The sequence below is a fragment of the Nelumbo lutea genome, chromosome 4 (assembly GCF_056320005.1).
Source record: "Nelumbo lutea isolate HS-2025 chromosome 4, American lotus-T2T, whole genome shotgun sequence".
Lineage (NCBI taxonomy): Eukaryota > Viridiplantae > Streptophyta > Magnoliopsida > Proteales > Nelumbonaceae > Nelumbo > Nelumbo lutea.
In genome coordinates, this window is record NC_142687.1 from 68,243,835 (window position 1) to 68,315,923 (window position 72,089).

General features: G+C 40.2%; 2 protein-coding genes across 2 annotated transcripts; one reads left to right on the forward strand and one right to left on the reverse strand.

Moving 5' to 3' along the window:
• The first annotated feature begins 22,183 nt into the window (after positions 1-22,183).
• On the forward strand, positions 22,184-35,053 carry LOC148860974 (NEFA-interacting nuclear protein). Its single transcript, XM_088985429.1, has 7 exons — positions 22,184-22,396; positions 22,568-22,642; positions 23,289-23,346; positions 30,633-30,688; positions 33,432-33,494; positions 34,049-34,117; positions 34,568-35,053. The coding sequence occupies exons 1-7, from the start codon at positions 22,340-22,342 to the stop codon at positions 34,808-34,810; spliced, it is 621 nt and encodes a 206-aa protein (XP_088841555.1). The 5' UTR covers positions 22,184-22,339; the 3' UTR covers positions 34,811-35,053.
• Positions 35,054-35,248: 195 nt separating this feature from the next.
• On the reverse strand, positions 35,249-59,717 carry LOC148860975 (ABC transporter B family member 11-like). The gene is made up of 13 exons (XM_088985951.1): positions 59,583-59,717; positions 57,316-57,616; positions 56,770-56,824; positions 56,430-56,605; positions 56,098-56,319; positions 55,749-55,987; positions 55,107-55,632; positions 54,244-54,517; positions 38,391-39,274; positions 37,777-38,043; positions 37,348-37,611; positions 36,570-36,863; positions 35,249-35,688 (listed from the first exon to the last, which is right to left on the reverse strand). Exons 2-13 carry the CDS (start codon positions 57,610-57,612, stop codon positions 35,329-35,331), a joined length of 3,858 nt encoding a protein of 1,285 aa, XP_088842077.1. The 5' UTR covers positions 57,613-57,616; positions 59,583-59,717; the 3' UTR covers positions 35,249-35,328.
• Positions 59,718-72,089: the final 12,372 nt, after the last annotated feature.

The window sequence follows — 72,089 nt, forward strand, 5'->3', positions numbered from 1 at the left end:
GCCTTTGCACCCCACGGTTGCTTCTTGGCTCTTTGACGCTTAGGGGTTAGATGTCGTTGGTCCGCTCCCAAAGTCATGTAGGGGCATCTTTACATTCTTGCTGGGCTGATTAATTTTCAAAGTGAGCAGAAGCCGTAACACTCAAAGAAGTCAAAAAGGAAATAATTGAGGAGTTCATTAAGAACTATATTGTCTATCACTATGGCGTTCCGTGGTGCATTTGTGACTGACAATTGAAAGCCATTTAGCAACCATTTAATGGACAAATTTTGTGAGAAATTTGGTATTAAACAAATGTGCTTCTGTATATACAATGCAGTTGTAAATGGCTTGGTTGAAGCCTTTAATAAAACCCTATGCAAATTACTGGAGAAGTAGTTTCTAAAAACTAAAGAGATTGGCATGAGCATATGGGTGAAGCACTATGGGCCTATCGTACTTCTTATCGTACAGCTACACAGGAAACCACTTACTAGTTTATGGGGTCGAGGTGGTGCTCCCACTTGAGGTACAAATTCCCTCATTACGCATAGCAATCCAAGAAGGGCTTACAAACAATGAGAGAACGCATGGATTAGGCTTGAAAAACTTGACGCCTTGGATGAAAAGAGGTTAAAGGCACAACAACGCTTGGACTGCTACCAAGCCCAAATGGCTCAAGCATTCAATAGAAGAACCCAACCTCGCTCATTCCAAAAGGGAGATTTAGTACTTGCAGTCCATAGGCCAATCATCTTGTCACATCGTTCTAGAAAAAAATTTGACCCCAAGTGGGATGGTCCACATGTGGTTAAAGAATTCTACAACAGCGGTGCTTACTTACTCATTACTCCCAACGAACTACGGTTGGGACCTATTAATGGGAAGTACCTAAAAAGGTATTATCCATGAAGATTTGTGACACTAAGTGCTCCTGGACACGAGCCTAAACTATCCACTAAGTGCTCCTGGATAAGAGCTTAAACTATCTATAAAGCCCCAAGTCACAAACTATTTTATGAACTACATCATGACTTGATCCCTCTAAGGGGTACGTAGGCAACCTGAAAAGGTGCAGTCACAAAATAAATCATTTGTATTACTCCTAGCCCGCATGAGTATAAACTGTGAATGATCAAATCAAACAAAAAAAAAACATTTATGTACCACTCCTGGCCCGCGTGAGTATAAATTATGAATGACCAAATCAAACAAAAGAAACATTTATGTACTACTCCTGGCCCGCATGAGTATAAACTGTGAATGGCCAAATCAAATAAAAAAAATTATTATGTATTACAACTAGCCCGCACAAGTATAAACTGTGAATGGCTAAATCACAAAAAAAAAATGAGAAAAAAGTGATAAAGAAATTGATCCTACATTGCAAGAACATCATGAATAATTCAAAAGAAGTTAGACTAATAAAACATCAAGGTATCTCTTAAATGCCTAGCACAAAAGTTTGCAAAGATTCAATCTGCTATCCTAGCCTAGTTTAATCAATCAAAGTTAATCTAGTCAAACGCTTTGAGGTCTGAAGCGCTCGTGTTAAGGGCCTCTTGAAGGATGTTGCAAGTCTCAAGCTTCTCCGCAGGGATCATGGTCATTGCTTTGAATTCCTGTTCCCTCAACTTAATTGTAGATAAATCAGCAATGGAGTCCGCCTCTAGATTCTTCAAATCATGCAAGATGGATTCCAACTCTTTTAATCCATCCTCCAAGTGGGACAACTTTTCTAGCACCTCACATCGACGCTTCTTGAGGGTCTCTACTTGGGTACCAGCATCACTCAACTTCGCTTGAATTTCAACTTGTATCACTAATTGGTATGCAATGCTTTTGGCGATCAATTCCATTCTAGAAGTCTTCGACGACTTGCTGGTAGGCTAAGTAATCATTGTGCCTCAGAGAAACTTCCATCCGCCTTTCAAAAGGCAAATGGTTCACATGAAATCATTTCTTCATGACTTGAGAAACTATTGGTAGCCTCTTGTCAACCCAAGTCCTCATCATATCATGCGGCTCCTTGAGCAGTGACTGAATGAAGTTGGTCAAATACTATTCCAATGCAAAATGCATGATCTTGTTGACATCCTCATCATCCATAGAAGCAAAGGAATCATGCCCCATGCCTGTCTCCACTTGTTGATTACCAACGGATGCTTGTGGAACCACCTTCGTTGGATTTGCAACTCTCTCGCCTACAAAACAAGCCAACAGAAAAAAAAGAGACACACATTAAATAGATATAACAAGTAACAATTAATAAAAAGGGAGAAAGAGAAAGGGGAATTGTACCTTGTGAACCTATAGGTGCAAATCGGCTATTGTAAGAAGATGAACTACCACCTTCAGAGTCCTCCAAGATAGGGGTATGTGTCCCTCCTGGAGGTAAATTTTGTAACCCTTTAGGGTTAGTGGCCAGCATTTTCCTCTGAGCGGTTTTTACTGGGGGTGTGGATGATGAGGTCTTGTTTAACTTATTGCTCTTGAAAGCAGAGTCATCTTCATGGCTTGCTCATCGTTGACGCTTAAATAATTCAAACGATTGTACTTCACCTTCTAATTCATCATTATCATCCTTCTTGGGTTGCTAGCGCTTCAAAGGGGTAAAAGGTGGAACAACATTCATCATTGATTAAGCATCATCCACTCTTGCTTCTTCCTCTGTCTTCACTTTTTTTTTTATCACAAACATTCCTCATGACAAGCTTGTTTTCTTTTGCCTTAGTGAGATCAACATGGTAGAAGTTCATTTCACTACTAGCCAGAACTTCCATTTTGAGTTGTCATAGAACTGACAAAACCTCACTATACCACCAACCTAAATAGCTTATCATGATTGAACGTTGAGGGTTCCTAAGATGCGATGGCACAGTGAACTTGGACCTAGTGTCCTTTCTTAAGAGAGACCAACAATGATAAGCTTCAACTGCACGAAGCTTGACTTGTTGATGGTTGGGAGATCCAGGTGTTGTCTGATAAAATCCAAACTAGCGAGAAAATCGCTGTGGACTATACAATTCAGATTCCACCATGGAATTTCTCTACCATGATAGGAAGCCTAGATGTGTGCTAATCAAATGCTCTAACTCCTCAAGAGGAAGATTTATGTCACGCTTTCCTTACCATTTGCAAATGAAGGAACGTTGATGTCCAATTGCCAGTGAAAATCCCGACAAGTCCTAACCTTGTGACAAACTTCTTTATCAGGGTGCTCTCAACGCATAAATGCATTGCCAGTACCATGGAGGGTAATCATACGAACAGATTGCTGGGAGTCAAACCTGTGATAGACCTTCTTAAAATACAAGCCAACCCACGCATATAAGAAATGTGTCAGAAAGAAATGTACACATTGGCCTAACCACTAACAAGAAAGATAAGTTGATGAAAGGCCTTGATAAATGGAGGCTAGTACGGGCGGGGCAAGACTATAACGAACACCTTAAGCCATCCTCGAAGTCACTTTAAACATCGTAGGTCGGATCAAATGCTTGCTGCATGAGGGAAGGAGAAAACAACATATCAATATAGATAAATAGGCAGCCAAGAATGCATATCTTTCAATAATAGGATCGTACTCAATAGCTAAGCGCTCAAAAGGTGTCTTCTCATTCTTCATTCTAAATAGATGTCTACAATTCTCTGGCTCACTCAAAGGTAAGGGAAGGCTGGACTGATCTTGGTTACGTTGTGAACCCAAAAGGCAATTCAATTCTTGACGAGGGAGGGTTCGAGAATTTTTTTTAATGTCATGAACCAAAACTCAAGCCATTCATCTTGGCTCACCTTTTCATTTTACGTTTCACTGACTCTTGGCTTGCCTTCGTAGCACTGCCTAAACGCTTAAGCATTGCCTCCTTCATCAATTGAGCATAAGTTTTATAGAGATACTCACAACTCTTTGGATGGTAAGTCCAGTGATTTGCTTCAAGTCCCACAAAGATATCCCAGTCTCACCTACTTCTGTGATAAAAGTGTTTGTGTCTGATGATGCACAATTTGCTCACTCCCTTGTTTCTGATGATGTGGCTCGAACCAAGTCCAAACCTATTAGGGGCGAGCTGTGATGCTAAGCTAGGAGTCTGAGCTGAGAGATCCTGTAAAAGAGAGATAGGTTAGGGTGCCTGGGTATATTTTACCCAAGATAACACTCCGACGCTTAAGTCAGAGAAGGGATTTGATGAGAATCTTTGAGAGAGTTCAAGAGCTCTAGTGAGCATACCTTTCAGAGTGTCCTGGTGTCATTGATCAACGTCTTTGAGTTTTCTGTGGAGTTGTTTTTGTAGTTTGAGGGAGTGTTGGGCTATTAGTTGCTAAATTCGCGTGGTAGTTACAAGTCACCCGTGGGTCTCGTGGCGCATGGTTCGATGAATTGTTCCTGTAGTTTCGGTAATAGTGCTAGATCGAACATGGCGTGCTAGACGGTTTCAAGTGAGCTGTTGTTGTAGGTGGGCCGAGCTCGCCTCAGCTCGGCTGCGTACCTATTATAAACTGCCATGTGCTGACCTGGCAAGCTGTCTTGTTGAGTTGGATGTTGTGTTTCTAACAGCGTCCATGTGTCCACCACCAAGTGGGTTGACCAAAATGCCCCTCATTAGTGTCCCTACACCAAGTTTCACATAAGGCACGATACATTCCAATGGGTCTATCATAATCATAAGTAGATGCCAAAACAAAGGAATAAATCCCTGCCGTCTCTAACTCTTTACAATATTCCTAGAGTATGACACAACCCCAATCCCAAAAACTGTTTAACCAATGAGACTCACCATAGGGACTCAAGTCAGAACCCCAACGAGTTAGGTTGTCAACAATCTTTTGTGCAATAGTCGGGGTTGGGACCAACATTTAAAAAAACGACCCAGAAACGGAACCGTTTTGGGCACTGGTTTTTGGGTCAATGGTCCGACCATCAGGTTTGAATGGACGACCCGTGCTGACAACAAAATTAATAAAAAATTAAAAAAAATGGTCAAAAACATTTGAATGGGTCGATGAGTTGATGGTTCGACCTCTTGGGTCAATGGTTTGTTGACTTTTTCAACGTTTTTTTACCAGTATTCAGGTTTTGGGTAAAACAGAACCGGTTGCCTAGATGGTTCCCGGGCCGAACGGTCTGACCGTCCAAATCAACAGTAGTTCAAAAACGTTGGTTGGGACTATTGAATGCATTGAATTATGATGAGTGGTGTCACAACGCAAAATAGGCACATTGTGTGCTCAAAGAGTACTTGGGGAATCCCCTTCCTTGAAAAACATAGCACCCTCTTGAATTGTTTGGAGTTCGCTTTGCACATTAACGGTGGGAGTGCTTGAATCCTCAGGCTGAGTTTCAGAAAATGGGCCCGTCATTGGTTCAAAAACAATCAAAGCAAAATTCCCTTCTAAAAACACAGGTTCGGCAAAGCATCTCTTCTCCATGGCTAAAGCAAATATTATGAGTTTCCTAGGCCAGTAAGAAAAAGAGAAGGGTAAGTAGATTATTATAGCCCATTAAAAGCACAATTAAGGTTGAGGGAGAGAGGTTATAGTCAAAGAGAACGCTTCTCATTACAAAGCAGTCTAACATACAACATAACGGTCCGAATATAAGAAAAGACCAACCCTCGTGGAAAGCGTGGCTCTCAGGAATGTTAGAATGAACCACTTCAAATCAACCAATTGTCAAGATAGAGATTTTTTTCTTCTCTCTTCTGGTGTGCAATAAGCCACGGGTTTAGGTGTCATGGTCCGGATGCAAGCAAGGACCTACCCTCGTGGAAGACATCAAGTACACAACCGATCTCCAACAACTTTGATTGATTAAATATATGATTTTTTCTACTCGACACATAAAGAGAAGTCCACCAACATCTTTGATTGTGTCATGAAAGCACAAAAACAGGAATATATATATATATATATGCAACTTCGTACCTAGATCTCCAAAGAATGCTCCTACCCAAGGAAAGAATGGTACCAATGCAATGATGCACAGGAAGGATGTCTGATTGGAGGAGAATAAAAAAAACAACCCATAACCGAGAAATCTTGGAATACTGTTCAAAGCATTAAGACAAATCCAATGCTTACGGGAAAAAGTGGGAGGGATGGAATCGCTACTGAGCCCCATTAAATCGGCATACTACATCCTACAAGATTAATTGGCAAATTCAGCCCAGTGGGACCAATTAAATGGCAACTAAACTTAAATGAGAATCTATAGAAAAGGTAAGATGGCTGGCCAATAGATATGAAGAGGGATAGCTTAACCGAATTAATAAAATATTGGGGTCAAACTCTTCCCAATTAGCCATTTCAGTAAATTTCGCCAATCAATCTTGATTGGATTACACCAAATTGGTATAGGAAATCTTGCCAACAACTATTTAAAGCTAACCTTGTGGGCCCTCCAAATTAAATGCTCGATTCAAATCTGAATGAAGAATTGGGCGGGCTTTTCACTATAAAAGGGGATGGGGTTTTCTTGTTCAGATGGTCTTTCTTCCATTAGACTTCCCCTTCAACTACTGAATTCCTCTTGCTTCCATTGCTTTTGACAAAGAAAGAAGAAGAAATGGGATGCACCAAGATCAAGGAAGATAGAACAAAGACTCAAACTCTTCAATTGTCGGAACACTGAAATTGCTACAACTTCATACCATATCAACCGGGGAAATTTTGATCTTCAAATTTTTGTGATCTAAAAGGCTTCCGTCAATTCTGTGAGAGAGGATATTGCTTTCAGCTGTTCATGTTCTAATCATTGATTAAGCATGAAAAAATTTTTGTTCACACAATGTTGGTGTTACTTGCTTCTCATAGTTGGAAGTTCTAGTCGCGATTTGAATTTTGTCCAAGACAAGAGAATCAAAGGGTTTTCTTTGCCAAGAAAAAGAGAGTTTGTATCCCACTTACATTTCTACAAAAAAATAATTAAATTTCTTTGAATTTGTCCGCATTTTTTTTGCTCCATATGTACGCACGAAATTTGTGTTGGCAATATATATATGAAAGGGTTGCTTTCCCCTTTGCAAAACGGAATCTTACTGTAGCTAAGAATACATGCCATCAAGAAGCTCACACATGCCATCTAGACTAATGACTAATTCACATGTACCACCTAGAATACCACATGCATTCCTTCAAGAAGCTCTGAAACCCCGTCTTCTCGTTCTTCATTCAGGTTTGGAGTGGCTACTCTGGGTTTGATCAACATGACGGATGCATATTTGTACCTCACTGAACCCATTTTGGTTTGGAGTGGCTTCTTCATTCTGCCACATGTATTGTTCTTGATTTCTACACTCATGACAGATGCATTTCTTTTCTGATGCAAAATTATTTGTATAAGATTTGTTGAAATGGAACACATTTTTTATGTTTTTGTTCACTATTCTCTTTTCTAAATTAGAATTCGCTTTAAAAATCACTTCTGCTAAATGGGTTCGTTGAGGTATATTTGTTTTAAGGGTTTGTGTTTGTTTTTTTAGAGATTTGTTGAAATAGAACACCTTTTTTATGCTTTTGTCCACTATTCTCTTTTCTAAATTAGGATTCACTTTAAAAATCACTTCTCCTAGATGGGTTCGGTGAGGTATATGGATTTGTGTTTAATTAATTCGTAGAAATCAATTGATCATATTATCGATTATAGATGTTTGTTCGGTTTCTCTCTCGATGTTTGGAAAACACTTTCTAGGTTTTCTTTGTACAATACTACAATCCCATTTTGGTTGTTGATGATTTCCTCTTCTGGTTTCTTTCAATTTCTCCTTCTGGCATGCATGAGATTCACTAACAAGTTTATCGATTATAGATGTCTGTTCGGTTTCTCTCTTGGTTCCTCTTCTGTTTTCTTTCAATTTCTCCTTCTAGCATGCATGAGATTCACTAACAAGTTTATCGATTATGGATGTTTATTTAGTTTCTCTCTCGGTTCCTCTTCTGGTTTCTTTCAATTTCTCCTTCTGGCATGCTTGAGATTCACTAACGAGTTTACCGATTATGGATGTCTATTCGGTTTCTCTCTCGGTTCCTCTTCTGGTTTCTTTCAATTTCTCCTTCTGGCATGCATGAGATTCACTAACAAGTTTTGTAATTGTCTTTCTAGCCATTTGAGGTTCTTGATCCACGTGGCATTCGTGTTGATCCAAGTGGCTATTTAGGGTTTGTTGTGCTATTTTGTTCAAGAGAGTTCATTCCTTCGAGTGCTCTCAAAAACTGAAGAGGCAATTGTTGCAGTCATTTTGTTTGAGTGTTGCAGCTATCGTATCTTATCTAACCACTCAACAGTTGAGTTGAAAGTATTTTGATCTGCAAATAAATCTGGATGGATTTTAGACAATTTTTTTGAATAAAAATTGCCCAATCCACGGTTTAGAGGCTCTGAACCCCCGTGCAATGACTAATCATTGCTTTGGTTTCTTCTTTCTTACCCCTCTACATTTACCCCCTCACTTCTCATTCCCATTACAAATTTCTTTTCTCGTTGCTCACCTTCCTCCTCTTGTCCTTGCTTGCTTCCTCCTCTTCACCTTTTCAGATAACAAATCTCATCTTTCTTTATTTTCCATTCACCTTCATCTTCTTCTTTATTCATCCTTGCATGTTTTCTTGCTTTTAGCTCTACTCCCTCCAGGGATTTTTGTTTGGGAGGAAACAAATAGAATATGTTTTGATAAAGGAAAGGAAGGTAGTGAAATCTGAGAAGGAACCTTTTGATGTGCATTTCCATTATATTATTTCTGTTAATGTTGTTTTCTTAGTTGTATTTGTTGTATTGGTTGTAACCAATCTACATCTGCTTAGCCCCCACTCTTGGTAGTCTAGCTCTGTCTGTCCCTTGCCTATATATTCCCTTGGATTGTGGTATGCATGTCTATTTCTCTGTACTAAAAAGGCATGTTAAACCACCTGAAAATGAGGTACCAGTGGTTAATTTACTCTTATAAGCTTTTTTTTACATCCTGGAATGATGCATTATATTAAGACAGTATGTAAGGCTATGGATTAATCACTATATTGGTGTTATATGTATCTAGATGATCTAACTCTTACCATTTTAAATAAAACTTATATTACCTTTTCTTTTTCAAAAAAGATCTTTATTAGCATTTTTTCTACCAACCAATGTCTTAGTGGAAATGCCCCCACTCCTAATTTCTCCTTTCTTGGCATATTTAAAAGTGTTTTCATGTATTTGCTATTCAAAGAGCATTTAGAAATTCCATTATATTCGTTCATTAGAATTGATTTGGCAGATTCTTGCTAAATACTCTTTTTCAAAATCTACAGATAATGTCCCAAACTGATGAATTTTTTATCTCGTCATTCTCTTGCTTCCAGTATATTTTCTACTAGCAAGCAATTAGCATGTTGTAAACAAATAAGAAATGGGTTATTTCAGGGAAGACTAGCACACTTAAATCTCATTGATTCTTTATCCTATTGATTCTTCAGGAATTTTACTATCTTGATACTAATGGCAAACAATGAAATGATAGATCTCCCTATCTCAATGCTCTTTTCCACTGATGAAGCCAATAAGAGTTTCCACTATCAATGACAGTTGGACCAAGACATACCTCTCCTAAATTTCATGCTCTATTAATAACCATCACCTTATTTTAGTATTTATATGATAATATGAAGTTACAAATGCTCTTTCTGTTATATTCATAAAAAAAAGCTCTTTCTATTCTACAAAGTTATCTTTTTATGTCAATTTTTGGTTTTGTATGCTATTGTTTCCTTAAACATTACCTATTCCCTTGGCTTGTAGTATGCATGTCTATTTCTCGCTACTAAGAAGGCCTGTTAAACCACCTGAAATGAGGTACTAGTGGTCAACCTATTTTCCAGCCATTTTATGATTGGTTACTGATTTTATGATATTGGTTTTTAAGTATCATGCCTTTCCATATCATAATTGGACTCTTTTGGAAAATAGTTGTATACCTAAATGTTGAATTCTCCTGGACTCCATGATGCATCCTTCCCAGCTATTCAGGGTATTGGGAGGGATTATCGGATACATCCTAGCTTCAGGCATTTTAGCACCAAGTAGCCTCTCTCAGACTCCAACCTACAAACAATAACCACTTCATCCTTTTATGTCAGTGTTGTTATGTTCGGGGTCTTTTTTATTTTTGCTCATCATTATTTCCTACTAATTTCAAATGATCTTTACCTTTCTCTCTCTTCTCTCTAATGTGTTGTATCATGCTTTTGTTGATGTTAGATCATCTATTCTAAAATGATAAGCATTTCCTCCTACTGAGGTTTTATTCATTGATCAGGATTGTTGATGTTAAATCATCGCCCGTGCTTAGCACAGGCGCCCCTCGCTAGTTATATATGTATTATATTATATTTAATTTATGTTTTTTAATTCAGTTTTTAATTCTTATTTTTAAAAATATTAAAATTTGATATTTTAGGCCAAAAAAGTATGAAGATAGTGGGGCAAGATGCCTATGGAACCTTGGGACGCACAAATCTTGAAAAGTTACCCAAAAAAAAATCACCTCAATTGGACATTAGAGTGCAGAGTTATGGCCTCACGAAGTAATACATAGTATGCAACTCATGACCTGGTCATCGAGTCGATTGGGTCAACAGTCCAATCATCCAGGTCAAACGGTTTTTGGCATTTTTTGGGTTTAACTCAAACAAGACTCAGAATCTTGATCAGGTGACGGTTAAAACAATTCAATCGATCGGGTCAATGATGGGTTGAAAACACTGATGTTAACTTTTTTTTGGTAATAACTTCCCCCTTGACCCATTTTTTTCCAAAGTGCTGGTTGTGGGATTCGATTCCAGGTCAATGTTGGAATAAACTAGCTAACACACCAACAAGTCAGCCCTTGGTTGTACCTAAGATCTAAGACATTAGCTACATCCATAATACCATGAATCTCACACTAATACTTTCAAACTTGGTTATCATTTTTTATGCCATTGATTCTATAACATCATGCTCACAACTAAGTCACTACCTCAAGACTAACCTAATTTCATAAATCTTAGGGAATAAAGATTAATTGTATGATACTTGGTCCCAGAAAACAATTTAGTCACATTATAAAACAACTTCAACCTCTCACAAATTTTTGTTTCCATTTCCCAATCCCTCTCAAGTGGCACACATTTGTATAATGGCTCTTATTGATTTAAATGAAAAAAAAACATTCTTATATAGCCTATAGCAACATGAAGCATCAAATAGGTGGACTTCCACCTAGCCTATAATCAAGAATCAACTTCTTTGTGAGTTTGATTTCCAATTAATGAGTTGTCTCATCAAATTTTTACACTCTTTTTGGTGTTGCTAACCTAAAAGTAACATTATTACGTATCCTTTCAATATTCCCACTAATCGCCTCCAAACCATCTTTCACAATCAAATTTAAAATGTGAGCACAACACCACATGCAATAATTTTCCATCCAACCACAATGAATCACTAGAGAGCTTTTCTAATAAGATATTCACCATTGCATCATTAGTAGAACAATTATTTAATGTTATAGTGAACCGATTTCTATTAATGTTCTAGTCCATCAAATTATCAAAAAGATTGTTACAAAGTATCTCAGAAGCATGTAGACAAGGCACATAGAGAAACCTAAACAAAACATTTTAGATAATCACAAATTCATAATCATTATTCACAAAGAAGCTAGCTTAAAACAAAATAAATTATTAACATTAATTTTCCAAAGGGAAAAAATACACTAACAATGTAAATAATAATTTAATAAAAAGCTTTAATTCATAATAGAAGTTTATGATCCAACTTTGCAACACCCAAGAATTATCAATAAAATGTGTTGTGATAGCCATGAATCCCCTTTTTCTATTGTTGGAAGTCAATATGTTGGTTGTAATGGCATATTTACCCAACTCTTTTACAATAAGTTCATGGTTTTAGAATTTTTATAATCATAAATGTCGAAGATATCCTTTTTTATTGTATTCCAAGAAACCACCTTAAACAATGGTTGTAGAGAATTAGTGAATCTCTAAAACCCATGATGTTCTACCATTGACAATGGGTACTCATGAAAGATGGTCATGTTGGCGATCTCCCTTCTTGAAATGTTTTGATCAAAAGTATAGGTTTCTAATGCAATTTTCCTGTCATTAGCATTCTTAGATCTTAAAATGATTGATTTATACCCGCTTGATTCTTATACGGGCAACTTTTTAAGTGATCATGCAAGTGTGTGGTCTCATTTTTTGTTTCTCCTCCCTGCTTTTTACTTCAATATATGCACACTGCTTTCCATTTATATTTAACCTTTTGTCTCTTGAAATATTGCCATACCGTTGATCTTAATGCCCATGTATGCCCTGATTCCTCCTTGGTTGGACTTAAACAAGTTGGTTCAGTTGGATTTGAATCAACCAGTGTTGGTGAATTGTTCAATAGAGCATGATTCAAATTTTGACTTTGGCTTTCTTGCATATAACCCATTTTTACTTAAAAATATTAAAAGAATAGATAATACAATAGGCTCAAGCAATGACCAAATTTAAAAATTTAAATAAATAAATAAAGGTAAAGGTTTAGACTTGGAATCCTTGCTTTGTCATTTACTATTGCAATTGTGAAAACGATTGCCAAAAAGACAAATCCATACATTAGGAGCCACCTTTTATCTTGCCTACAATGAAAAATTGGTAATGGAAAAATTAAATATGATGTGCTTTGGTACAAAAAAAATTGAAAAAAAGCGAAATCACATGTCTTCAAGATTGCTAATCCAAAATAAGTTCTCTCAGAATTGCAACAAAATACAATAGCTATATGAATAATTAAGTTTATAAATGTTTCCCAATTTTACATTTAATTTGATTGAATTAGATTTGGATACCCATTTTGATTATACAAAACATATAAAAATCTCATATAAAAAATCTAATAACATACATAGAAGTTAATTGAAGCTTGACATAGTAACATGGCTGATGGGATAACTAGGGTTTTTACCTTTTAGAGGTTAAAAGAAAGACTAACGGTTTGTGAGAGTTGTTTGGTTTTTGTGAGATGGTGGGGTCAAATTGGGCATTCTGAATCAATTTGGTGGGTTAAATTGGGCCAAATAGGCCCGGATCAAGCAAATTTAAAAAAAAAAAAAGCATCGGTCCAGTCAATCTAGGGCTTCAAAATAAAATCTTGGTGCGATGAAGAGGCAAATAAAGGTAGCTTTGGGTGAAATTTTACAAGGTAGGGTTTCTAGACACTCTGAGGTAAGTGGTAAGGTCAAATCGGGCCATATATGCCCATATTGGAAAGATTTGGAATCCACTAAATCTTGAGTCTCAAAACGGAATCTAGGTGTAATATAGGGATAAACAAAGGCAATTTTGGGTAAAATTTCATATGGTAGGGTCTTTGGACAATCTGAGGTGATTGATAGGGTTTGATCAGCCCTGAACTAGGTTGATATGGAAGGATAGTGGTTTGATCAATCTACGGATTTAGAATGGAATCTTGGTGCGATGGAGGGGCAAACAAAAGAATTTTGGGCTGCAATTTGTTGGGTAGGTATTTTAGAGTATCTAGGATCTTGTGGTAATGTCCGATTGGTCTAGGGGGATTAAGATCACAAGAATTTGGGTCAATGGGATGATTTAGAATGGAATCTCAGTTAAATAAAAGGGTAAATGAGGGAATTTGGGGTTAAAACTTTATGGGTAGGTGTTTTTATGTATCTGAAGTTTAATGGTGTGGTTTGATCGATTTGGATGTGTCAATATCAAGGGAATCTGGGTTTTGAGTGTTTAGGCTAACGAAATACATCAGAACAGTATCTTGGTTTAAGGGAAGGGTAAATGGAGGAATTTTGAGTTGAAATTTGCTAGGTATGTATCTTGGTTTAAGGGAACGATATCTTGGTTTATTTGAGGATTGAAGCATAAATAGGGGTTGATTGGGGCCATTGGATTGGTATGGATGGGTTTAATGGTGGATTTGGGGGCTGTTGGGCTTAAAGTTGGGATTTTTGGGTGTTTCAGAGAGATCGGGAGTGTCTGATCGGACGTTTGGAATGCATTGGTGGTTCAAGCGGTAGATTGAGCAAAAATCAAGTGCTAACAATACCGTATCCCTATCTTCTCGTCTTGCTCTTTGCCATTAATATTGGTTGATACCATTTTCATCCATTTATCTAGATGCCATTGTTACAACTCTAGTATTGCACTTAAAACCAGAGCTAAGGAAAAATAAAATATAAGCCTTCATAATCGACGATGTTGTTTCTTATGGTGGTGGATCTTCTCGAGGAGATTGGGGATGATTTTTTCGAGTTCCTTACTGACAACTACTAGTCTACTATCGCCAAGAAATCCCCGAGTAAGCTTCCATCACTGTAAATTCAAGAAACACACATCTTCCCGCTATAAAACTCAATAAGATTGGCGATGATTTTTTCGAGTTCCTCGTCAATGGCATCTTCCAGTCCACTCTCGTCTGCGGTGTTGTTGCATTGAGTGGAAACCACAAGTTGTGATTTTGGTTTCGATCTTCCCCTTCTCTCCTCTTCTCCTTCTTTTCCTCTTTCCGTTTTTACTTTCTTTCCTCCTTCCCATCGTCGCCCCCTGTTCTTTAAGCCTCTTGAAGTGTAACGGCTTCGAAAGGTACCATTTTCCTTTGTAATTATGAGCTACTCAGTGGGCCTCATCACGTAGAAGCCCCATGAGGTTAGGTAGGTTGGGGCATTGTTGAGACTAAGATAGTCTTAATCTTCCAACTATCAAGCATCGGATAATAGAGGTCTAAGATAGAGCAGTAAGTTGTTGAAGGATGTAAAGTGAGACTATCTTAGTCTCAACAACTATTGGGGATAACGACATCTTCCAAGGATCTTCGAGCATTGGAGTAGTACGTTGCATCAAGAACCATGTAATCATTTACCAAGGTTTATCATAGAGGATGAAGATTTTTGAAGGTAGATTGAGAAGGCTATTTTTTCTGCATTTCTTCAAACTGATTTTGCTTTTGTAGAAGCTTGTTCCATGGACACAACTCTTGCTTCTAGAGCAATTGCGCTAGCAGTTCTTGTTTTGGAGGGATCAATGTTAGTGGCAAATGCAAGAAACTTCTAGTAATTTTACCGTCAACTTGTTAAGAGCCATCACCATCTTTGATTTCCCTAATTCTAGGTAGCAACAACAACACAAACATGGCTGCCATGGCTAATTGGATAAAAATCAATGATAAATGAAAAAAAAAAACCTTCAATCAATGATCAATTGTTGGATTGGAAGCACCACAACAAAAGCATTGATAATTCTCTACCTCTCGTATTGGTTCTTTTCAGCCATAGACGCTCAATTCCCCTTCGACATTATCCTGTCGTTCACCAAACCAGAGCGAGAAAATTTGAAAATCAAAGGTGTAGCAATAGAGGCAACGAGGAGAAGTCCTCCCAATAGAGAACCCAGTAACAAAAAAATTAAAGTACCCCACACCAATTCAAACTCCATCTCTCTTAATATTTTGGATTTTCTAGTGACAAAATAAAAAAAAAAAAAATCTATAGGGGTTCCTTGCAAATATGAGATCTCAGATCTAAGAGATACTAAGAAGATCTGAGACGAGTTGTAAAAGGGGAAGAAGGGGGGAGAGAGAGAGAGAGGCCAGGGGTGGAGGGGTCCATTGAATTGCAACAACGACGATGAAAGGAGAGAGAACGAAGGGGAAGAAGGAGAGAGAGAGAGAGAGAGAGAGAGAGAGAGAGAGAGAGAGAAGGGTACAATTCATATACACGTGGTGTCACATGTATATGAAATTTGATGGAGTATTAACGTATGATAATGGTAAGGGTAGATGTAGTCAATTGTTAGAAATAGTGAAGGCATGGAAGATCCATCATATGGGTGGCCGAACCCTACAGGAAGGTTGGGCAAAATTTCAAAAATTTCTTTACTCCCATTCGGGAATCCTATTCCCAATTTAGAAAACTGCATTTTCAAGGTTCGTTGTTATAACCAAACCGGACCAAATTTGAAACCAAGAATAGGGAGGGATATACCTGCTACGGAATCCATGCAAAAAGCTCAACTCAACGCAGGTGTTCACATCCAAAGAGTGTATCAAATCCTCCCTCCACTGAAGATGACACAGCTTAGGATGAGGCAGGATCAATAGATAGTTCTTCACCAAGAACTTGTGATTCTTCAACAGGAATTGAATGGGGTAGTGAGCACAGTTTTAGAATTGTTTCTTCTAACAAGAAACAATATCAAGATCAAATCTTGACCAGATCCAAGAATTGGAGATCAAACAGGTTAGGGCGGCAAGAGCAGGGAGAAAAAGAACTGAAGGCAAAAATTAGTCAAACTGAGTGTTTTCTGTAATTTCTGTGTGTGTTTTTCAGATCTGCCCTACTCTCTATTTATAGCCTTAAAGAGACAACCTCTTAATCTGTTAAGGAGTTTCTTGATCCAAATCTTTATTTTGATCTAAACTCTTTAAGTGATAAGGATAATTCCTTATTTTATCTGAATTTCAAGGTCGACTTATTCTTAATCAAATTAGGAGTTCCCTGATCCAAATCTTTATTTGCATCTGGACTCTTTAAGTGCATAAGAGTTATCCTCTTATCCTTATCTGTTGATCCAAACCCAGATACACCCCTATTTAATTAATCCAATTAATCTAGTTAGAAATGGGCTTTAGGCCCATTAAGCTTTCAGGCTCACTTCCTTTTAATGTTGGCTAGCTTAGCTCTCTTTGTATGGCATGAGACCCTAACATTGATCTACACATCAGCCACATGGGTTCAACCTATCCTTTGTTACTAGGCCTGGCCGAATTCACTGCTGAATACAGTGAACCCCTGAGTCCATCACTATGGGCTCTTAATGGGCCCAACATTTATACTAAATGGTCATTGGGTCTAGCCATTTTATGAAGGCTCAAGGACTGTAGGTAGATGCAAGATTAGCCCATCAGGTATAATCCTCAATAGTCTTACACTTATCCTCTCAGCCTTTGATGATCAAACACTGCCCGACAAGAGAGAACCTCTCCCTCGGCTGCAAGGTACAGTGCTGCACTCTTTTCTCACATAGATCCCAAGAATTAAAACCTTTTGCAAAGAATTTGTGAAAACATAATATATAAGTATATCTCTATATAAATATATTTTGCAAAACCAAATTTCAAACACATTTGAAATCTATTGCTGGCAGTTTAGGTTTGCATCAGAGAGAGTGCATTTTCCCGTTCGTTCACTTTGTCTGACGAAGGGGCTGATCCTGTCACTGTGATCACCCACTCAGATGAATTCTTGGACTATCCCAACATACCCAGGTTTTGACCCCCTCTAAGGATCTCACTAATTGGCACATCAATGACATCCCAATCCGACACCTAGTGCAGTATCATAATCAAGTCTAGGGGTCAGGTGTAACATTCTAGTTTTTCCCATCTATCTCCAAGGTCCAGGGCAATATAGAATTTTGGTCCGGTTCAAGGTTTCAAGAAAACCCACATTGCATGTACCTCAGGTCTCACCCTAGCAACTGAGACAAGCCACCCTAACCAACTTGGCGGTACATCAGTGTTAGTCTTGGTAGGATAAATCTCCCCAGATCCATCCAACGGCTGTGAAGATTCTAAACTAACACGAATCTCATATGTGTCCAGTTTAAGAGTATTACATAGAAACACATCACAATAACATGAATCAAATATGTACTTTATTCATTTACAATAAATGTCATAATATACATTATGCTAATTAGAGCTAAGGACATACATTATTTAACAAATAGTAGGAGTACTTTAAAACAATACTGAAACAATAAGGGTATAGTTAGTCATTTTCCTAAACCTTAGGGATAGTTTAAGAAATTTGCCCTAAATATAAACCTAACATAATTTCTTATTTTTTCTTATATAGAAGTTAAGATGTATACTAATGAAATTGATAGATTTGGGCCCTAGCTCATTAATGGCAAGGTCTATTAATTCAAGTGCATTCGAGCTGTCCCTATGGATTACGAGTTCATAATTATAATTGTAAGGGCTAATGTCCAACTACAATTTACATCCAATACTTCTAGTTTCGAAGTTGTCGATGATTGTCCTGGTTTTCCATTATACAAATACAATTTTTTGAAATTTGACAAATTACCAGACTACAAGAAACATAAGATCTTCATTGGTACTCTATCTGCACTTTTGAAAAAACAAATTAGAATAATCATTTCTATAAACCAACAATCAACAATTGCATCCAACTTAAAGAAAAGGAAATTAACTATAGGTACAATAATACTTTGTTATATGTTAATTCATCACATGAATATACTTATAACCTTGTTCCTCTACAATTATGGGACTTGATAGCATGGTTCCTATCACGTTGACCCTTTGGGATGCAAATGGAAACATTGACATAGTAATGCTTCTTCAAGTGAATGATGATTATTACATCACCCTATTGGCATCAATAGTTAAAGTAATTCCATATCATCGTAAATGCATTCACTTCTCTACCGTTACATACCTTGCCATTCTATACTTATCACTCTTCTCTTTGTTTATCTTTTTAGGTTTGTCAATTTCAACTGTGAAATATAGCCAAATACTTTGGAATCCAAGTGATGTAGCACGATTTGACTGCTCTCTACAGGAAGATGATCTAGCTTTCAGTCGGACAGCGAGCTAAGTAAATCTGCAAGAAAGGATCAGAGAACTTGGGGTGGTTAACCCGGTGAGGTCGCTCCGATGCTTAAGTTAGTAATCTGGTGTGAGCTAGAGAGCTTTGAAAGTGTAGAGAGTTAGAGAGCTAGAGAGCAGAAAAATCACATGTATCTTATGCCACCGGGGTTGGAGCCTTTATATAGTTGAGTAGTCGTGGGGCACACGAAAGAGTTCCAGGATATCCGGGATGTGGAGATAGAGTTCACTCCGCTTCCGAAGGAGCAGCATACATGTAAGGCTTATCTCATCCCACTTTCGGTTCCGGCGGAGTCAGGATAAGTCCTCATCATGATCCCGGGAAAGTCGTGGTCTGTTAACTCATCGTGATCTCGAGGGATTTGGGATTTGTTGGAGAGACCTCTGGAGTTGGTTACGCGGGAGTCAGTTATGTGGCGATTTGAGTTACTGGTACTTCGGTTTTTTAGTTCCGAACTGGCTTGAATGCCGAGGTGCCTCGATGCCGAGGTGAGACTTGCACCGAGGTGGCCCTGCTCCGATATGAGCCTTAAGCTGAGACAGCCTTTGTGCCGACGTGATTGAATACGCAAGCTCAATTGTTACAAACTGAAATTGTCGGGCTGAGTTATCATCTCTTGCTCGGGTCGTGTCCACGTGTCCCCTTTTTACTAGGTCGGGCCAAATCACCCTTCATCACCAGCGATCAATGAAGCAAAAGAACTCCAATCTCGGTAATTTGCCACATATACCACATCCAACAAAAATCTTTGCCAATTATAAACTATATAGTTACATATCTTACATCCTATAAACTTCATTCTAGGGTAAAAGAAAATGACGAACTCCAAAAGATAGTTCAATACCGTCAAAATGTTAGGCCACAATCACCACATGTAATAGCAAAACCAATAACTCTTTCATCTTTCAACTCTTTGTGAGGTTCTAAAACATCTTAGGTATGCTCTTCCTAGTAAGAAACAAGAAACCTACAATTACAATTCCACCTACTAATACTTTCTAAGGTGATGTTTGTTAGGTACAACAAGACCGATATCAAATTACTGGGCACGTCACATTTGTTAATGTCTATCAAGGATTCTAGTACAATGCATGTTCCATTTGTAAAAAAAAAGGCTACATTGGTTGACAATAGTTTCACTTGTCCAAATTGTAATTTGCCAATAACTTCTCCTATGCCAAGGTAATGCATGCAATTCCCTCCCTATAAGAATTCAACTTCCTCCCCCCAACCCCTCCAATACTATCTAGTAGGGAATTGTGCCATGCATAGGAAAATCTAAAAGATTTAATAATTTTATTTTTCATTTAATGTTGATTTTATAAAAAAATAATTATTGTTAATTGAATATGAACAAATATTTTTAAATAAATTTAGTTTTATTAATAATTTGTAGTAATTTTAATAATTTTTATTCTTTTTATTATTTTTAAATGAAAATTTGATTAACTTTAAATAAATAAAAATAATTATAAAAGCTAACATTTTTATTAATTCCACTAATAATTAACAATTATATAGAGATGACAATAGAGTGGGTTCAAGGCAGGGCACCCCATCCCTTTCCCTGCTCCATAGTCAAGACACTCTACTCCATCCCCACCTCATCCCTAGTGTCACGCGGGTTCAGGGCAAGGTAACCACTCCTCAATGTTGGATGAGTTCAAGGGCAAGACACCCCTCTTCTCATCAAGGATGGAGAATCCTCGAATTCCCTTGCCCTGTCCCCAATATTGGGCAGGTTCAAGTAGAGGTGTAAATTGGGTCGTGCTGGATCGGCACAACACAACCCGCATAAAGTGCGAGTCGTGCCGAGCTGGCCCACGAGGCGTCTCGGGCCGTGCCTCCGTCCTCTAGGATAATTTGGGGGGTCGGTTCGACACGGCCCATGGCCCAAGCCCGCATGGGCCCGTGTTGTGCCATGGGTCACCTTGGGCCAGGCCATGTCGCACACCAAGCCAAGCTTGAGGCAAGGCACCCATTCCCTGTTTAAGGTTTTTAAAATTGGACCAGATAGGGAACCATTTTGGGGTTGAACGGTCCGAACGGATGGCCCGCTCTAAAAAAAAAAACAAAAAAAGGCCAAAAACAATTTTTCGGATTGACGGTTCGATCACCGAGGTCAGCGATTCGCTAACCAAATAAACAGTTTTTGAACAAAAAGCGGTTTTGAAGTTAAACGGTGTTTGGTTCCTAATTTTTTTTGTCTAACCATCTGGTTTGATCCAATTTTGAAAACAATGTCCCTGTCAACCCAATATTCAATTTGATGATTGAAATGATCAAAAGGATATATTGAGTATCAACCACATGGTAAATTTTAAAAGTACACTAAATTGTCTTTAATAGTCAAAAATGTAATTTTATGAAAATTTTGGAAAATTTATTGTATTTGTGTAGTTTTGAAAATTTATTCAAATTTATTTAAATTTTTATTAAATAATTTATTTTCTTTTTAAATGGTTTACTTATAAAATTATACTAATTTATCTTATAATTTATAATATAAACTAACCAATAGTTTCCTTTTTTTTCCAATATTATACTAATTTATCTTAGTAATTTGTGTAATTGTTTGTTCAAATTATAGTTTTTCATTTCTCATAGTCATTTATCTTTAATAAATTTCAATAATTTGCAATGAAAATTACATAATTTTTCAATGGTTTTACAAAATTTATCAAATGTAATAAATTTTCCTAAAATTTCCAAAGTATTCTAATAATTTTCAATAATTATTTAATGCATTTTATATAAACTTTCAAATACTTTATATCTTTAATTTCAACAATTTTATTTTATGAAAATGTAGTTTTATGAAAATTTTTGAAACATTTATTACATTTGTGTAACTATGGGGATTTATTGATTTTTTTTAAATTGTTATTAAATTTATATTTTTATTTGGTAGTTTATTAACAAAATTACACTAATTTATCTTTTACTTTTCAATATAAATTAATTAATAATTTCATTTTCTAACATTATAATATTTTGTTCCCCCATTTGTATTTGGTTAGTAATTATAATAATAACAATAACTAAAATTTTATACTTTTTGATAATTGCTAAATATAATTCTCAATTTTATAGAAATTTGTTAAAGAGTTTTCAATAGTCGAGTTGAGTTTGTTCGAACTGTTTATTAAAATGTTAAAATATGAAACCATTATATACTCTTATGTATTTCTATTATATAACTTTCGCTTACCAAAGGGGTCTCCGTCACCGTACCTCTCCTTGCTCCATTATCTCTCTCCCTTTAACACAGCCTATGCATGGCACGGATCTCCGTGCCTCTCCTCTCCCCTTCCCATCATTCCCATTAAGCCAAGTAAAAAATTAAATATTCTTATTTGTACATTTAATAAAATATTTATATTAATTATAATTATAAAATTATTTATTCTAAAATTTGAGTAATTAATCTAAGTTATATATTTAATTAGACTAATTAATTTAACATATTTAATCAATTAAGTTATATTAATTAATTAAATCACACTAAATTAGTTTGCTGTGTTTACCCACTGGCATCAAAAGAGGGCTCCCGCTCACCCAGCCACCCTCCAACCTCAGAGTCAGATCAGACTATAAGAGGACCGAAAGAAGGAAAAAATTGAACTTCGAGTAAAAAGGAAAACGTAAAAAAGGGGGAACGAATCGACATGGAGCAGGAATCTAATGCCCCTATCAGGTTGATGAACTTCGTCTCGGAGGAACAGGTCTTGGTCACCCTAAGCCTTAATTATCGAATGTTTATTATGATTCAGTTCCGTCTGGAAACCCGTCTCTAGTTCTACTGTGGGAATCGAAGTTATTATGCTCAAAACCTCAAACCTCAAGTTCAGACCTACTTTTTGATATATTTATCCGATTCTTTTTGGGCATTGCAGTTGGATCAAGCTAAGAAAACTAGGGGCGAGCGAGTTGAAGATGGCACTGCTCAGAGGGACAAACCGCTCTATGAGGTTTTATTCTTATTTTCTTTTAATTTCAAAACGCGTTTAGTATGATTTCTCCTACCTATCTGATTAGATGATAAATAATGTATTTAATTATGTCTGTCATTTAAAAAGGAAAAAAAGAAGTTGAAAGTGGCGCTTCGTTAATAAAAACTAATGATTTTTAAGTGGAATATTTGATTTCTCGACTGAAATTTCTTATACGTTCATGTTAGATTCTAATAATATTCCTTCTTCTAAGTTCGTGCACAATGGCGTTGGTAAGTAATATATATGCAAATGGAACATATTTATCAAGGTATTTTCTTTGAGTGGTACGGCAAGCTAATTTCTGTTTCTGGACTCGTCATTCCATCTTTCTGGAAGCATACATAAGTGACGTCTCTTCTTAAGTTTTGCTAGGTACAAGGGAAGCAATGTATATTGACCATTACCTATATCTATATCATTTTCTGATGTGAACTGTGTGAGCAAAGGCTTCTTTATAGCATCAGAAAAGATTGATCTGGTTTAATGTCTTTTAAAAAGTGTTTTTTTTTTTTTGCCTTAGCACGGCTGATCTTTTTACAAAGCGGAAATTGGGGAAATGTTTTTATTAGCACAAAAGGTCTCACATGTTTATTGGTTTTAATTAGTTATTCTTTTGCTGCAGATCTTAAAGGAGAATAAAGACAAGCGAGATGCAGAATTCAATGAACGGTTTAAGCACAGTAAGTAGCCTTAACTCAATTTGATGAAAAGTTATTTATTAATTTTTACTCATTAAGTAGAAACATCTTAGTGTTATGTTGGAGCTTAAGATGCCTACCATTAAGCATTAGGTCAATGACTTGTGGATCATTTAGCCTCAGTGGATTTCATGTCTGTCTTCTTTGATTTTTATTTAGTTATATTGAACTTGTGGAGACTACCAATTAATTGAGCAGAATTGTTTTCTCATTTAACTCAACTAACTTCTAATGTGTTTGGCATGTTAATACTTTTCATGTGAGAAAAAAAATCCTGTTTATATCCAATTCATGTCAAGTTTTTTTTTTTTTAATATTTTAATTTCGTTAGTTAGTATATAGAAAATTGTAAATCCCAGTCCAAGGATCTTTCCAACATGTTATGTTAATGACATTTGTAATGTAAAATGCCCTGTCTCTATGGGAAGATTAGAAGCCGTTTAAAGGTGATAATTTAAAATGTCTAAATGGGGAAGATACACCAAGATACAATAGTAACCCAACAAATTAACTTTATGTATTCGTTTCTTTGGGATGCTTTTTTATTTACTTCATCTTGGTGACTTGGAGTTGTATGTATTGGTGATTTCTCATCACCCTACTTGATGTCTTTTTTTTTTTTTTCTTATTAATAAAATTTTTTCTTTTATTTATTACCAAAAAACCCAACAAATTAAGAATCAAAGAGCTCTAGAGTCTAGAAATATCAGGTCCAGATGACCTAGGAATTGGCACCTAGAGATTCAACTAGGATGTGACACCTTTGGTTGATCTTCTACCAGGGTTTTTCAACTTAACATCCTCAAGGAATTAGCATAAAGGGATTGTACTAGGAATCATCTCATTTCACCATTGCGGAGTTTGCATCTTCAAAGTGTCCAGTGTGTTAAAAGTGCAAAGGGCATTTTTGCACCTGATCCGCAAGGTGAGGTGCATGCCTTTTTGAAGCAAGGCACAAAATTTTAAAACAAAATCAAAATATATCAAGACAACATTAAAATTAAAAAGTTATTAATTAAAAAAGTGCATCTTTGCACTAGAGAAACATTACTTTGGACTATATGGGAGGAAAAAAAATGCAAGAATATTTGAAGAAAAGGAGAGGGGGAAGGAAGCCTTGGTAGAAACAATTACCTTGACGGTAGCACATTGGGCAAAGAGTTTGAAGCTGTTCTCAGATTTCAAGATTGAAGACTTCTTCAGAGCTTGGGGTGTCATTGCTACATCCTCAACCATAAGACAGATTTGTTGGGACTTGGTCTTCCCCAATAATTGGCTGGAAGAAACTGAACTTTGATGGGAGCTGTTTGGGTAATCTGGGCCCCTCAGGTATGGGGGGGGGGGGGAATTAAGGATGAAGAGGGGAACATAGTTGCTTTATACTCTGGCCCTGTGGAGCAAGGTGATGTGGCAAGATCAGAGTTTTTGGCTGTAGTTTATGGGGTTGAGAAGGCAAAAGAATTGGGTATTAGTAAGCTGATTATTGAGGGAGATTAAAAAACTGTGGTTAAGTGGCTGGTTAAGAGGGAGGGGGTGGCTTGGCATTTGAGGAATGATTTTAAGAAATTCAAATGGTTGTCACAGGACATGTCAATCCAAGTGGGATGGGTGAGGAGAACTGCCAACAGCTTGGCAGATAGCCTAGCCAAGCAAGGGGTACATAGAACATATATGTTTTGGGCTCAAATGTAATTTGTATTTGGACAACTTCTAAAGTTGGTTTCTTTCACAACTTCTTGTTGTAATCCTATTTTCTTCTAATTAATAAAATCTTTTTTCTGTATTGCAGCTGTTGCTGATAAAAAAAAGTGCAACGTTATTTCTTTCCCGATTACATTATTTCAAATAGCTAATATGATGTTAAACATCTTTCATTCTTAATTCTTTGAGCCACCTTTGTACCAAGCCCAAACAAGTCTTTTTTTGTAGGGATCAAGAATTTAAGACCCTAACATAGACTTGTTTGGGGTACAGGGGCAGAGCTCCCAGCCAAGCAACTGTGTTTCAAAAAGCGCAAAGTTTAGCAAAGCCTGAGCTGAGGTGCAAGGCATGCCAAACACCCAACTTCTCATACTTTACAATGCACCTCACTTGTTGATGTTGTTCGATCCGAGGTAGTTCTTGAACCGAGGTCGTAGTTAGATAATCCTGCCAATTGGGCAGAGTCGAGGTGGAAGGAAGATGCCACACTCCAAGATCTTAAACCAAGAATGAAGTCAGAGGCCCGAGGAGTTATCCCCGGGTAGGTACTCCGATGCTCAAGTCAGTTGAGAATAGTGGGTGGTTGGGTTGAGCAGTTAGAGAACGGTACTGGTCCGAGTAAAGTAACCATATGGAAATCAAAAGTCAGATCCCCTACCTTGAGCGGCAGGTACCTTTTTATAGCCGAAGATCCGTGTCCTGGTCGGATGAAGCTTCCGGGGTTGTCGGGATGAGGTTGCCTACCTAGGTCTTTGGGATAAGACCTAATTCCTAGCGGAGTTGTCCTCATTCATACAACGATCACCTGTCTTGTTCACACTTATCCATATGACATGGTGTCGACGTGGCTAAAGTGATAAGGCGGCCGCGGAGGTGACACGACGCACCCGGGACTAGCTCAACCATAACCCAAACACCATTCCTCCAGTTCCGAAGTCGAGGAGTGTAGTGCTCGGCAGCAGTGTGGTGTGGAAGAGCTCTTTGGTTCTTGGCTGAGGAACTTAAGTCTGAAGTTGGTTGAGCACGCCATTTGAGTAGAGGAACTCAGAATTGAACCAAATTTCTGGGCGAATTGACAGACTTGACGCTCGCGTCATGCTGACGGAAACGACGCTTTGCCTTCTCGAGGTTACACGCGTGTGAAGGTCAGAGGGTGGCGCTTGAACTATGCCGTTGATTTGGATTGCTGGAAGCCCTATAAAAGGGGGTGAAGAGCATTTCCCCTTTGTCATTTGCGAGGGTAGTACTTGCAAAGCTTGACGAGAAGTAGTCTTTGGCTACTCGGTGTTTGCTTCATTTCCGTAGTCTTAACCTTCAAAGTTTGGTAAGATGTCTTCCTCGTCTGCTGACTTCTCCCACTCTTCTTCCTCTTCTTGTGCTTCTTCTTTTGCTTCCTTTTCTTGTTCTGAGTTGGAGCTGGGGACTTTGTGGGGTTCGGTTCTGAGCGGGTTGCCGAGGCCGAGGTGGCTGAGGTAGGTCCGTCGACTAGGGAGGTCGACCTTCCTATGCGTGTTGGTCATTGGTTCGGGGCCACGCCATGCTGCTTGACACCCGGGGATGTAGCCTGGATTCGAGCACTGTATTGCATTCCGGAGGAGTATGAAGTTAGGTGTCCAAGAGTTGGTGAGAGCCCCATAGATGCTCGGCCGGGCGAGCTCTATGTGTATGAGCACAACCTGATATCCGGGCTAAGATTTCCACTGAGTAAGGGGGTCATCGAGGTGTTTAGGTGGCATCAGGTATTGCCTGTTCAATTGATGCTGAACTCCTTTAGGTTCCTGATCAGCCTTCTATCCTATTGCTTCAACCACGACCTCGAGATTACCCTGGGGATGGTTTTCTATTTCCTTTAGCTGAAGCACCACCAACAGGGGTATTATTATTTCTCAGCTTGGCAATGCATCAAGGTGTTGGTTGGGACCCCGTCCTCGGTGAAGCACTGGAAGGAGAAGTTCTTTTTGTGTTGTTCTGGAGGCTCACCTCTGTTGGCCGAGCTCCAGAAGTCGAGGACAAAAGGTGAAGCAGCCCGATTTGGCCCAACTCACCGAGGAAGAGAGAGCATCGATAGGAATGATTGAGGAGGTCGATATGATGCATTATACGTCCTTCTCTATGTTGGTCCGCGCCTGGCTGATGAGCGAGGAAGCTGGTCTATTTGTCGCTTTGGCTTTGTTGATCCCTTTTCTTTTCCAAGTTGTTTGACTTGGTACTGATTTGTTTCTTGTTTTGTGCAGGTCTTGAGATGGTGAGCCATGAGGAGATTATTTGTCGCATGAGGGCTACGACGGATAGGCGTAGCCGAGGTGTTCAGGGGGCCTAGCCTCGGTCCGAGGGAGTGCAACCGAGGTCTGCCGAGCGGACTCCCGGGCAGTAGAAGAGGTCGAGGCAGGCCGAGGAAGAGGTCATGGTAGTCGACCCAGAAGAGGGAACTCAGGCCGTCCACCCCCTTGCGGGACAACACATCAAAGGGTTGCAATCCGGTTATTTACATGCAGTAGTGGAGCGTTTGGACTGAGGATAGTCTTGAGACGACAGGCGTTCCTGCGGAGTCAAGTAGCAAGGCTCTAGAGAGTGCGCTCGTGCTTCAGATGGCGTCGATAAGTCTTCCTTCCTCAGTTATTTTTGCTTTGGTTGGTTATTTTCGTTGTACTAACACTTGTTTCGTTTTTGTAGAGTGCTTGCTCTCAACGATTGTAGTGATTGATCATCTTCGGACGATGAGGCATCTTTGTGAGACAAGGCAGGCCGAGGTTGAACGCACGAGGGCTTGGTTGGCTGAGCTTGAGGCAACGAGTGCGCAGTTGGCTGCGCTAGAGGCTGAGAATGCTGAGCTAAAGCCTGACATCGAGGAACGGTTTGACACTGTCCGCAAGTTGAAGAGCCGTGTCACCGATCTCAAGGGCGTGCAAGAGGTGCTGAAGAAGGAGGCCAATGAGCGAGTGGCCCGGGTCGGAGAGGATTGTTGCCCGATTCAAGGCCTCAGAGGAGTACCACCACGAGATGGACTACTTTGCGTCGCGCTCCTGGGAGGCGGGGTTCTACCTCTGCTGGGACAAGGTCTTGTGTTGGCTTCCTGATGCCGTCAAAGTTGTGTAGGGTTTAGGCCCGTATGATCCCGATACCCCTACTGAGGATAACGTCGTTGCTGTCTACGTGCCTGAGGAGGCTGAGGAACGCCCTGCCAAGGAGTGAGGTGTTCGCTTGCTATCGCTGTTGCCAACTTTGTTTTATTCTTTTGACGCTTGTTCTTTTTTTTTGTTATTGATGTACACAACTTGGTATGTCGAACTTTTACACGTAAAAATTTCTGATAACTAATAGAAAAGATGCTTTTTGGTTTTGAGCTTATGTTCCTTGCATATTTCCGAGCTTTTGTGGTTAATGGGTGTTGAGCTTTCCCATTGATATTTTCGTCGAACTTAGTTGTGGGTCTTCGCCTTCTCTTGGCCGAGGTCTTCAGTCTTTGGCTTTCGTTGGTCGAAATGCTTCCGATTTCTCGTCGTTTGGGGATGCTTAGTTTGCATTTGATCTCGAGGAGCCTTACGCTCTGACTAGGTTGGCCGTTCCTCGGCTAGCTTTGGTCTGACGGTTCGTTATCAGGATGCGGAGTTAGGTGACCGCCTTCTAGCCTTTGGAGGCGGGAGCGTTCTTCCCCGCTTTGGGCTCTAGCCACTGTTGGCTGAGTCAACTTACTTGATCGGTTATGTGTTTCCGAGCTAGCGCGTGGCCATGCGTAGTAGGCTCTGATCGTTTAAGGGTTAGTTGAGTCAGTGCACAGGTGTTCCAGCCGTTTGAGAGTTCGGCTGGACGATGTGTGTTGCGCGACGTATGTTGTGCGATGTGTCGTGCAGTGTGTGTTGTGCGGTGCGTGTCATGCAACGTGTGTTGAACAACTGAGTGCCAAAAAATTCTATCTTTATTGATCTTGAACTACTTGGTACAAGCCTTCCGTCGAGATCTTCTAATCTATAGGTACTGGGTCCGAGGACTTTGGTGACTCGCGCGGTGGAGGACTGCGGTGAGAGTGGGATCCCCGAGATGGAGATTGGCCTGTTGATCGTTCAAAGTGTTTCTTGGCATCTTTCTTGATTGTGCGGAAGGAAGATTTGGAATGGCTTTTTGTGCGATTCCCACAGACGATGCCAAGCTGATGCTGTTTGATTCGAGGTAGTTCTTGAACCGAGCAATCATATTATCTTGCCAACTGGGCGGAGCCGAGTTGGAAGGAAGATGCCACACTCCAAGATTTGAAACCAAGAATGAAGTCAAAGGCCTGAGGAGTTATCCCCGGGTAGGTACTCTGATGCTCAAGTCAGTCGAGAATAGTGGGCGGTCTGGTCGAGCAGTTAGAGAATGGTGCTTGTTCGAGTAGAGTAATGGTATGGAAGTCAAAAGTCGGATCCCCTACCTTGAGCGGGAGGTGCCTTTTTGTAGTCGAATATTTGTGTCCTTGTCGGATGAGGCTTCCGGGGATGTCAGCATGAGGTTGCCCGCTAAGGTCTTTGGGATAAGACCTAATCCCTAGCGGAGTTGTCCTCATCTGTACGACGATCTCCTATCTTGGTCATGCTTATCCATATGATGTGGTGCTGATGTGGCCGAAGTGATAAGGCAGCCGTGGAGGTGACACATGGCACCCGGGGCCAGCTCAACCATAACCCAAACACTTGTTCCCCTAGGCTGCTTTTTAGATCATTGGGAATGCTTACAATCTATACCACGCAAGAGGAGAACCGAAGACAATTTTGTTCTCAAACTCATACTCATCTTTTAGCAACATTTTAGACCATATGTAAACTTATTTCTTCCATCTAAAGGACTTGTAAAGTCTGAACATCGTATGCATAAATACAAAGGATTTCAAATGTAACCAAGACTTCTAAAAGCTTATATGGTAGATCCAAAGACTGATAACTTTTGCCTCGGAGGCTCTGTTTGTTTCATCATAAATGGGTTGATGATCTTTCAATTCTATAACATTTTAATTATATTTATGTCACTTTTATGGCCAAAAATTTTTTTTCCTACCCTTTTAAATGAAAACAGTGCAGCCTAAAACCAAAATCATTTTTGAAACACTTGTGCAACGACTCCTACAACTAATAAGACTAATCTTTTTTTTGGTAGAGAACTAATAAGACTAATCTAAAATTGCAAATAACCCCTAAAATGGTAATTTCTGTCACAAAACCATACCTTGTCCATATTTTGGTGATAACTCACTTCATTCATATTTGAACCTCATGATCTTGGGCTTGCTGAATATTTAGTTGAATGTACCCTATTATGATTTATGAGACTAACTCACTAAAATGAAATATGTTCTCAAGTTTTGACATTGACGTTTTAGATTGTCCTACAAGTGCCTAGAGCAAAAAATTATTAGGCCATAGGTAGAGTGACAGTCTAGAGGTGTTTGCATCTTTTTCTTCCTTAGGAAGTCCAACTTCCCAAGTAGTTGATACATGGCATGGGATAGTAGATGCTTTACTTTTTGCATCATTGGGATTTGTGAATGTATATCATGTGTATGTGACAAGCTGATAAGTGGACTATTTGAATTACAGGACCACCCAAAGCCCTTGATGAGGATGAGACAGAGTTCCTAGACAAATTGGAGATGGTGAGCTTGGGTTTTAAAGCAATTAGCTAACTGGGTATGCCAGCACTAACAGGCTAGGATCATAATTGTGGCATGCCTATATTTGAAGCACAAGGCCATTTTACTATTGCTTATAATAATGAATTTGAGAATGATCAATAACAATTCCAAAAAATTGTTCAATATTTGGTGGTTGTGACATTGGTGTTCCCCTAAAGTTGTTGCTGCTCACTTGCTTGTATGGTTGGTAGAGATAGTTTTTGAAGGTAGGTGGTTGCATACAATGTGTTGCTCACTTGCCAGCACCAACAGGCTAGGATCATAATTGTGGCATGCCCTGCTATTTGAAGCACAAGGCCATTTTACTATTGCTTATAATAATGAATTTGAGAATGATCAATAACAATTCCAAAAAATTGTTCAATATTTTGTTGTTGTGACATTGGTAGAGACAGTTTTTGAAGGTAGGTGGTTGCATACAATGTAGTTGTAGTATTTCACAGGGAAATGTTGCTTTCTCCATGCTTGCTATGCCTATCTGTTCCTGCAAAGTCATTTATTCTTTATGCCAATTTGCACTTACTTTTGTTCATTGTAGATATCGCCAGATGTTGGGTTCTCTATGCTATTTTCCCCTGCATGCCCAGACACCCATAGAAATAAACAAACAAGATAAAGAAGAAAAGGAAAGCAGAAAAATGCACAGTGGCAAGTAGGATCTGATGGACTTGTGTTATAAAGCAATTAAGCAAGTAGCAGATGTTATATTTAAAAGCTAAATAATCTCTGCTAAGAAAAGTTCAGTATTTTAATATATTAAAATAATATATTCAATGTGTCAATAAATCTCATTTGGGCTTGTTGACTTGGACTATTGGACTATTAAAATTGCAATTCATGTACTGTCTTGGTCTGGCTTATTTTAAAACCTTTTGGTGTCCAGCATTCTAGCTTTGCATTTAACATATCTTTAGCATGAAGACTATATTATCAACACCATAGGATTGTGATGCAGTAGGGCTGGAAGAAACTAACACAAGACAGAAAGAGAGAGGAAGAGAGAGTAGAAAGGGTAGAGAAAGAGAAAAGAGAAAGAAATCCCAAGGAATCACTCCAAGGGGTCCTAGAATCACTCTAGGGTTTGTAGGAATCACTCCATGCAGCAAGAGAGCTCTTAAGAAATTTTCATTCATTCATTAGCCTCAAAAGGAAGAGAATACATCTATTTATAGAGTGACTTGTGTGGCCCGGAACACTGTTCACCATAACTACAAAAATTGCCACTCTTTGTCTTGTGCATCAAGAAACACAATAACTTTCTATCTACTAATGCAAAGAAACTGAAAATTGAAAGACAAGCACTACTAAGCTATAGGAACAAGATGCTATAGGCCAAATCCATATTGGGCTGGACAAAATGACGAAAATACCCCCGACCAGATCAGTCCAAGTCCCAAGAGTCTTCTCCATGCCAAATCAGAACCTGTTTGTTGGCCTTCTTATGAGAATAGGTCTTAATGCATGGACCAATCCCCATCAGATTGCCTCTTGAAAATGCTTTTAGTTAATTCATCCATAAGTGATGTCTATATATTGGATATCTTGTTACCATTATGCTTTGAACATGCTGACTATGAAGAAATATATTTTTATGCCACTTTAATTGTTTTAGTGATATTTTCATAGTTTTCATAGATTCTATTGTTGGAGTTCGCTTTTGACAAGTCATTAATTAAAGTTCAGACAAATGGATACTATCTTCTGACTATAATTTGGGCAGGTTAATTTGGTTAAGGTGACCTACTGTATAAAAATACCTAAAACTGAAATGTGTTTTTTAATCTTTGTAGTACCTACTTAAGCCAGATTATTATTATCTGTTGTACAGTTCTACCAACTTAAATTGAATTATGACTATTTTTATATTTGTTGATACATTGTGGGTTTTCTGAGATTTTTTCCATTTCTAACCTAAACTGTAGGGGTTAATTATTTTGCCTGTTTTATTTGTTTATAACTGGTTAGAGGAATTCATCTCTTGAGTTTTTCTTTTTCCCCGCTGGTCACAAGCCTGTGTAAAGAAGCAGAGTTGTGTCAGGTTGGCAGCTGGAGCAAACCTTTTTCCAAACAGATATTAAACATGAATTTTGAGTCCTTGTTTTTGTGGAGGAGCAAGTTTCAATCATCTAAGCTTAAATAGCTGCGAGAAGGCATAGTTAAGTTGGGATTGCTTTACTTATCAAAAAAAGTTGGGATTGCTTTGATATAGTGTTAAGTACTCATAATTTAACAATGGATATGGCACTGAAAAGAACAGAATGGTAAAACAGGATTCATGTGGCTGACCCCATACAGTTTGCAAGGCTTACATGATGATGTTGTGCATGGGTTTATGTGACATAACTAATACAACTGTTACAAATAAATGGACATTGTGTTTTCATTGATCATTTTCATCTTTCATGGAGCATAATGTGCTTTATATATTGGTAAACTTTGGGTTGCACTTTATGCTATGTTTATTGTCTATGGACATTGCATGTTCATGAGTGGTGTACTTGTATGCATGCATCACCAATTAAAAAAAGAAAAACCTTGTCTGCTTGAATGCGTGTTGGTTCCTCTTGCACTGTAAGAAAAAGTACCAGCAATGCAACAAAGTTCAGTTGTAACTGTGTCTTCAAGTGAATTTTTTCAAGTAGGCAGTTTCATACCACAAGTTTTTTTCCTTCCCTTTCTTAAGTTTGATGATTGTTTTATGTAGTCAAGGAGGGAATATGAGCGGCAAGTGGCTGATGAAGAAGCTGAACAACTCCGAAGTTTTCATGTAAGTTTGCTAGCCTATCTTTAGTTTTAGTTTTAGATGTTTTATGTATTAAGACAAATAAATATGCATTGACATATTTCTGGGTCCAATAAAAAAATTGACATATTTCTGGGAACATTTTAGTTTGCTTTGTTTTCCTTGGTATGGAATGTGATTCTTAAAGGGTAGCAGCTAATAAAAGAATAACTTAAAAAGAAACAGATATTGCAAATTAATGCTAGTTTGACATTTTGCATGTTGGTTAATGGTTATTGCATTTCTTTCTCTTTTATTGTAATAAGTGCCTAATGAATTGTTTTTTATTACATTACTGAGAAATATTGTGATTACTGTCCATATTATCCTAATCATCTTTACATAGCTAGATAATGTGATGAGATGAACATAGTCTATTAAAAATTGTGCTTGGATCTTGGGTTGTGGCATCTACGTTTGGCCTATGAGTTATCTTGGCCTCTTTTTTGGTTGGAATGCTAGATCCTATGGTTTCTTGAATAAGATGGTGCTTCTTTTTATTTCTTATCATGCTTACACTGTTGTGGTTTCATTTTCAGGCAGCAGTGGCAGCCCAGCCATCCATTGTATATGAGCTTAAGGAAACACCTACTGTACCTAAAGTTGAGGTCAGATGTCAATATATTCTTGTATGCTATAGAGAAAATATAAGGGAAACAAAAAGAAGCAAAAATAAATAAATAAATAAATAAAACGAGAGGGGAAGAACGGAAGAAGATTCATGAAAGAAAGAAACAAGAAACACCTTAAAAATCAATCAAGAGCTTTTATCATGATATAATTGTAGATGCATCATGCAAATAGGTCTCATAAATCATAATCATCTATTTCACAGAGCCATTTACAGATCAACTGCCATTTTTTTACTCTTAAAAAGCTGTGTGAGTTACATGTGAAACTTTCAGTTTTCTTGTATACTGTATGGTATCACCCTTTGCATGTCTAGTTCGTCTGCATTGCTGAGTATTTGGTCTGTTTTCCTTGGAATATATCTGATTTGCACCTCTTATTATCCTACCAATCAAATTAGAAATTCATTTATACTTGGCTACTTGCAGGAACATAAGCCACTTGCAAGGAAGAACCCACCAGCTCGCCCATTAGGAGGATTGATTATTAAAGTCCAACCACAGGCAAAGAAGGCAAAGGCAGATGAAACGAGTTCAGAAAAATCTTCAGACAATGTAAAAACAACTAACGATGACACTGGCAAGTCAACTGAGATTTTTAAGGGGGCTCTCGGTCTCGGAGTCGGAGGTCTGGTGTCATACAGTGATGAGAGTGAAGATGATGATAGCTGACCTCCTAACTTTATTCATGTTACCTGATTATATCTCACTCTGGAAATCAATCAACTCTTTAAGCACATTTTGCTAATTATATGAGGACTTTTCGAGTCCCAAATATGCTTCAGTATGTCAAATTGCGTAGGTATGTACCATAGAGTTCTTTGATCTTTTTTTTGGAAGCGCAGAGTTGTTTGGTCTCATGTCATGTACGATGTACCTTCCTCATCCGGCTAATACGAGAAGAAATTAATGTCATTCAATGCTTCTACTGGGTTTAGGTCTGTCTGGTCCTGGTGAGGTTCCATCAGCAATAAAATCAGAAGAGAAAGAGATGATTCATTTTTTAAACTTTCATTGATTAATTGCTTGTTTAGCCTACCCCAATTCACAAATCATTTGGAAACTAGAGCACTAATTGCATCAGGCGAGAGGGAATGGTAGGAAAGACGGTCAGAAAATCAACAACCATGCTCCTTGATCTGAAAATGTTAGAAACTTAAAACGAGAAAGTGATTACAAGAAAATGAGGATCAGTTGGATGATGAAGCACTCGTGTAAAGTGATACTAATGATGCATAAGCACCATCCTTTACATTGATTAGAGTTTCATGGTTCCCTTTCTCAACGATAACTCCATTTTTAACCACCACAATTACATCTGCATCCTTGATTGTGGATAATCGATGGGCCACTACAACTGTGGTTCGGTTCACCATTACTTGGTCCAGTGCATCTTGTACCACTCGCTCGGATTCAGCATCAAGTGCGCTTGTCGCCTCATCTAACAGTAAAATCTTGGGTCCCTTCACTATTGCACGTGCGATAGCAACCCGTTGCTTCTGCCCTCCTGACAATTGGACACCTCTCTCTCCTACCATGGTATCATATCCCTGCATTTTCAGTTTGTAAATAGTCATTGTTTGGATCTATTCTACCAATAGAGTTAGACAGAGTTGAGAAGGAAAGTTCTTAATTAATGTCTAGGGATGGCAACCGGCGGGTTTGGGGAGGGTTTTGTAAATTTTCAACCCTATCCGCTATCATAAACCTTTCAACCCGTAGCGGGTTGGGTTTTGAGAATTCAAACCCTTCTCGCATAAGAAAATGTATAACCCTCCCTGACCTTACACTCCCTTTACACTCCCTGCATTCAAGGATAGGGCAGATTGGGTTTAGAACCCACATCTAGTATTCCATTATTTCTTATTATATATAAGCAATAAATAAGTAAAGTAATACAAATAAATATCAAAATTTTCAATTATTTGATTAAAACATGTAAAACTTATATGCCTTCCAACAATGTGAGGGCTGGATTTAGTCTAGTGCCATATCCTACGTGTACAAGTTGTAGAATCCCAAAACCCATCCTTCAAGGCAAAGAAAAATAAAACACCCCACCCATTGGGGCGGGTACCCACCTGGTAGGATAGAAATTGCTATCCCTATTAATGTCATACTTTCTGATAAGCCTGATACATCCTTAAGAAAACTCCCCCCCCTCTCTCTCTGATGGGTTCTCTTATTCTTTCTATCTCCCACCTCGACCCTGTTTTCAATTGATCAAATTTCTCCAACTTTCTTCCATACCTTTCTCTCATCTGTGCCAATAAAGACACTGATGAATCAAATATTTGCATCATTTCTAGTTGCAATTCCAATGCATTCATGGAGTCAAATCCATTGGCCTTATTGGTTGTAGGATGCAAGGTTAAACTGTTTTAAGATCATTTTATGTGAAAGTGCAACCACTGGGTTACAGTATTCTAACCTGTTGCAATCCACTGACGAACTTGTGGGCGTCTGCCATCTCCGCTGCTGCTAAAATCTCAGCCTCTGTTGCATTTCCTTCCTTTCCATATGCAATGTTGGCCCGGATTGTGTCATTGAATAAGACAGGTTCTTGGCTTACAAGACCCATCTGCTGTCTCAACCACTTCAACTGTAGCTTTTGAATTTCAACTCCATCTAGCGTAATGTGGCCCGAGTCAGGGTCATAAAATCTCTGCAACAAGGAGATCACTGTCGATTTCCCACATCCACTTTCCCCAACAAGTGCGACAGTCTGAAATTCATTTAAAACGTTAGGTTTTTGGCCTTCTTGGCTGTTCTATATGATCACTAAACTTCAACTAACATGAATTGGAAAACAAGCGTTAGAATTGTAGTCTATCTACTGATAAGATCATGTTAGGTGTTGGCTGTAGTTTCAGCTAACTGTAGGTGCATGCGAAGTGGAGAAAATGTTCGAGAACAAAGTATTTACATGTAGCAGATTGAAGAAAGACAGAGAGAAAAAACAGAGCAAGAGAAGGGCTGAAAACTTCTTCTTACATATGCTGGTTTTCTTGCTTAGAGTAATACAAGAAGATGGCTTCTTGAGCAAACCAAATAAAAGCTTCTTCTATACACCTCTTATAAGTTATAACTAACCCAGGTTAAAAAAAAGTGAAAAAGGCCCAACTAAAATTACATGACAAAATAAACATAAAATAGTTTTAACTTTCAAACACATTAACTGTAACGGATCAAATACTAAGAATTAATACCTTATTGGAATGAATTGTCAAGCATAAGTCACGGAAGATTTGAACGTCAGGCCTTGTAGGATAACTAAAACTGACATGCCTAAATTCAATTTCTCCTTTCACATTTTCTAGTGTCATTCCAGAGATGTCACTGGGATCTATCTTTGACTTTCGGTCAACAATTTCAAATACTGAAGCAGTGGAAGCCTTGGCTTTAGTTGTATCAGGTAGCAAGGTGCTTGATTGGGATATTCCAACAGCTGCCATGGTGAGAGCAAAGAAAACCTGCAGAGAGAGAGAGAGAGAGAGAGAGAGAGAGAGAGAGAGAATCTCATTCCAATGAAACAGGTAGAACATCTGAATTTTCAATGTATCATCATGTAATATATTTCCTCTTTGTTGACAACTTCTAAATTTTTGTGAGCTTGATAGAGATGAGCATTAACTTACACGAAAAACATTCCAGAATGTTGTCTTGCCATCCTGAACGAGCCGTGCTCCTGCATAGAAACTGATTGAATAAACACTGAACAGCAAGAAAAAGGAGAGCCCGAACCCAATCCCACTAACTAAGCCCTGCCTTATCCCTGATTTCATCGGGCCTTCACATTTTGTTTTGTAGAGCTGCAACACCTTCTCTTCCGCACAGAAAGAAGCCACTGTTCTAATGCTCCCAACCGCATCATTAGCAACTTGACTTGCTTCTTCGTACATCTTCTGCAAATGTTTGAATTTGCATCTTCATCACTAACTAATGAACATGATCTGATAGGTTGGAGAATAGATAACTAGAAAATCTGATATTTATGATAGCTAGCCCACTAATATAAACTTCAGAAACTAGAAAATCTGATATGTTAAGAGTAAAATTCTGGTTTTGGTTTGAGACATGATCGAAAAGCTATCCAATGCAAGCACAAACTGATCTTAATTTCTGGTTCAGATAAGAATTCCAGCTTGTGCTTTATCATCATTATATTTCTTTAGTTGAAAGATTAATGCTTTCTGTTACTGAGCATGCATTAGAGATAAGATGGAACTTCAACCATGAGTTCAGAAAGAACCTTTGCATCTGCACTGAATCCTTTAAGGAACTTAATTTGAGCCCATCCATTGACTCCTATCAGAGGTAGCAAAACAAGGATTATAAGAGCCAATTGCCAGTTTGCTTGGAAAGCAATAGCCAAACCAGCTATGGCAGTTGCCGTGTTCTGAACGAGCAGGGCAAGTGCATCCCCAACCAGACCACGGACCATTGCTGCATCTGTAGAAAGCCTTGCACCGATTGCGCCACTTGCATGCTCAGGATCATCAAACCAACTGATCTCCATGTAAACCACATTTTTGAAGCAAATTGATCGGATGCGTTTAATTAACCGGAAGCCAGCCACAGAAAAGAAGTACGTCCTTAATGGAAATAACACCAAGGATGCCGAACCCAGAACGACGAACATCAGTGCCCAGAACTTCGAGTCCTTCCTTAGCTTATTTGGCTGCTCAGAGAATGCTTTTATTGCACTGGAAATGAGTATACCAAAAACTGGAAGTATCACACCACTAGCTCCTGCTGATATAACGCCTAGTAGAAGAATTGGGATCTCTGGTTTATTGAGATAGGCAAGGCGTCGTAGTGGGACGTCCTTCGTCTGTCGTGATGATGGTGGAGGTGGGGTTTTGGGTTCCGTTTCTGTAGTTTCGTGGATGTATACACTGGGCAGACCAAACGAGCCTGTGAATGAATGGCGACTGCTATTTCCAATCCCAGATGAACCCCGACTTAAGGTTCGGCGAAAGGACATGCGTTGGCTAGAATGCTTAGAACCCGCTGTAATTTCCTGTTTGTCTTCATGATTTAAAGATTTCTGTTCTGACTCTCGTCTCACTTCTTGCAAGTGTACCAGCTGGGTATATACTCCGTCAGGGTCTTTGATCAGCTCAGTGTGTGATCCTGATGATTTAATTTAACAAACGGATCAGTAATAATGATGGTTTGCGGATGATAGTAACAGTAAATACTGTAAAAAATATGATTGAAAAGACAGAAGAGAACTTAGTTGATCGAGAGAAAAGATTTTGTAAATGTATTATGCTATTTCTCTCTCATATCCGAATCAGTAGAGAAGAGAGGTTTTTATAGTAGATGGAGTCGGTTGAAGGTGAACTGACTTACATTGAACAAAGGCTCACATTAACTCACCTAGGGAGCTGAAACGACTAACTTTGGAACTACCTATCTTTGGAAGATGCAATCGACGCACATTAGAATGAAGCGAACATTGGAAGAGAGTTTTACTGTATTTTTGAGAGGACTGATTCAATGATTCTTGGAAATGTGTAGCAACATTTAATACTCCTCCTTGGTGCACCTTTCAGCAACTCCAATCATGTCTCGTAACAATTTGAACTTGCCTTTTGGTAGAGCCTTTGTGAATATGTCAGCTAACTTTTCTTCAGTTTTGCAATATCTGAATTCTATTTCTTTGTTTCCTTCAGCTTCTCTGATAAAGTGATACTTGATGCCAATATGTTTGGTTCTGCTGTGAAATATGAGATTCTTTGCCATTGCAATAGCTGATTTTCTATCACAGTAGATTTCAGTAGCACCAACTTGTGGTTCTCCCATGTCATCAAATATCTTTTTGAGCCATATAGCCTGGCTTGTTGTTATTGCTGCTGCAATATATTATGCTTCAGCTGATGATTGGGCAACATTTGCTTGCTTCTTTGAAGCCCAAGAAAATATCCCCGATTCACGTGTGAAAGCATAACCAAATGTACTTTTCATGTCATCTACTAAACCTGCCCAGTCACTGTCTGTGTAGCCAATGAGCTTCGAGTCATGTGTGACTCTGTACCAAATTCCATAGCTCTTTGTACCTTGCAAATACCTTAGTATTTTTTTAGTTGCTCCATGGTGGACTTGACTTGGATTCTGAATGAATCTTGATAGTAGACTAATTGCATACATGGTGTTTGGTCTTGTAGCAGTTAAATAGAGAAGACTTCCAATCATACTTCAAAATTGTGATTCATTTGCCTTTGGTGAGCCGTCTTCCTTTTTGAATGCTTTAGTGTTGTCTAATAGAGTGGAGACTGTTTTGCACTCCTCCATTTTGAATTTTTTCAAAAGAGTTTTTGTATACTTCTTTTGTGAGATGAATGTCACTTCTTCTTCGTGAGTTATTTCAATTCCAAGAAAATAGTGTATTAGGCCTAAATCAGTCATCTCAAAAGTCTTCATCATGTCTTCTTTAAACTTCTTGACCTTCTCATTATTTCTCGTATAAATAAGATCATCAACATATAGAGAAACAATGAGAGTGTCATTTGCACATTGAGTTTTGATGTAGAGTGTTGGCTCACTATAGCTCCTCCTAAATCCTTGCTCCAAGAAGTAATTGTCGATTCTACTGTACCAAGCTCGTTGAGCTTGTTTTAAGCCATATAATGCATTCTTTAATCTAAGAACTTTGTCTTCTTGTCCTTGCACCACGACCCCTTGAGGTTGCTCCACATAGATTTCCTCCTTAAGATAGCCATTGAGGAATGCAGATTTTACATCAAAATTTTCCATTTCTTTTGTGCAATTAGTGCTATCAATACCTTGATTGTATCAAGGCGAGCAACTGGAGCAAATGTCTCATTGTAGTCGATACTGTATTGTTGTGAGTATCATTTGGCAACTAGCCTTGCTTTAAGCTTTTGGATTAAGCCATCTGAGTCAAGCTTTGTCTTGTAGACCCACTTAACTCCAATAGTGTCTTTGTCTTGTGGACGATCTACAAGCTCCCAAGTCTCATTTTTCGATCATTTTTATCTCTTCATTCATAGCTTTTCTCCATTTTTCTTCTTTAAATGCTTCTTCAAAGCTTTCTGGTTCTATGATCATCAAGTTGCATGTTTCATATATTTCCGTTAAGGATTTAGTTCACCTTGGTGGTGAGTCCAGAGTAGACTATGAAGCTTGTTCCGGTTTTGATTGTGTTGGTGAACTGATTTGATCACGATCTTCTTCAATTCTTTGACTTGGTAATAAAGGCAAGTTGATAGTTTTTCTTTCAACTTCTTTTGTCTCCCAATTGTATGCAGCATCCTCGTCGAAGCTTATGTCTCGACTAATTATGAGTTTTTCTTTTCTTAAGCTATAGATTCGATAGCCTTTTGATTGAGTGCCATAGCCTAAGAAAATTCCTTTCTCAGTATTCTCATCCAATTTGCCTCTTTTCTCTTGTGGGACATGTGTGTAGCATATGCATCCGAAAACTCTGAGATGCTTTGCTGATGGCTTTTGCCCATTCAAAGCTTCAATTGGTTTCCTATCTTGCACAGCTTTAGTAGGACATCTGTTAAGTAGATAGATAGAAGTGCTTACTGCCTCTGCCTAAAAAATTTTTGGAAGACCCCTTTCCATGAGCATGGCTCTTGCAGTCTCCATAACTGTTCTATTTTTTCTTTCGGATATTCCATTCTGTTCTGGAGAGTACCCGACTGTAAGTTGATGCTCCATGCCTTCATCTTTACAGAACTTGTTGAATTCATTAGAAGTATATTCTTTGCCTCTGTCACTTCTTATGGTCTTGATGTTGTGACCACTTTGCTTCTCAACACGGGCTTTGAATTTTTTAAAAATACCAAAAACCTGCGATTTTTCTCGCAAGAAATAAACCCATGTCATTCTAGTATAATCATCAATGAAGATGATGAAATACCTATTTTGATTATTTGATAGAGTATGCATTGGACCACAAACATCTGTATGAATTAACTCCAATGGCTCTTTAGCTCTCCAAGCTTTTCCGTATGGGAAGGGATGTCGATGTTGTTTTCCAAGCATACACCCTTCACAGACATTGTTGAACTCCTTGGTAGCTGGTAGGTCACGCATCATGTTCTTCTGCTGAAGAATCCTTAATCCATGGAAATTAAAGTGTTCGAATCTTCTATGCCATAGCCATGATCGTCCACTTGTGCTTGTATTGCTATATAACTTGCATCTTCTATTGAATGGGGAAACATCTATTTTCTGTCATTTATGTTTTTGCAATTTCAAGGGACTTGTCTTGCTTATCATAGATTGTGCAAGAGTTTCCCTCAAAATGTAAAGAGTAACCTCTTTCTATCATTTGACCCACACTGAGTAGATTTTGATCAATATTGGGGACCAAAAGTACATCATTTATGTATTTCTTGCCTTGTTTGGTGTCAACAACAATGGTGCCTTTGTCGGTTGCTTCCATGAAGTCGTCGTTACCAATTTTGGCTTTCGTCTTGATTTTATCAAGACTATGAAAGATGCTTTCATTTTTAGTCATGTGGTTACTGCACCTGATGGAGGGTGATTTGGCCCAACCTCGTAGATCAGGTACACGTAGGCGTGACCTAGCTCAAACAGTGACTCAGCATGATAGCACAATGGACAAGAGCACAACTCGGGGAAGTCCAACCGAGTTCAGCATGGCAACTCGATAGGTAAACTACTCGCCGAAAGCCGCTGCACCCGCACCTCCTCCCCGGGGTCAAGGGACTTCGGGGGGTCCCGAGTTTGGGGCACCCTAACCTCTTTTGAGACCCGAGCTCCTCCCAATGGACCTCGGGCCACTCCCAAGCAAGAATGCACCGAATCTTCTTTGGACGCCCTAAGGCACAAAGACCTCGAGTAGGCTAGCTTGGCATAACTGGGTGCAGGCAGCCTGTCACTTAAAGGACGGCAGCTCAGGGCAATTCACAGGAGAACAGCTCGGTATACCATAGGAGGGCTTCTTGCCTAACCGTCGTACCAGACAAACCTGTGAATTGCAGGCATGTCCCCTCGTCGCGCCTGCCACCTTTAGGAAGGTGTCCCACACCTGACAGACACGTACCCTGCACAACGGCCTTGCGTGTGCCACCCCAGCCCTGCCTGTAATGGCTATGGCAGACTGGCAGTGGCGGTTATACCTGCCCTGTCAGAAGTCAGAGGGCCGGGAGCAACGGAATTCAGCTATAAGGAACTTATCCTCAAGGAACAAGGTATCTGGAATCACTAGTGCAACCTACACTCTTAGCCTTCATTCTCTCATTGTTTCCTGTACACAATACTAACTTAAGCATCGGAGCGTTCCCGCCGGGAAACCCCCCAGGAGTTCTTCCTCCTTCCTCTCGTTTCAGGTACATCTCAGGAGCCATGCTAGCGCCAGCTAGGAGTGATCGGATTGTGCTACATCATTTGGCGCTGTCTGTGGGAAACGCTTCAAAAAGCCTTTCTCTCTAAACTTTTTCAGTTCCTTCTTCTTCCTTGAAACAATCCAACGCTCATGGCTTCCTCTAGCAACGTCGGACGAAGCACGAAGATTGATAACTCTAGGGAACAACCCCAGCTTCCTACTATCTGTATCGGACAGTTCACCGACTCCCTTGATAAGTATGATGGGTCATTCGACCCGAATGATCATGTAGACGCCTTTCAGTCACAGATGCACCTAGCGCGAGCTAGCGAGTCGTGCATGTGCATGGCCTTCTCCACTACTTTTAGGGGAGCAGCTCGCACGCGGTACCGAAACTTGGTGCCCGGGTCAATAAGAAGTTGGGCGTAGTTCGCACAAGCTTTCACATCCCACTTCGTCACCAGCAAACGCTACCCGCGAACTAAAGAAAGCATCTTCAACGTAGCACAAAGAGAGGGAGAGTCCATCCGGAGCTATATCAATCGGTTCAACGATGCTTGTATGTAAATACCGTGCCTGGACCCCACCGTATGCCTTGCTGCAGCCAAGAAGGGCGTGATGCACAAAGAATTCAAGTGGCACATGGTCGTCAACCAACCCACGACCATAACTGAGTTTCTAAAGCTTGCAGATAAGTTCATAGCCACTGAAGAGGAGATCAACCAGAAGGGAAAAGGCGTACCCGAAAAAAGAAAGAGAGAAGGAGAGCCTTCCAGTCAAGGGGACACCCAAAGAAAAAAGGAAACAGTTCGGGGTGCAAAGCCGAGTCAATTGTTCTAAGCTCCTGCACCAGACCGAGCTGATTACACCCCACTGAACGCGAAGCGGGCCGAAATCTTGATGGCGATCAAGGACACCCCATACGTGAAGTGGCCACCCCGTCTGAGGGGGAATCCCAATGAAAGAAATAAGAGTTTGTATTGCAGTTTTCACAAAGACCACGATCATAGTACCGAGAGTTGTAAAATCCTCCGCGACAAGATAGAGGAGCTCATCCATTGTGGATATTTGAGAAACTTTGTACAAAATAATAATAATAACAAAAAAACAGGTCAGCAAGGGGAGCATGGTGAAGATGCTCCCGAATCCAGCAGCAGGCTAGCCAAACAACCGCAGAGGTAGCCTCCGGAGGAGAGGCCAGTTCAGGGGACCATCCACATGATAGTGGGAGGTTTGATCGTTGCGGGTTGCACCTCAGCAGTAGCTCGAACGTCAGTTCGTGAGGCCACCTGGGAAGATCAGAACCCCCTAAAGTGGCCGAAGATGGGAGATCCAATTTTCTTCACAGAAGACGATATACGAAGGGTCCACTACCCCAATGATGACGCACTAGTAATAAAGCTAAGAATCAGCGACTTCGAGGTCAGGTGCGTACTCATGGACTTAGACAACTCAGCCGACATCCTCTTCAAAGTTGTGTTTGACTAGCTTCAGTTGCAGAAAAGCGATCTGAGGCCTACAAACACCCTTTTAGTGGGCTTCAGTAGAGAGGAAGTCCGCCCCCTTGGGAAAATAATAGTACCTGTAGAGATTGACACATGGCCTTGTGTGGTCAGATTCGAACACAACTTCCTGGTGGTAGCGACCCCCTCTCCCTATAATGCCATAATAGGTCAACCAATCACCCATGTCCTATGGGCGATGGTCTCCACTTACCACTTGGCTATGAAGTTTTCCAACAGATTTCGGTATAGGAGTAGCGCGGGGCGACCAGCTCAGGTCCTGCAAGTGTTACGTTGCCGCCCTAAAGGGGAAAAACCAAGGTGGCCGATGACCTCGAACTGGAACGACCCACGGAGCAAGGCGAAGAGCGAGCCGCACCCACGGAAGAAACAGTCGCTGTCCCGACCTCAACAGCAGACCCAACTTAGACGCTTCAGATTGGAGCTTCCGTTCAGGAGCCCTTACGATCCGAACTGGTAAGTTTTTTACTTCAAAATTTAGATATTTTTGCATGGTCCACGGTAGAAATGCCCGGTATAGACCCCAAACTCATAACTCACAAGTTGAACACTAATCCTGTAGTTAGGCCCGTTAAACAGAAGAAACACAACCTAGCCCCAGAATGGTGGAAAGCGATCGATGAGGAAGTCGAGAAGCTCCTCGCAGCGGACTTCATAAGAGAAGTCCACTACCCGAGCTGGGTAGCCAACCCTGTCCTGGTAAAGAAGGCCAACGGAAAGTGGCGCATGTGCGTCGACTACACCGACCTGAATCGGGCTTGCCCGAAAGACTAATTCCCGCTCCCCAGAATCGACCGTTTGGTGGACGCGACCTCAGGGCATGAGTTGCTAAGTTTCTTGGACGCCTATTCGGGATATAACCATATCAAGATGGACCCGGTGGATGAAGAAAAGACTTCCTTCATCACGGAGTTCGGCCTATACTGTTACAAGGTTATGCCCTTCGGGTTGAAAAATGCAGGGGCAACCTTTCAAAGGCTTGTAAATAAATTATTTGTGCCATTAATCAGTAGAAAAGTAGAATGCTATGTAGACGACATGGTCGTCAAAACTCAATTCTCACATGAATTAATACAAGACTTGCATTCTGTTTTTGAAATTTTGCATAAGTTTAACATGAGATTAAATCCGAACAAGTGTGTGTTCGGTGTGACCTCAGGTAAATTCCTGGGATACATCGTTAACTGGCGTGGCATTAAAGCCAACCCGGATAAGGTTAAGGCCATCTTAGACATGAGATCACCTCGTAAGTTGAAGGAGGTTCAGAGGTTGAATGGTCGCATAGCCACCCTGAGCCGCTTCATGTCCTAATCGGCAGACCGCTGCCTGCCGTTCTTTAAGGCAATCAAGAGCAAAGGGTTTGAGTGGACCCAAGACTGTCAGCTCACGTTTGACGAGCTCAAGAATTACCTCACTAGTGTGCCAATCTTAACCCGGCCCGAGGAGGGCGATGTTTTAGAACTGTACCTCTCAGCGAGCGACGAAGTGGTCAGTTCGGTACTAATAAAGGAAGTAGATCGGGCCCAACGACCCATCTATTATGTTAGTAAAGTATTGTAGGAAGTAGAGACGAGATGCCCGGAGATAGAAAAGCTAGCGTATGCACTGGTAATTGTAGCTCGAAAGCTCCATCCGTACTTCCAGGCTCACACTGTTATCATTCTCACTGACAAAACTCTGAGGCAAGTCTTACTTAAGCCCGAGGTCTCTGGTCGGTTGACGAAGTGGGCCGTTGAGCTCAGTGAGTACGACCTCTAGTACAAGCCGCGAATTGCCATTAAGGCCCAAGCCTTAGCAGATTTCATCGCCGAATGCACATTCAGCTTTGAAGCCCCCAGGCCGATTGAGCACGAGGCTCCCAACTCAGGCGAGCCCGAAGCTCCTAGGCCGGTCGAGTCCAAGCCCTGTGAGGTAGTAACCAGTGTGGCATCTCTCCTAATTCGGCCAAGCCCGGGCTGGGATGAGGAGCCCTGGACCCTTCATGTAGATGGCTCCTCAAACCAGCAGGGCAGCAGAGCCGGAATAATTCTGCACGGCCCAACTGGCACGAAACTAGAGTACGCGCTACGGTTCGAGTTCACGGCATCTAACAATGAAGCGTAGTACGAGGCATTGATAGCTGGACTAACTCTAGCTAGAGAAGTAAAAGCCAAGCACATCGTTATCTGCAGCGACTCCTAGCTTGTGGTCAACCAGGTCACCGACGAGTATGAAGCTCGCAAGCCAACCATGATCGCCTACTTAGCCAAAGTCAGAGAGGCCTTGCTCAACTTCCAGTCACACTTTATCAGACAAATCCCTAGGTCAGAGAACGCCGAGGCCGATGCCCTGTCCAGGTTAGCCAACACCAGCGACATCACCATGAGAACCGTGTACATAGAGGACCTATCTCGACCTAGCATTCTCAGGGGGGCAGAGGAGGTTGCTCTCGTCGTTCGAGCAGAGCCGAATTGGATTGACCCGCTTGCGATCTTCTTACTACACGGGACCCTCCCTGCATACCGCAATGCAGCTAGAAGGGTGCAGCACTAGGCAGCGAAATATGTCATGATAGACGAACAACTATATCGGAGATCTTACACGCTCCCCTACTTGCGCTGCTTGCGACCTACCGAAGCCAAGCTCGTACTCCGCGACATCCACAAGGGTCTGTGCGGTGGGCACTTGGGGAGCAGGGCCCTCGCCCAAAAGGCACTTCGACAAGGGTATTATTGGCCAACAATGAAGGCAGACGCTATTGAGCTCATCAGAAAATGTGACAAATGCCAAAGACATGCCAATATTCACCACTAACCCGCTGCCGACCTCAAGTATCTCACCTGCCTGTGGCCCTTTGCGTAGTGGGGCATCGATCTATTCAGGCCATTCCTGCCAGTAATGGGTGGAAGGAAGTTCTTAGTAGTAGTAGTGGACTACTTTACCAAGTGGGTAGAAGCCGAACCCCTCGTAACGATCACAACCCGAAATGTTCAAAATTTCTTTTGGAAGAACATCGTGTGCTGCTTCGGATTACCTCGAGTATTGATCTCCGACAATGACAAAAAGTTCAAGGACATTAAATTTCAAGACTAGTGCCAAGACATGAGAATCCAACAGAATTTTACTTCAATCGCGCACCCTCAAGCAAACGGTCAGGCAGAAGTCACGAACAGAGCCATCCTCCGTGGACTAAAGGCATGACTAGACCGAGCTAAAGGATTGTGGGCAAATGAACTACCCATTGTCCTGTGGGCCTACCGGACCACGGAGAAGACCGCTATGAGAGAAACACCCTTCAATCTCACCTACGACACCGAAGCAGTGATCCCCGCAGAGATCGAAGTACCTACGCTACGACTAGAAGAATACAATGATTAGACAAATGAAGATGAGCTACGTACCAACCTCGATCTACTCGACGAAGTAAGGGACCTCGCGTACATTAGGACCGTAGCCTACCAGCAGAGAGTAGCTCGGTACTATAACGCCAGGGTCAAGAAGCGGAACCTCCGCATTGGCGACCTGGTCCTTCAAAAAGTTATGGTACTGAGCCTGGTGCTAGCAAGCTCGGGTCCAACTGGGAAGGTCCTTATCGAGTGAAATGAGTGCTCGGGGAAGGAACATATGAGCTTGAGACCCTCGAAGGGAAACAAATACCTCGAGCATGGAATATTGTCAACCTAAGACTATTATTTGTAAGAATCGAGTAGGCCACGAGCCACTCCCCAAGCCTAAGTGCCAGAATACCGAGCTAACATGACCTCGGCACATAAGACCCAGCCGCCACTTCGGCTTGGGTGAAATCTGGGAGCGAACTACGGGTCCCTCCCTAAGCCTAAGGGCCACAAGAAGACCCCAGCCGCCACTTCGGCTTGGGTGAAATCTGGGAGCGGACTACGGGTCCCTCCCTAAGCCTAAGGGCCACAAGAAGACCCCAGTCGCCACTTTGGCCTGGGTGAAACCTAAGAACAGACTACGGGTCCCTTCTTAAGCCTAAGGGCCACAAGAAAACCCTAGCTGCCACTTCGGCATAGCAAACTGACAAAAACCTGGTTATCTCTAACCCTTAAGGGAAAGACAGCTCGGGTATGAACCCTACGGTGTCTATACCCTTGCCGCTCTTACTCAGCTCGGTAATCCGATAGTTCGGGGTAACCCACGCAACCCGAAGTAACACAACTTCACTCAGTCACCCTTACCGCCAACTCGGTGGCTTGACAACTCGGGTAACCTATACATTAAATTGACTAGCTTGGAGTCCGCTCACACTTAGAAGTATTTTTGCACTCATAGATACTCGAAAGAAACTATATTTCATTAAAAAGAGAGTTCATGTCCAAGAGTTTTTACCCGAGCTCGAAGGCTCAGGATGGTACATTCACAGTTCAGAAAGGGAAAAGATTAAGTTACGAATATAAAGAGCAAACTACTTCGGGGACTTGCCGCCTCTATCAGGAACCCCCTCAGGGACTCCATCTTCGGGACCTTCATCCTCGGAATCGGGGTCGTCTTTTGATTGACGCACGATGTCGTTAGTAATCCGCGAAGTAGTGATGGCGCTCGTGTCTAGCTCGGGGTAGAGGTGCCTAATCAGCCATCGATTGAGCTTGAAGCCCTTACAGTAGGCCTCCATCATCACATCGTCGAATCTCGAAGAGTTGATGTAGTCAATGACGGCTTGGGTCTTGGCCTCCTCAAGAGCACATTCGAAGATTGTAGTCTTCTCCCTTATGTCCTCCTGGAGGTACCCCACTTCATGCTCCAGCTTCCCCTTCACCTCCTTGAGGCCTTGCACCTCGAGCTTCAAGGCATCCCGCTTAGCCTTGAGGCTGCTCACCTCAAGCCCTAAGGCCTCTTGACCGACCTTAAGGCTGTTCACCTCGGTCCTCAACTTGTCCTTGTCTCGGGCCAGCTCCCCCTTCTTTGCCATTAACATCTCGATGAAGCTCTTTTGAGCCAAGGCGTCACTCTCTAGGCGGTGAACCTGACAATGAGCTACCCTCAACTTAGTATGGGTTGCGTGAGATGACTTCTCAGCCTCCAGAGCCCGCCTCAGGTGCCAATCTGATTGGAGAGTTAAGGCGCGAATGGCGGTGTTCACCTGCGAAAGGGAAACCAGTCAACAAAAAATAAAGGAAAAAGAGAAAAAGAAGAGAAACTCACCACCATAGTATGAGTGGTAGCTCGGGCGCCAAGCTGACCAGGAGTGAGTTCGGCCCACTCGCTGACCTCCCCCGGGTATGCATCAAGCGTACTCTTCTTCAAGCTGCACTTGGGGTTCAGGACGGATTGTCTCCCCTGACCCTCCGAGTTGGAAGCCATCATCTCCACATCGTGAGTGGAGCTCTCGGAGGTCTTAGTGGCAGCTTCAGCAAAATGAGCCCCAGTAATAGCGGCGTTAGCCTCGGTGACGCTTTCCTTGGCAAGTCAGGTAGGCTTAGCAACGGGCTCGGCAGGCTTAATGGCAGGTTCCGCCATCACCTCGGGCCCTTTGGGCACAACCCCTTCTTCCAAGTCTACGACAGGCACGGCTGCCACCTCGGGCCCTGAGGCAAAGGTCTGCGGAAGTCGAGGCTTAGCTAGAGCTGGCGGGGACCCAACGCGCACCTTCTTTGCCACGCATTTCTTCCTCTTCATCTGGTGGAAGAGTTTCTGGTTGTCTATCTTTTCCGCCTCCGTGGGACCTGCGGTGAAATACGACATCAGTAACTCGAAGCAAATATATGAGCGGAAAAGCCAAAGTGGGAAAAACCTACCCGAACTCAAGCCTGCTCGGATGAGCTTCTCCTCAGAAGTGAAGTCTTTATAATGCAACCCAAGCTTAGCCAGTGACTGGAGCTCCTTCTTTGTCTTCCCATCTAGGATGACACCAGGGTCTTGAATGGCTATCCTCCAATCGGTGGTGAAGAGTCACTTCGTGCTGCTCCGGACTACGAAGTAGTCCCGCTTCCAAGCTGGGACTTTGCTTGGGAGCTTGTGCATGAGTTTAAAACCCGGGCAGGGGGACAGGTAGTAAGACCGCCTATGCAAGGGGAGAGCGCCTGAAGCGCTCTTCTTTATAGCCAAGATCGTACTAAGAACATCTAAATCAATGGAAAGATAACGATCAAAACAAAGAGAAATGGACCCCACCACATTCTGTATGGAGTGCCGGTGGAGTTGGTCTAGGGTAATGTTAAAGTGTACCAACACCTCAACGATTAAAAGGTGAAATTGAAGTTTGAGTCCGGCTATCAGTTTCTCCCTGAAGATCACGATCTCGTTGGAACTGTGCTCCCATGGGAAGTTGCCGGTGGGAAGACTATATGAGTACTCGCTAGGGAGGCGGAACCTCTGTATGAGGTCCTGAAGCCTCTCTGAGGTCATTATGGAAGGCCCAAACTGATCTGGTTCCCGACCTCGGTGGGAGGTAGACGCCAGATGACCCAAAGCCACCCGTACTTTGGATGGCTGGGTAGCAGGGAGGACATCCCGAGCCAAGGTACCTACCTCGGGCTCGTCGATGAGACTGTCTACACTAGATGACATATCGGACTAACAAAAAGAAGCGAACTAGAAGGGAAAAGGAAGCTCAGGAGGACTCACCAAAGAAACGCAACTGGACTAGAAGAACAGAATGAACTGGAGGACACGAGCTAAGAAACCCCTGGCCCAAGCTCAAGCGCTAACGATGAAAGCTTTGTGGTGAAGAAAACGGCCAAGGGACCCCCTATAGCCACAACCGTGGGTTCTTTGAGGCAAAAATGATTTAGACGTCTTTGACATCCGTGAAGTCCAAGTCGCGTGAAGTCCGCGCGTAACCCGGATGCAACTTGAATTTCTTTTTGGTCGAGCCAGGCACTAGACCGGTACAGCTGAACGGAACGTGTGACGATGCAGCACAAACACCGACGCCAAATCCACCCGATGCGTCATGACCTCCACACGCTGGGTCACCGCTACCAGCGCAAGGAGTGGGGGGCAATTGATGGAGGTTGATTTGGCCCAACCTCGTAGCTTAGGTACACATAGGCGTGACCTAGCTCAAATAGTGACTCAACATGACAACACAACGGCCAAGAGCACAACTCGGTGGGGAAGTCCCACCGAGTTCAGCACAGAAACTCGACAAGTAAACTACTCGCCGAAAGCCACCGCGTCCACACCTCCTCCCCGTGGTCAAGGGACTTCGGAGGGTCCCGAGTTTGGGGCACCCTGACCCCTTTTGAGACCCGAGCTCCTCCCAATGGACCTCGGGCCACTCCCAAGCAAGAATGCACCGATTCTTCTTTGGACGCCCCGAGGCACAAAGACCTCGAGTCAACTAGCTCGGCATAACCAGTTGCAGGCAGCCCGTCACTTAAGGGACGGCCCAGCTCAGGGAAATTCACAGGAGAACAGCTCGGTATACCATAGGAGGGCTTCCTGCCCGATCGCCGTACCAGACAAACCTGCAAATTGCAGGCATGTCTCCTCCCCGCGCCTGCCACCTTTAGGAAGGCGTCCCACACCTAACAGACATGTATCCTGCACGACGGCCCCGCGTGTGCCACCTCAGCCCTACTTGTAATGGCTATGGCAGACTGACAGTGGCGGTTATACCTGCCCTGTCAGAAGTCAGAGGGCCGGGAGCAATGAAATCCAGCTATAAAGAACTTATCCTCAAGGAACAAGGTAACTTAAGCATCGGAGCGTTCCCATCGGAAAACCCCCCAAGTGTTCTTCCTCCTTCCTCTCGTTTCAGGTACATCTCAAGAGCCAAGCGAGCGCTAGCTAGGAGTGACCGGATTGTGCTACATTATCACCCACTGTCAAGATACCAAGTATCATTTTTTTCTTCTATTGTAGAATGACAAGCATAAAATAGATTATTTTCCTCATTTTTCTTTTCTGAAAAATTAACTTGATGGGTTTTCTTGAATCTACAAACTTTTTCAACATGGCCAAATTTTTTATAGTTTTGGCACTGTAGTTTTCCTTTAAACCAGCAATCTTTCTCCAAGTGGTTGCTCTTCTTGCAAATACTACATGAAGAATACTTGTCATTATTTTCTTTTGGTTTTCCTTGTGACTTTCTTCCATCAATCTTTGGTTTATGAGACCGCAGATTAACTTTAGACTGAAGGGCAGCTTCAACTGAATTTTCATTCTGCCTGTCACGCCTATTTTCATATGTCTCGAGAGAGCCCATCAATTCAGTTGGTGATAGTGTTTCTAGATCCTTTGTTTCTTCTATCACTAAAATTATTGGATCATATCTCTCTATACAAGAGATTAGAATTTTTTCGACTATTTTCTTGTCAGAAATAGTCTCCCCATAGGCTCTCATTTGATTTACTATTTCTTTTATTCTAGAATAGTAATCTTTTGTAGTCTCATTATCCTTCATTTTAAGATTTTCAAAAACCCTTCTAAACTTCTGCAATTTAACAGTGCGTACCTTGACAGATCCTTGAAACTCCTCCTGCAGTGTATCCCATGCTTCTTTTGTAGTTTATGCGCCCATGATTCGAGGAAATATCTCCTCAGCCATTGCTTGCTGCAAGCAGAATAATGCTTGACAATCCTTTTGTTGATTCTCTTCATAGATCTTCTTTTGATTTGCTGAAAGAGTAGAGGTGTCTTCAGCAATGCAGAATCCTTCCTCAACGATTCTCCATAAACTTTGTGACCAAAAATATGTCTTCATTTTGATGGACCAGAAGTCATAGTTTTCTCCATTGAAGATTGAAAGAGAAAGGGTGGAACAATTGGCTTCTGCACACATAATGTTTAGAAGAAATCACGCCCAAGAGATTGATCGAATGAGCTCTGATACCACTGATGGTTTGCGGATGATAGTAACAGTAAATACTGTAAAAAATATGATAGAAAAGACAGTAGATAACTTAGTTGAACGAGAGAAAAGATTTTGTAAATGTATTATGCTATTTCTCTCTGATATCCGAATCAGTACAGAAGAGGGGTTTTTATAGTAGATGGAGTCAGTTGAAGGTGAAACGACTTACATTGAACAAAGACTCACATTAACTCACCTAGGGAGCTGAAACAACTAACTTTGGAACTACCTACCTTTGGAGGATGCAATCGATGCACATTGGAATGAAGCGAACATGGAAGAGAGTTTTACTGTATTTTCGAGAGGACTGATTCAATGATTCTTGGAAATGTGTGGCAACATTTAATAAATAAGAGCTGAGTCTTTTTTCAAACTGTTAGAGATTAAAGAAAATCTGCATCTAAGGAATAATAAAGCCAGAGTTGCTACGTAAAGGTTCTGAAAAACTTGTTACCTTTCTCTACGATCTTTCCTTGATGAATGACAGCGATCATATGAGCATTCCTTACCGTAGTCAGGCGATGGGCAACAATAACGGTGGTTCTGTTGGCCATAATCCTCTCCAGTGCCTCTTGCACAATTCTTTCAGACTCTGAATCGAGTGCACTTGTGGCTTCATCTAGAAGTAGAATTCGTGGGTCTTTTAAGATTGCTCTAGCTATGGCAATTCTCTGCTTCTGCCCTCCAGACAGCTGAGTTCCATGCTCACCAACTAATGTGTCTAGTCCCTGAATACAAAAAACATAATATGTATTAGTATCACATTTGGAAAGACAAAGAATCATATTGAGCTTTTGGGGTCTAGTCTTGAAAGACAAATACCGTTTGCTAAGCGGCTTGGTCCATTGGGCTTTTAAAAACATGTTTAGAGGCTATTTATCACGCAGAAAGACCAGAAAGCTAACTTCTTTCCGTGCTTTCGGTCTTCTCAGGTCTTTCCGTGCACATGTCTTCTCATCTTTCTAGTTTTTGATTACCAAATGAAAAAAAGACCGATTTTCAGTTTTTCAAGCTTGGCAAAGCCCAGAAAATGGCGTGGAGAGACGTGCCAAAGGCGGCCAACTCTTTTCATGTCTGAGCACTACATACTAGGATGTTTATGTTTTTGATGTATGTTGAATTTAATTTGTTCCCATTCATGCATCCTAAATTGTATTTTCTTTTGGCTCCATTTAGAAGGAGTATAAATAGAAATATGTAGAGTGCAAAAGCTTTTATTTTGTTCAAGAAAAGAAATGGAAATAAAAAAAAAATTAGAACAGATACTATATATAGCAATAAGAAGTAATTAAGCCAAAGGATAAAGAATGTTAGAACCTGAGGCAGTTTATCTATGAATTTAGCAGCATTGGCAAGTTCAGAAGCAGCTTTAATTTCTTCCAGGGTTGCACCAGGCTTCCCATAAGCAATATTGTCTTTAATGCTAGCTGCAAACAGCATAGGTTCCTGGCTGACAAGCCCGATCTTCTCTCTTATCCATCTTAGCTGAAACTCCCTGAGATCTATACCATCTATCAGAACTTCACCTGCTTGTGGGTTATAAAATCTCTCAATCAGGTTGATCACAGTTGACTTCCCGCTCCCACTGTGCCCAACCAAAGCTGCAGTTGTTCCACTGTGTATGAAAAGGGAGAATCCACTGAAAATCCTTTCACTTGGTCTAGATGGATAACTGAAGTAAACATCCCTTAATTCGATATCTCCATGAATGTCATCTAGTATCTTTCCGCTAGTGTCATAGGCATCGATCTCTGTCTTCCTCCTGATCGTCTCAAACATCTTGAATGCTGCAGCTTGTCCAGCTGCAAATGCATTCGTGCATGGAGTCGCTTGCCCTAAAGACCTGATGAAGAATTACCCAATAACAATTATTAATTAATGTCAGAATTCATTAATGGAGCTCATCAAAATTCTACTACCAGCAGAGAGTATATTTTGAAGCTTGGAACTTATGTTTACATGGAGCCAGACAATACTGCAACCATTACATTAAGGACATCTCCTGCTGTATATCCTTTGTCAAGTATCATCTTCCCACCATACCACACAGCCAAAGCATAACCGCCGAACATGATAAACATAACTGCACCAAGACCTACTCCTGCTACCAACCCTTCGTGAACACTAGAGTTGTAGGCGTTCATGAGAGATTTTTCGTATCTGCTTATTGCTTTCTTCTCCCCTGTAAATGATGCAACCTGTAGAAAATCGTGGTGGTCATCATATATATATACTTGATCAAACCAAAATGATGAAAACTTATTAAATTTACTTGGTGTATTTCCAATTTCTGGCAACAAAAACATACTGTTCTGATCGAGCCGATTGTCTGTTCTACCACTTTTGCTGCTTCTGAATAAGCAGTTTGTCCACGGGATGCCGACTTTGCTATGGTAATGGACATGATTGCACCAGAGATGACAAGAGGAGGAATAGAGGATAACATGACAAGAGTGAGAAGCCAACCTTTGAGGAAAGCTATAACATAGCCTCCAAAGAATGTCGATACCAGCTGTATAAATTTTCCAACCTGAAAAATCAAAAGCCATCATCGATCGATCAGTTATAGTTTTCAAATCAAACCTTGATCAGTTGAATGGACCATATTTAATTTGAGAAGGCTTGAGATCATATATATACCTTCTCACCAATGGCATCTTGAATGAGTACAGTGTCACCCGACATCCTCCCAACAACTTCTCCTGTGTTTGTTTCCTTGTCAAAGAAACTGATTTCTTGTCTCAATATTGTTTTCAAGTATAAACCCCTTATTCTTGACGCCTGTCTCTCGCCTGTGACCATCCAGCACGCTACCTCTGCAAAATATAACAAAAGAATATTTATGGATTCAATTCAAACTGTAACTCAATTGGTTTTAGATGTTGTGGGACTTCCTTGGTTTGCATTTTCAAATTAATCCCTCTGCCCCTATGGAAGAATGTGTGTACACACATATATGTATAGAACCCAACATACTCACGTAAGAATGCTGCCACGCCTGCCCCCACGGCCAGGTAAACAAGATTCAGACAGACCTGACAAGTGACAACACAATTAGTATGATGGAATTGGAAAAGGTTTTGCCCATATCGAATCTATTATTTTCCATCGAACTGATTTCCTAGCTGTGTTTGGTTGTGATGCAAACTCAAATGCAAATGTATACTATGGGTACATAAATACCCTAGTTCAGCGTTTGTATTGCAAACAAAACGCAGCCTATAATACAGTGTCTCAAGAAACAACATATTTTGATTTAATAATATCAACGTGTGTGATTATAACATATGTGTGCTTAGTGTGTGTGTGGATTGGGCCTGAAGTATTAGCCCAGGCTTGTGGGCTGAGGCAGGCCTGGTCTCCTGAGAACACAACACCCAGGGCTGAAAATGATTAAGTGGAATTCAGAATTCTGCAGTGGGGTGCAATAGTATACTATAGTCACTTAAATAATAACAATGCTTTGGGTTAAAACTTAAAAATAAGCTCCAACGGTGATGACAAAGCTTGTGTGACATATACATACCTTAGATATTTCATGGACTACATTTTTGGTTCCCATGGTATCTCTAAAAGAATCAACTATTTGCCCAAACAGCACCGTCATAAGGGGCATGGAGATTCCATTTGCAATGGCAGTTATTGTACCCACAATCATCAATGTTACATCTATAGAGTCTGCAAATGAGAAGAGTTTGTAGTATGGAACGGTGTTGAACTTCTCTTCTCCTTTGTCCTCCAAATCTTCTTCATGATGGGTATTTCCTAAGCCTTTCTCCTCCCTTATCGTTGTCGTCTCTGAGGTTGCATTCTCTTCATCCATTTTTCTGCAACAAGATCTGAACTCCTTTTTATGCAAGAAAATATAGCCGAATAAGCAGAAGAATTGTTTAGCCTGTTTAGTTCATGGGAATAGGGGTCTGGTATCAGAATCGGGATGGGCTATTCCAGTTCTAACTATTTGGTTGAGTGGAATCAGAATCCCATTTTCATGCTTGTTGGAATGGCATTCCCCCATTTGAGGAAATGGCTATTCCCTACCCCTCTTTTGGGAATCAAATTCCATTCCTGCTGATTCTATTTCTAATTCCCATTCCTATTCCTGTCTGAACCAAACAGACTATGAAAATAGACCATTTCAATTTCGATTCTGATTGTGAACCAAACGGACCCTTAGGTATAATTAATTAATATGCTCGGTAATAATATGATCAGACCAACAAGAATTTTGGAAACCATTTGAGGTCCCAATGTCTTAACTCCAAATTCCAAAATAAAAAATAATGGCATCTTAAACCCTGATTTCTATTTAATCTCACTAAACCAATGTCTGATACTGTTAATTAATTTCCACATAAAAGCTATCTGTAGACAAGTAATCTCTATATAACCACAACTATAATACCATAATCCAATCAAGGATAGAAAGTTGTAATCAACCATATGTATACAATCAAAAGGGTTCATATCTGTGTATTGTTGTGTGCAAAGAATAAAAATGATTATCCCCATTCACAAATCATAGTGCAAAAACGTAATACATACAGTGAAAAAAAAAAAAAGAAAAGAAAATAAATTAAACCCTAAACTAAAAAAAAGTGGTGGAATTCATAATATATAATATAAAAAAAAGAAAGAAAAGGACCAAAGACCAATAAAATAAATAAACGTAAATGGTCTGTGTGTAAGCCTATAAGATGTAAGAGGCAGAATTATGCCTGGCTATACAGAGAGACATGATCTCTGGCCATTAAGAGATTTGATCACTGAAGGAAATTGTTTTTAGATTCTCCGCGTCTAGGCGATTATGCCCAACTGATAAAAAAATAAATAAATAAAGGAACTGGAATTACATTATCCTCATTTAAATTCAACTAGTTAATTTCATTTCTTAGGAAACTATGAAGCGCTGTGTGCATTTAGTTTGATAGAGAAGTAAGAGAGAGAAAGAGAAAGTTGATGGAAAGTTCTCAATAAATTTTGTAAAATCCTTTAGGCTGTATTTGGTTTGAAGGAAAAAGTGGGGAAAGGAAAGGAAAGGTAGAAACCCATACAAGGTTTGTAAAGGTTTCCTACCTTTCCCTTCCTTTCCCTATTTTTTTCCTTTAAACCAAACATAACCTTAAAGATAAATTTTCACTCAACTTTGTGTTTCTCTCGTACTTTTCTATTAAACCAAAGACATAAAGTTTAAGTAATTATGTTCCTTCTCTCCTAGAAATTAACCTTATTCAACCACCAGTGAATACTGTTCTAGCTAATAAAAACATCATAAACAAATTAATCACATCTCTCTCACGAAGGTTAATTAATTTAATGTACTGTATCCAAAATAGAATGAAGATTAAAAGTCCTACAAACTGTATACAAACAACAAAGATTTCATATATATATATGTCTGTATCTGATCAGAGAGAGAAAGAAAGTATTGAATTGAACCCATGTTATTTCCAAATGAAAACATGAATTGCAGAACTAGAAATATCTGCAACTTTGTGATACCATTGATATACAAACAATGGAACAAGAAGCACTGATCTTTCTTAGAACAACACCAAGTACAAATAGAAAATAATAATAAGACCGAGCGAGGAAAAGAAAAGAAAAAAGAAGACCAATCAGTCATCTTAAACTCAGATGGATGTCGCTAGCCAAACTCTCAACTTCAATATCGAAGTGGATTCCAATCTAAAATATGATCATCACCATCATCATCAACCCAAAACTAAGAAAATATGAACACATTCAGATAAAACAAAACTGTAAATAGACATCTAAGAAGCATCGACTCACCAGAAGTAGCTAAAATCTACGCCTTCGTAATCTGGGTTCTCATTTATATTTGCACATAAGGATTGAGGATAGCTAAAGTTTAATTGCACTGTTTTTGAACTGTACTTTCTGGGTGCACTCTTCTTTCAATTCGGGCCGGTCAACCTTAATGTTACTGTGATTTGCTTGAGGAGCAAGTATCAAAATCACCAAATCAAAAGTTTTTATCTATTAATATCTCCTCGATCCGACAATATAAATCAGATATGTTATATTTTGTTTTCTTTTTTTTTTTTTATATTATATTTTGTTTTCTTCTGGTATAAGCCAGATCTGTGAATTCTGTTATTTCATTATATATATATATATATATATATTCTGTGACTATTTCGGAAATAAACTATTCTGCTGCACATGGATTTCTAGGAAATAAACAAAAATGATAGCAAAACATGAACTAGTTCATCACCGATCATGAATTATATTGACTGATAGCTAGGTATCACATAGCTCACAGACAAGCCAAGAACAATGGCCTGTGTCAAGCTGTTCTGGGAATCCACTTCCACCACACGACGTCTATTTTATCTTTTTGACCGTAAAAACAGTTTCTTTTTTAATTAATAAACATTAAATCAGAAGGCAAGTTGAACAAACAGGCAGTTTTATCAAGTTGACTAAATACTATGGGCACTTGCTTTGTAAATAATATAGATATCATGGTACTAACTACTAAGCCAAGTGCATTTGTTAATAATTTACCACTCTCCCCCACTCCTTGTTTACAGCAGCCATTTGAAAAAATCTCTAGTGGCTGATGAACCGAATGAATGACTTTTTTCTTCTTGGTCTTTTTAGGGTAAAATATTTAAATCCTACTTTTTGAAATACTACTTAAAATCCATGTGTGAAATCCTTCCTCACATGTGGGTCTGCATCTTTCAGCCTCTTCACTGCCAAGACTTCCCAACCTGGTTCAAAGATGTGAAGTATTAGATACGAACTCTAAACAGAAACAATGTAATATTAAAGCTGTAGAAATACCAAGGCATCTGTCAATGGAATTAAAAGTCATGTGAAGTTCAACTTTTATTGATTTGATATGTTATAAGGTTGGTAATTTATTTGATTTTGTAGGTTTGAGTATGGCTTTTTAAGTGGTATTACAAAATTGAGGTTTTGGCACAGAATCGATTCTAGTTTCAAATGCATCACTGTTGCAAGTTGAGGAATTTGAAAATTTGCTGTTTTATATAGTTCTGTTGTCGATATATTGGTCCAATCTTTACACATGATGGTTCCATTAGAAATCTAGAATTTATTGCAGAGGTGTCTTTGCTCTCCATCTTCTATTGCCTATGTGGGTGTTTGAACCGGTGTGTTTTACAAGTGTTCCGTTTCTGCTGATGTATCGTGAGTGTTACATCGGCAAATAAACGGAACCGGCATGAAAATCACATTTGGCAACCCTTTTTTTAGAAAAACAGTTTTGTAATGATTAGCTTTGAAATTTGGGAAAGGGGGGTTTCTTGAAATGTCAAATTTACTTTTCTTGAATAGCCTTGGCGATACTGAATCACCCTGATGACATGTAAGATTGAAATTTGAAAAAACTGACTACTTTTCTTAGATGCAAACAATTGTCATTATAAATGTATTATAACATTAAGTCAAATTACTTTAAGTGCCCGGTCAACTTGTATCCTGATGTTTTGTATGTAATCTCCCAATTTCTATATAATAGTGGTTTGATATGTTGTTACATGGTTTTCTAAATTGGACTAGAAAAATCGGTAACCAATCAGCCCCCCCGGGTCCAGTTTTATTTGAAGGGGATAGGAAACCCATCACATGGACGCCCAAAGATTACGGAATAAAGGGGGGCGAATTTCAAAAATTTTTCTCTCCCTTCAACTGGGAATCGAATTCTCCATTTAGAAAATCATATTTTCAAGGATCATTCTTGAACCATAAACTGAACCAGATCTGAACCAAAAGGAGTAGGAAGAGATAATACCTGATACAGAGAAGTAGTATCTCTCAATGAAGGTGTTCACACCCAAGGAAGGATCCAAAATATGCTCCCACTGAAAATGGCACAGTGCAGGGTGGAGCAGAATCAGCAGTGTTCTTCCAAAAGAACTTGATCCTTCTCAAGAATCACCTGGACGGCTTGTGAGTACAACTCCCACCAATCTTTTCTCCAAAAGATTGGAATCAAGATCCAATCTTGATTTCTCCCAAGAACTGGAGATCGAACTGCTGTAGGCGGCAGCTGCAAGAAGGAGGCGGCAAGAGAGTATTTGCAGGGTGCAGATTCTCTCTTTTGTGATTTCAGCTTTGAAGACAAGACTATCTGTTATTTGCTTGTGATACGTAAGGCTGCCGCCCCCTCTTCCTTTTATAGACTTAAAGGGATCAGCTCCTAATCCCATTAAGAGTTGCTAACCCAAATCATATCTGGATTAGAAGTCCCTTTAAGATAAGGGATAACCCTTATCTTATCTGCAGATTAGATCAGCCATCTCCTAATCTAATTAGGAAGTTTCCAAATCTAAATCTTATTTAGATCTGGACTCTCTAAGTGGATAGGGTGTGGGCCCAATCCTATAAGCTGATCCATATCAGAATTCGCCCCTTAAGTGACTAATCAAATTAGCCCAGTTCGAAATGGGCTTAAGGCCCATTTAAGGTTAGGTATTCATTTAGCCTTCCAAACTGCTGCCCAGTTGGTCTTATGGCGAGGACCTCTCCCTCGGCTACAAGGAACAGTGTTGCACTCTCTGCTTATATGGATCCCGGGAATTAAAACCTTTTACAAATCATTTCAAAACCATAATTTATATACTTTTATATCTCATATAAAATATATTTTGCAAAACAAATCTCAACGATTGAAATCGGCTGCCGGCAGTCTTGGTTTCCATCAGTGAGAGTGCATCCCCGATCATTACCTTTGTCCGACAAAGGGGCTGATCCTGTCACTATGATCACCCATTGAGATGAATTCTCGGACTGTCCCAATATACCCAGGTTTTGACCCCCGCTAAGGATCTCACTGATTGGTACATCAAAGATAGCCCAATCCGACACTTAGTGTAGTATCATAATCGAGTCTAGGGGTCGGGTGTAACTTTTCAGTTTTGCCCATCAATCTCCAAGGTCCAGGGCAATACTAGAAATTTGGTCCAGTTCAAAGATTCAATTAATCCTACACTGTATGTGCCTAGGGTCTCACCCCGGTAGCTGAGACAAGCCACCCCAACCGACTTGGTGGCACCACAGTGTCAGCCTTGTCAGGATAGATCTCCCTAGACCGACCCACTGGCTGTGAACATTCTAAACTAACACGAGTCTCATTAAGTGTCCAGTTTAAGGGTATTACACAGAAACATACCAAGGGAACATGAATCAAATATGCACTTTTATTCATTTACAATAAACTCATAAAGTACATCATTTTGATTGAAGCTAAGGGCATACAAAACAGTTTAACAGATCCCACTTGCACTTAGGTTCAATCAGGTACTAGCCGGAGTCCCATTCTTTCCATGTGTTTGTCAAACACTTTCTGTGATAGTGGCTTTGTCAATGGGTCTGCTACATTTTCCGCTGACGCTACCTTCTGAATCAGGACGTCCCCTCTACCAATAATCTCCCTTAGTACATGGTACTTCATCTCGATGTGCTTCGACTTCGAGTGGGCTCGTGGCTCCTTAGCCTGAGCAATAGCTCCATTATTGTTACACAACAATGGGATGGGTGATGTGCTGGACGGAACTACTCCCAACTCGTGAACGAACTTCTTCATCCACACGACTTCTTTGGTAGCCTCGCGGCAATGTACTCGGCCTCGGTCGTGGAGTCTGCAGTGAACCCCTATTTGCTGCTTTTCCAGCAAACAACACACGATCCTATCATGAAAACATATCCAGATGTAGACTTTCTATCATCTGGATCCGACTGGAAATCGGCATCAGTATACCTTTGGATCTGTAGTGAATTACCATCGAATACTAGACAAAACTCTTTTGTCCTTTGAAGGTACTTAAGTATGTTTTTCACAGCAGTCCAGTGTTCTTGCCCTGGGTTGGCCTGAAATCTACTTACTACACTCACTGCCTGAGCAATGTCAGGACGAGTGCACATCATGGCATACATGATACTTCCGACGGCAGAGGCATAGGGAATGTCTTTCATGCCATCAATCTCCTCAAAAATCTTGGGAGACATCTTCTTGGAGAGAATGACTCCGTGCCTGAAAGGAACATTTCCTTTCTTGGAGTTTTCCATGCTGTATCTTTTGACTATTTTGTCAATGTAGGCAGATTGGGATAATCCTATTATCCACTTCGATCTAGCTCTATAGAGTCGAAGACCCAGTATATAGGAGGCTTCTCCAAGATCTTTCATGGAGAATTGCTGTGAAAGCCATACTTTCATTGTAGTCAACATTCCTACATCATTCTCAATGACTAGAATGTCATCTACATACAAAACCATGAAGGTAACCTTATGTCCACTGTACTTCCTATAAACACAGGGTTCATCCGTATTCTGCTCGAAGTCAAACGATTTGACAGCAGAGTCAAAACGGATGTTCCAACTTCTAGAAGCTTGCTTAAGTCCATAAATGGATCTATTAAGTTTACATACCATGTTTTCTTGACCTGCAGTAATGAAGCCTTGCGGCTGCTACATATAGATATCTTCAGTAAGATCTCTATTCAGGAATGCAGTTTTGACATCCATCTGCCAAATCTCATAATCATGGTATGCTGCTACAACTACCAAGATCCTAATGGATTTAAGCATGGCCACAGGCGAAAAGGTTTCCTCATAATCGATGCCCTCTTTCTGAGTGTACCTTTTCGCCACCAGATGAGCTTTGAAGGTCTCAATCCTACCATTGGGGCCCTTCTCCCATTGCTCCTGAGCTCTCCTCATCAAGAACAATTTCCTGACGATGGGTGTCCAGGATGTAATCGGTCTCCAAGAATTGGGCATTTCGACTGCAGAATACTTTATGCTCACTTGGGTCATAGAATAAGTAACCTACAGAGCCTTTTGGGTAGCCTACAAATAGGCAACGACTGGTTTTGGATTCCAACTTGTTTGCACTCATTCTTTTAACGTGTGCTGGACAACCCCAAATCTTCAAGTGTCTGACACTTGGTTTCTTTCTAGTCCAAAGTTCATATGGAGTGTTCGGAACCGATTTGGTTGGAACCCGATTCAGCACGTAAATTGCAGTCTCTAATGTGTAACCCCAAAAGGATGTGAGTAACTCTGAGTGTATGAGAAGTGACCGAACCATATCCAATAAGGTCCTATTCCTCCTCTCTGAAACACCATTAAGTTGTGGTGTAGCAGTAGGAGCTAATTGTGATACTATCCCATTGTCCTTTAAGTAGTCCCTGAATTCGTTAGAGAGATACTCGCCACCTCGATCAGATCGAAGGGCTTTAATTTCTCTCCCCAACTGTTTCTTGACCTCTTGTCTAAACTCTTTAAACTTTTCAAAGGATTCAGACTTGTGTTTCATTAGGTACATATAACCATATCGTGAGAAATCATCTGTGAAGGTGATGAAATACACGTGTTGATTTCGTGTCCTAACACTCAGGGGACCACATACATCAGTATGTATTGGGTCAAGTGTGCCTGTACATCTTTTAGGCTTACCGTTAAATGGCCGTTTCGTCATCTTGCCTTGTAGGCAAGGCTCACAGGTGGGAAGATCTTCTACAATTAGAAAATCCAAAGGACCATCCTTTACCAACCTTGTGATTCGGTCAACACCGATGTGGCCAAGTCGGTAATGCCACAGACACGTGGGATTAACTGTATCACGGGCTCTCTTCTTGGGGATTTCAGCCGACGTAGTTTCGGTTATGTTAGTTTCTAGAGAAGGATGTAGAACATATAGACCGTTCTCTAGTTCCCCGTATGCGATGAATCTATTATTTCTTTTAATAGTAATTGTATTACTAAAGAAGACAGAATAACCATCTGCAAACAGTTTTGAAATAGAAATCAAATTTCTTATTAAATTTTGTACATAAGACAATCTTTCAGTATAATTTTTCCTTCTCTAAAAATTATCCACGGTTCCTATTGCCGCGGCTGCAACAGTTGCACTAGCCCCCAAGTAGAGAGTGACTTCTTCTTCACTCAGCCTTCTTCTTACCTTGAACCCCTGCAGTGAGTTACGCGCATGAGTTGAAGCCCCGGAGTCAATACACCAGGACGCAGAAACTACCAATAAATTGGTTTCTATAACACAAGATTCGATATTACCTTTCTTGGATTCCAGGTAGGCAGGACAATTCCTTTTCCAATGGCCGGTCTTCTTGCAGAAGTGATAGGCATCTGATGCTTTGTCTTTCTTCTGCTTCTTACCCTTAGTGGCTTTCTTCTGTGGCTTCTTTGCCTTCCTCTTTCTCTTGCCTGTCTTGCTAGATTCAACAAGCATAGCTACAGGCTCATCCTTTCTAATCAGTTCTTCGGCTCTTTGCAACATATTGCTGAGCTCTTGCAAGTTGACATTCAGCTTGTTCATGTTATAGTTCATGATGAACGGATTAAAGGAAGGAGGCAAAGAATTAAGGATAGCATCTATCTGGGTCGCAAGGTCCAGCCCAGATCCAAGAGCCTCCGGTTTGTTGATGTAACCCATCATCCGAAGACAATGGTCGTGAACTTGTTGGCCCTTGGACATTTGTGTGGTCATGAACTGTTTCAAGACCTTTTGTCGAGTAGAACGATTCTGCTCTTCATACATCATCCTCAGACTGTCCAATATGTCCTTGGCAAGTTCGATCTGATCGAACTGCATCTGTATTGGGTTGTCCGAGGAGGCAATGATGTAACACCGAGCAAGGGAGTTTTTCTCTTCCCATTCCTAATAGTCTCTCCTTTGGGCTTCAGAAGCCCTGTCACCCGGACGCTCTGGGGCAAGATTCTTTGCCACTTTGTCCAGCTTTTCAGAAGCTAGGACCAGCATAAGTTTTTTGTACCAGTAGGCATAGTTTGGGCCCTTAAGCTTGTTGTCATCAAGAAGCTTTGCAAAAGATCCGTTTGCCATTTTCTGATAAAAGAGCAAACATCAGTCCACAACCTAATTTGATTCATGTTCATTTCATAGATATGGATTTTAATCTATGATCCATTTCCATTTATTCATCTTTGAGATTTCCCTCCTTTCTCAGTGACGGAGGCTACGGTTTGTCTCTGGAAGTATGGGAAATCACATAGGGTGCATGGAGTCAACTGTTTCAGCTGCATAACCCCACTACCTTTCTGTGAAGGATCATATCCACTCATCATATGAGTTCTCCCCTTGGCCTCTGTTAGCCAAGGTTCAAAGCCGTTTTCAAGTAAACCTTTCTGTCCAGTGAGTGCTTACCCATCATATTCATGAACGCCAAGGTACTGTGAGAGAGTTCCCATTTTCTGGTGAAGCCCCTCCCACATCGGTCTATGATGCCCCTATCATCTTATGAAACACTTAGACAAGCCCAACAGCAAATGGATAGCCCATTTTCTGGTGCGTTTCCTCATTACTGAAGGACCCATCCTCATGCTAATGATGGAAGGCCTTTAGAGAGTTCATCATATGAATCTCCCTATCACTTGCACTCATATTAGCTGGAGGGAACAGTTAATTACGCCCTAGTTTGATTTAGGTCAGACCAAAGTGGCTCCCACTGACTTTCATAAAGTCAGATTTCGGCAGGCCTTAAATCGTCTAGGGTTCCGCACGTAACCTCTTGATGAGGTGTGGGGTCCACCACTAAGGGAGGTCATCCAATGACTAGAAGGGACACCAAGGCAATGATGTGCATTCAGCCATGGTGTACGTAAGAGCCACTGTCGAATGAGCATGGGCCAAGCACTTATGGCCCATGCACGCAACACATCACACATCCAAACATCTCATGCATGGATAAATTGATCCAATCAATTAATTATCTGTAAGGACCATTGGAAGCCCGTTGAAAATCCATAATATTAACCATTAATATTATCTAGGTATATGGGCTGAATTAGGGTTACCCAGTCGGCTCATATAGCTTTATCCTTTGAAGTGGGCTTTTAGCAGTTTTAACTATTTAAAACTGGGCCTTTACAGGTTGGGCCGAATTAACCATTTAATTAAATATCAATCCTCAGGCCCATTAGTGGGAAAATTAGGGCTGACTTTCAGCCTTGATTAAACCCTAGATCTGGTCCAAACAGTTTGAACCAATCTTGGTTTGAATTGGTCTAGGGTTTGATCTTTAATTAAATCCTTAATTCAAGAAAATAATCTAAAATTAAATAACTGATAAAGAAAAACAAGAATCAGTTAATCAGGGCTGTTTGCACACTCCATCCTACAAAATAGAGGTTAGATCACAGATTGCAGTTTCACAAACTGCAAATCGCAGATAGCGAATGTCCCATCTGTGAAATCTCCTTCTCTGCGCCGCCATCTTTGATCCAAAATAAAAATAAATAGAAATCCTATTTCTATTAATAATTACATAAGGTCGAATGCATATACATTGAGTCTAAAAAAAAAAAATTCTTTACAGACCAAAAGTAATAAATAAATTCAAAAAACTGCAAATCTTGCAGTTCTCCCTGTGCAAACCTAGAATTTGATCTCCTCTTGTACAAACAACCCATAAATCGAGAAAATCATATAGAACTATTCTAAATAATAATCAGATTTATATAAAATTAATTTCAGATTATTTTCCCATCAATTTTGGGAACAAATTTCCCAAAACCCATATCTACGCAAATTGGGTAGAACGTCTTCTCCCTATTTGCGTAGGTTTAGATCTGAAACAGAATGGTTCAAGATTTGAACCTTGGCTCTAATACCACTGAAGGGGATAGGAAATCCATCACATGGACGCCCAAAGATTGCGGAATAAAGGGGGGCGAATTTCAAAAATTTTTCTCTCCCTTCAACTAGGAATCGAATTCCCCATTTAGAAAATCATATTTTTAAGGATCATTCTTGAACCATAAACTGAACTAGATCTGAACCAAAAGGAGTAGGGAGAGATAATACCTGATACAGAGAAGTAGTATCTCTCAATGGAGGTGTTCACGCCCAAGGAAGGATCCAAAATCTGCTCCCACTGAAGATGGCGTAGTGCAGGGTGGAGCAGAATCAGCAGTGTTCTTCCAAAAGAACTTGATCATTCTCAAGAATCACCTGGATGGCTTGTGAATACAAATCCCACCAATCTTTTCTCCAAAAGATTGGAATCAAGATCCAATCTTGATTTCTCCCTAAAAATCGGAAATTTCTAAAACCCGTTGAAAAAGTCAGAAAACCGTTGACCTGGGCAGTCGGACTGCTAAACCTTTCAACCCAGGTAGCGGTTCACGGGCTACTTTTTTTATTTCCAATATTTTAAATAAAAATAAACAAAAAATAAAATACCTTCTCCCCAACCCAGTAACCTAGTTCGAATGTTTAGTCACTTTAGCTTTGGGGTTTCTGAGTTCCCTCCTCTCAATCCTCACACCCAACCGACCACATGCGGCGGCCAGCACCTCCGGCATCCGATGGTGTCACCGATGACGAACTTGCAGGCAATAGTAAGAGTTGCGGGCCTTGCAGCGATTAGCACTTGCAATGGTGGACGGCGAACTTTCCTGCGACCAAGTTTGCGACGGCAGATGGCGATTTTGCAGCGGCGGGTGAGTGTTTCTAGCGGCAATAACAGTTGTAACCACTTGCAGTGGCAATCACCTGTGACAATCAACAGGGATCTTGGGTCCTCTAAGCAGCATTCTGGAGATGTATATGGAAGAGTTCGACAACACCATGCTCATCAATGTGCGAGAGGTGGCATCAACGATTAATCACATAGGTCGTGCTATGGTGGAGAGAAAGATATGCGGCTCGATCATCTGCACTGAAATTGTGGCAGCGGCCTTGGGTGGCTCTGCTCCTCGTACATAGACCACTTCTAAGGGCTATGTTTCTTGCTTCAAACGAAGTAGATGGGGGATTCGTAGCTACTCCACCATCCAATGAGAGAGCGAAAGAGATTTACTGATGAAGTTTTATGGTTTTATTTTTCTGTATTTTATTTTTTATATTTTTTATGTATTTTGTACTGTATTATTTTTTATTTAGGTAGTTTTATTTTTTGTATTTTACTGTATGTTTTCTGTTTTTTATTTAATTTTATACTATTTTTTATTATTTATAAATATATTTTTCATTTTTATTTATTTATGATGTCACAGGTCGAACCGTTCGACCTGGACAGTTGAACCGTTTAACCACGTACCGGTCCCCTAACCGGTTCTGTTTCCGGTTACATACAAGGTGTTTTAAAAACCTTGTGTATTGGTTACAACAAAATGAAAAGAATAGAAATTACCAATGGGTTTTATTTTGATAATTTGGAGAATGTAGTAAAAATCGACCACAAAAGGATAGTTTTGAAATTAAAAAAATTATATAAATCAGATAACATCACATGCAAATAGATTATAACGGCATACTAACGGTAAGGAAAGATCTTGTCAATTATCGGAAAACGTATGGAAATTTAAGTGATTTTTCAAACACTAATATAAGTTTTAGTTCATTTGTTGAAATATAAGGGTAATTTAAATATATTGCCCTTCTTTAAATAAGATTCTTTTAGTGGGAATGGGCCTTATGTCTCCCTCATGGTCCTACTCTCCTAGGTTCTTTTATTACTATTAATAAAATAATTCATTGAATTAATATTAATTATTTTATCATTAAAGTACAAAGAAATAATTCATTGAATTCAACCATTTCAGCTTCTAGAAAAGTACAAAGAAATAATTCATTGAATTAATTATTTTATCATTAACACAATAATCTTCCACCATTCCACGTACGTATCAACTTGCACTTCTCTTAGCAAACAAGTTGTGTGGTCTCCCTTGTCCTCTCTAAGTATGGATGGGAATTTCTACCATACCCGGTGGGTTATTCACCTCTATTCCGTCTTAATGGGGCAGTTTTTTTTTTTTTAATGATAGATTTTGGGGGTAGGGACAGGTTATAAGATTCTACAACCCTTTGGGGTACAGGTCAGGTACCATATTAGATTAAACCCTATCCTTCTTAACCCACATATTATTAGAAAGAATATAAACATTATTTACTAGGTGTTGAATTTAATAATATTTTGAATTTTTTATGAAGGATAATTGATAGTTTTTGTGTTTTTTACATGTTCTAATCAAATAATTAGAAATTTTGTTGTTTGTTTGTGTTATTTTACTCATTTATTGTTTATATATAACAAGAAACAATAGGAATTACTTGCAGGTTCTAAATCCAATCTACCCTTACACTTGAATGTGGGGAGGGTAGGGTGGGGGAGGGTTTTGCATTTTCAATGTGAGGAGGATAGTGTATGGGTTCGAAGGTCTAGGGCAACTGGTAGGGTAAAAAATTTACAAAACCCTCTCCAAACCCATCCTGTTGCCATCCTTACCCCTAAGAATGTCAGTTTTTACCCTACCTAACGGGTATCCACCCCTACCTGTCCCAAAAGGGAGTTTTTTATTTTATATTTAAAAAAAAAGAATTTTGAAGTACAATAGGTTTTGAGATTTCACAACCCATACGGTACAAATAGGGTATTGATATTAGGATGAAACCAGCCCTCCCCACCCATATATTGTTGAAAGGCATGTAATAACTTGCTTATTACTAATAGACTAATAGGAAATTAGATGCTCCTCCCTCCGAGGAAGTGCTTTGTCATGATTCAATAGAAAATTCAACATTTCGAGATCCAACTTAGAGAGGCTTGGGCTGGACTGGGGCCCAAATCGAAGTCTTTTTTTTTTTTTTTTCTTACAAAAAAAACCACCCTGAAGACAACCATGTTCAACCAAACTAAGGACTTGTTGTGAAGAGTGAATAGTGGTCATTTTTCGGGGTGTTTTCCAAGAAAGTAAACCCCTTAAACTGATTGTTTTGTTTTCTCATTTTTGCAAAATGGTTTTTTTAACTTTATCCGTGTAATCAGGCCCCACAAAATTACATCGACAAAGAAAGAGTGAAAATAGATACCACAAGGAATGAAATGCTTTCTGATTCCAAAATCCTCAAAGAAAAAATTATATATAATTTCCAAAGCTGGAGAATGTTATATTTATGCATTGGCAAAGGATCTTTTTCAAAGCACAAAAACAAAACAATAAACCAATTATTAGTTTTTGACATTTAGGGGTTGGGGTGATTTCAAATAACTGAAATGAAAATCACTCAAATTGGTGAAAACTACATTTTTTTCAAGGTGCGATTTTTTTTTTTTTTTTGATAAGATAGGTGTGATATGAATAGATCTCTTGTATCGCAAGATTTTTTTTTTTTTTTGGTTACAGGGAAATGGGGTCTAATGGAGAGGGTTTCTACCAGCCTAAGGTGAAAAGGCGTTGAGGGAATTAGCTTATTTGTTAGGGTTGTATCATTATTCTGTTTCTATGATATAATTGAATACATTCGATGGATCCATTAAA

Excerpts from the sequence above, each read along its gene's own strand:
- LOC148860975 (XM_088985951.1), bottom strand. The coding sequence starts at position 57,612 with ATGGATGAAGAGAATGCAACCTCAGAGACGACAACGATAAGGGAGGAG. Across the intron at positions 56,320-56,429 it reads AAGATGCCATTGGTGAGAAG|GTTGGAAAATTTATACAGCT; the intron begins GTATATATATGA and ends TTGATTTTTCAG. Across the intron at positions 38,044-38,390 it reads GATTCAGTGCAGATGCAAAG|AAGATGTACGAAGAAGCAAG; the intron begins GTTCTTTCTGAA and ends AAACATTTGCAG.
- LOC148860974 (XM_088985429.1), top strand. The coding sequence starts at position 22,340 with ATGGAGCAGGAATCTAATGCCCCTATCAGGTTGATGAACTTCGTCTCG. Across the intron at positions 22,643-23,288 it reads GGGACAAACCGCTCTATGAG|ATCTTAAAGGAGAATAAAGA; the intron begins GTTTTATTCTTA and ends CTTTTGCTGCAG. Across the intron at positions 33,495-34,048 it reads AACAACTCCGAAGTTTTCAT|GCAGCAGTGGCAGCCCAGCC; the intron begins GTAAGTTTGCTA and ends TTTCATTTTCAG.